Raw genomic sequence first — 54,588 nt, 5'->3', positions numbered from 1 at the left:
AGCAAGAAAGATGCTGAAGTCACCCTTTTGTTCAATATAAATAAAATTATGGTGTACTTAGAGTCCCTTTCACCCATGGATCTCAGAGAGCAACAAAGGCTTGGGTCAGAGCCCTTGCCAGTCCACCTGCAGTAAGTGTGCCTCTGCCTCGGAGCCATCTATGCCAACAGCCTAGGGGTCTTAAAATTATTTATTTCCTAAGTGTCTTAATTTGGGTCCTGTGAGGTGTTGATGTCTCAGGACAAGACATTCACAGATCCCAGAGCGGTAGGTATGCAAAGCCTTAAGAGATGGGGGCAAAAAGGTGGCCTGAAATGAAAGAATAAAATTTTTAAAAAAATTAATAAACAGCTCTAAAGAATATTACTGTCATAAATTTATCTTGAGTAATGTATTTAGTTGTGAAAGACTGAGATGATGAACCTGAAAAAGGCACTTTGCATCATTTCTCACCAAAATCTTCTAAGAAATGGTCTGGTTTCATCTGCAAACATATTTCCTAAACTGCCTCTCAAAGGATTTGGTTTTGCTTCATATTTTCCATCCCTTCACAGTAGTTCTTAAAAGTTCCAGGTTATTGCTCTTCAGAATTATTATTTCCTTAAGAAAAGGATCTGTCCAAAAGAATCAGGGAAGGGGAACAGAAGAGGACAGAAAAATCTCAAACTGAACTCTGTAAAACCAAATATTTTTATTATCTCCAGTCACTTTCTGGAGGTGTAAAACCCACACTGGGTGACCAATCTGGAATGCAATTAGCCCATCACTGCCTGCCCCCACCACCCACGAGCAATGGGTGACAAGAAAGAAGCCAAAAGCTTAAGAAATCCATACGGCCAGCAAAAAAAAAAAAGTGCGATCATTTTGCCATGTGAAAGATAGCCAGTAATAATTTATAGCAGCCATTGGGTTTCCTGGATGACATTTAGGATTCTGCATGCTTGACAAGGGCTAAGCGCACTGCATAAGCACCAGAGCATCTCACCTCTGGCTGGTGAGATGATGATCAGCTGGTGGCCATCAAGGTGCCCCAGCTGTCTGCAGAGGGAGATAAGGAGGAACTGGGTTGCGCCCATGTGAAAACACTGCTCTCAGGGAACCAGCATCCTCAGGGAACCAGCATCCTCACTGTTTCTCCCCTAGCCAAAAGCTTAGTGATGTTGTCATGCTGCACTCAGCCATGGGACCGAGCTCGGGACACCGACCTCTAAGCCACACTCCATCACATGGAGGAAAATTCCTGCCTGGAATAAGGGTTTAAAATCCACACAGAAGATGTCGATAGTAGCTTGGCAGAACACAGGCTATCTTCAATCAACTATTAAAACAAGATTTCATCATTATTTCCCTGTGTGTTAGGTTCCTGGGAAGCTGGCAAACAAGTGCCACAGAAATTTTCTGAGGTGAGCTCCCCAGGTCATCATGCCAAATGCCACCTGCCAGGCTGCATGGAACAAGTCCCTCCCACCACTCGATAGTCCTACACATAGTATGACTTGGTGGCTTTTCAGCCTTATTTGTGCTACTTTATCCTGCTCCCCGCTCTTCCAGGCTACCCCTCCAGAGCAACTGGCCTTCTGCTGCGTGGAGCAAGGGCTGGGCTGTTTAGGACAAGCCACATCCGTTAAGTCTCACCTTTCCACAGCCCTGGTGGCAGCACGTCCTCGAGAAACACACCTGAGCCAAACTAGAGTTGAGCCTCTTCAGAAATGTTTCTATTCTTTGAGGGTGAGTATGGGCCATAACCAGTGGAAGGTAACAGTAACATGAATTGCTCTGGCTCTACTGAAGTCACACTTTAAGGGTCCTGTCCCATAGGGAACTGTATTACCATTAACCTGCAGCTCCTGCTCCAACACTTCACAGGTCTGAGCTGGTAAGTGCTCCATTTGGTCCTTCTTTGTCCTTGTATGTCAGTAAGAGCCCTCCCACCGCAGCCACAGGCTGCTCCTTGCACTTGGTCTAATTAAAAGCAGACATGAAACTGCAGCTAGAGGAAATCCTTCTCAATGATCCATTCCCGTAAGCATGGACAAGCCCAAGAACAGCGAGTTCAAGACCAGCATCATGCACTACCCCCAGAGTTCTGGAAATAATCTCAGCTATTTCTCTTCTTCCAGGACAGTGGGGGCAAAGAGCACCACAGAACATAATGTAATTGCTTTGGGAGCAGAAACAAGCTGATAGAGTGGTGGAAGTTTCAAGCTGCTTCCACAAAACAACTCATTAAAAGGAGCCCCACGAACCCACCGGGGGAAGTAACTCTGCTCCAGCCCTGCCTTCCTATGCATGTAAGAGATGCAGCCTCAACTCCTGTGCACAGAGAGTCCACATTCATTACAGGGCAAAACTTTAAGTGATACCAGGCAAACATTCCTTCTGACTCACTAAGCGGCATTGACAGTGAAAATACCAGCGGGTTTTCTTGAAATGCGAAGGTTAGAGACTGTGAGAGGATATTCATGTGAAGGAAGAGAAACAAACAGCCCATGGGACAGGGGAGGACAGGGGTGAAAAATGGAACAGGCCTGCAGAGCACCGATGGTAAAGCTATTAAAAGGAAAGAAAATTCATTATGGAAAGATGCCAGCACTCCAGAGCAGTTCTTGAGGTAGTATAAATCAGCATTACACTACTGTGCCCAATTTATGAAACTACAGGCTGGACCACAGGCTCTCAGTGCTGTGTGCTCTGGGAGAGGAGGAATTCAGGTACAGCAGTAAGGCACCAGCACAGACATTCTTACACTGGGCAGCTGTTGGAAGAAAACAGCAACATCCCTGTCACAACTTCAGTGTTCATCTATTTCAGAATTTGTAAAGGAAAAATACTTTCGTTTTCCTTCCACTCCATAAAGCACTCATAGCACTGATGAGGAAGACAGAACCTGAATGCACATTTTTGAAAAGCACATTTGATTATCTTCTGGAAAAAGTGAGTCTCTCTCTGAAAACAAGAGACTGTTTCATGCCAGAGTTAAGAGCATGGAAACCCACATATATGATACTTCATAGCTCCGTAGCCAATTCTGTTGATTAGAGTCATTAGAATATGAGAAGAAAATAGTTAATGTGCTGTAACCAATCTGCAAATATTAGAAAATACGCAATCATACGGAACTAATTTTAAGTGAAATGGGATGGTCTACAAATTACAGGCAAAGGATTACTACAAAAGACATGGAGAAAAGCAGGCAGGAAGGTACAATGAGACTGATATCCTGTCCAGGATGAACACTGGTTAGGAGAACACAGGCAGTCACACCCCCATAGAAAATTACTTCTGAGAAATGATGTAAACCAAATGCTGACTAAATTCCAGCTGTCTGAAGACTCACTCAATACTGACTTCACAGGGTGCCAACATTACCACCCTCACAACAGCCAGCAGGACAGCCACTGGCCACAGGGCTACCTTTAGCTTGAATGGATGTGGGGATGCAAGACTGCTGCAAAACGCTTCCGTGAGAGGGAGCTCATCAGCCAGCAAGGTCCTGGGGAGTCACAGGTCCCAGAGGCGTCCCTGAACAGCTTGCTATCACTGTCATCTGTTGTGGAGTTTTTCCTCACCTCAGCTCTGACGTACTAGCATGGAGTATGCAGCCACATGGAGACTTTGAGGCACAGCTTGGATACTCACTTCAGCAAGAAGCCCATTTTGTCCTAAGAAAACAGCAGCAGGAATATTCATGTGCCCCTTTAAAATATCAAGGCAAAAACTACTAGTTGGCAAGGTTACAATGGCAAAGCAAACACAGACTTTGGGACTGATATTCTGATTCTTCCCCTTCTTTAAATCATAAACATATTTGAAAACAAAGCAAGACATAATGAAAATGAATATACAGAAGTAGCACTTGCCTGAAGGTCCAATGTTGTACTGTGGTGTTTTGCTCATTTTTCAACCCTCCTGTTTCTTGTCTGATTTGCACAGCAATGTTTTTCTCCCCCTCCCTCTAGAACCCATATTTATAATTCTGCCTTGAGATGCTCATCTATCAGCCCACCACTCAGAAAACAAGACATTTATCCTACTGTTCAAATGTCCATCCAGACCTTGGGAGGAAGGTGCGAAAGGAGGGAGAGAAGAAGAAAGCACTTTTCCTGTTGCTTCAACATTGGTGATGAACGATGGAGGATGCTAACATCTATCAGGGAAACATCTCACACTCCTGCCTCTTTTCTCTCTCCCTCCCAAAGACCTGTACTTGCAACTAGGAGCAGTCCAGGATCAGGCCCAAAGCAGTCAGTGTGCTACCCTAGCAATGAAGCCGGATTCTGATCTCAGGGAAAATGTGTTTAAGTCTAGAATAAACTACTCTCCTCACTGGAGCAAGAGACGAGAATGTCATCAGCCCAATCCCTGCCACGTGCTCTGTCCAGCCCAATGCCATGGCATTCACCTACCGGTTTCCTGCCTGACTCTGCTTCTTCCCACCAACATCCAGGAACAGCTGTGCCCAGAAAGCTTTGCCTTGCCATCATTTGCCTATTCCTTAGCAAAGCATGTACCTGTTGGTAGCTATTATCAACAGATTTTTCTAATCAAATAGGAAAAAAATGATTTTCTTGAGTGGATTTCTGTAAGTGCAATCGCTCCCACCATCATCTCTTCCAAACCATCCCTTTCCTTTCTCACACACATGTACATAGCTCACAAAATGAGTTACACCTTAAAACACATCAACACAGAAAGAAAACATCTTAAAACACAGCAGATTATTTTATCTAGGCCACCCCTTCTACTTCTATCTCCTACTCCAGCCTTTTGCAATAGGAGTGCAGTAAAATCTGATTTTAAACATGAAGTCGACACTGTAGTCTCATTCTCTTTAACCAGAATATGGAAAATAAAAAGCTACACATATACACATTTTACCACAACAACGGATAAATCTATCACAGTAACACTTTGACAAATAATAAAATGCAAATAAAAAATCGAGGAGGTTTACAGCAGTTTAATGAAGGCTCCAGTACCAAATCTTGAACTCAAAGTTACAGTCAGAGTTCTTGAAAAAAATAACTTACAACGAAAAAGCTGATGAGAATTGCCCACTTAGCCATGGAATTAACTGCAGTTCAATGCTGTGCTTAAATAGTCACCACACAATAGGAACAAATTTAAATCACGACCAAGGTACACACAATTCACTTCCATTCTGTTTTCAATTACACGTATTCAGCATGTAATTTAACCTCTGGAAGTTACTCTGAAGAACACAGAGGTTTCTCTTTTTTTTTTTTTTTAAAACACTTACTGGAAATAAATACCATCTAAAGAATACACATGGAGTGCAATAAAATAGACACTTAGGCACTGGTACAGTCTAGTCCTCTTCAGCCCTCTACAAACTACAAGACGAGAAGTTTTAAACCACAGATGGAGTGGAGAGCAGGTTAGAGCTGTACAGGTAGTGCAGCAGGTTATGTACTACACAAGAGCACATTTGCAAAAGGTCCCAGGAGATTTTTGTTGAAGATGCAGCGTATCCACACCAGGTATATCGTGAAGGGCTTAATGTTTTCTGAGAAGGTGTGATTCTGATGGGACAATATATAAGGCATGTAAGTGTTTTCCCCTTGTTCTTGTATCCACACTTCGTATTTCACTTCTCTGACCTTGAGATACCTCAGATTCCAGGGGATCTGCCAGGACACAGCAAGTTTAGCTTCACTTGTGCCCTGGACAGAGGCCTGACACTTGGCATCCCTCACTTTGCCAGGGTAGAGGCTACCAGACCATTTCTGCTTCTTGGGTCCAGGCTTAGACTTCACAGTCTGCCTAATTGTGTGGATTAGAGATGGGATGTTCACCTTTGTGTCCTGGTAGGCACGGAACAGCCACTCGGGATTGCGGCAGCAGAGGTGCCGTGGCACCTCTGTGCTCTTAATGATGCGCTCTTGCTCAGCCTTGTCCAGATGAGCAATGCCACCCTGATCCCAAGGTCTGTCCGGGTAGGTAACTGTGTCTTCCCTGTCAGTGTTCTGCCAGGCAATGTACTGCAGGTCCATGCCAGGAAGGGTTGCCAGGGTTTTGTAAGGGGTATAGTGTTCGGGGTTGATAGCATATGGAAAGAGCTCCACCACTGTGGCACCTCTTGGCAGGAAGAGTGACATGACTAACTGTGCCCCGTGCATGCTGAGCAGCATGGACGCGTTGCTGATCAGCCGGACGATGTCAGAGAACGAATGCTCCTCCAGAGAGACAGAAATGGTTTTCATCTGAAACTCCTGAGCAAGAGCCAGGATTAGTTCTGCCTCATTTAGGATAAGTCTGTTGATTGTTCGACTGAACACCACGATGTACTCCTCACCAGAGCCTTCCTCCAAGCTGATGTTCAGTTTCTGCATCATGAATTTGGTAAACTGCCTGATCTCATTACCAGAAACCAAGATGTTAGCCTTTGGCCCTTGTGGCTGGACAAATCCATACTGGTACCAGGTGGTGATTTTGGACAGTCCCACATACGATTTGGTAAAGCAGAGGAGCCTGCCCAGGGTTTTAAGCTCCTCCCTGAGGAGCGGCTGCTTGTTACTCAGTAACTTGTAGAGGTCAAAGTGAACACCTTCACTCCACCCTTCCATGAAGAAGAGCCGTGCCTCCAGATCTAAATCAGAGAACTGCTGCATGGTGTAATAAATTGGCAGGAGGTCATCATGAAAGACATGCATCAGGTTGTCTGGGTTGAACCTGTTGGCGATCAGCGCCACATCGGGCACAAAGACTGGCTTTGGCATAAATTTCAGTGCAGCAGCTGGCAGCTCCACAAAGTTGAAGTACTGGGTGTTGTGATCTTCCACAGAGGAGAGGTCGAGCAGAGCTGGCTGGAACCTCCGTGAGCCCAGGTTGGGCAGCATAACCGAGGAGTTGCTGTGAAAGTAGACAAACTCCTCGGCCTCAGTAGAGTAGCAGAGGGACTCAAAGCGGCAGATGCGGTCAGTGTGCATCCTGCCAGTGCACACCATCCTGGTACCGTTCTCCACCAGTGCCTGGAGAGCTGCGTGGTAGTCAATCTGAACCTCAGAAAGTTCCTGAGACTGGCGTGTGAGGACCAACTCCTCTTCCACCATGGAGGCATGCTCGCGCAGTTTGATGTATTTCCACAGCACAGCAGCGAGGACAGACACGAGCAGGGCATTAAACACAGCTGCTATGTTCATTCTGTAGTTAGATCCTAGCAAGATGACAGGTGGGGAAGGCAATGGAGAAGGAACACATCATTAACATTCCTTGACATGGTGAGGGCAAAGACCTGTGGAAAATAAAACAAGAAGGGAACCATTTAAACATCCGATTTACAGCTCCATCATAAATCACATTTTATGGACTATTCAAGAGAGTTTAGGCTTTTTTCAGTAATTTTCCCCTCTACCAGGGAATGAAGGGAAAAAAGGAAAAAGTGCCAAAGCTTAACCCAAAACTGTAAAAAAAAAGGCGCAAATAGAACTGGGAGCTGCTCTACAGGAAGGCTTCCTCTCTTATTTTCATTTCTATGCTTTTGGAAAAGAAAATGTAAAAGAGTTTAAGGATGAAGAATCTGTGAAGATCTGTCAGAAAAAACAGTATGTACTCTGGGACTTGGGCTCAGCTGGTTTTTGCAGACCACTCCCACAGTGACAGGAAAGAGAGCACTGCAATCACTGGGTCACTAGCAGAGGGGTTGGGAGACCAAGCTCCTCCTCTTGATCTGCCACAGGCTTTTTGTACAGCTGCAAATGCTCAAAGGTGCCTCTCACCTTTACTTTGCAGACAATAATAATACAAGGAGTATTGCCAAGTACAGATTTCACAATACTCTAACGTGGAATGTGAACTAATGAACATCACATTCAATTTAATTTTACTGGGGGGTTGGGGGAGGACTTGCAGGTCTATGGGCTGCCCTGTGGGAAACTCCCAAGTCATTTGGGCATTTCTTTGGCTGCAATCCAGGATCAAAGGCTAGGAACTGCCATCATCTTCCAAAAGAAATACTGGCATGGGAGAGAGGAGAGCTCTGGTCTTTATGTGAGGAACCGATATGTCATTAAAGTAATCAAACCTTCATTTAGCGAGAGTCTGACCTGCAGCAGCCAACTCTTATCCAAATGATAAGCTAATACATTTGAAGGGTTTCAGTGTTGGCATTTTTCCATCCCAACTTGAGAACCTTTTCTGTGCTGCTCCAAAGCCTCCCTATTTTTTTGTTAGAGAGATCCTGCCTCTGTTTTCTTTCTTTGAAGAAACACTACTGCCTTGTATCAGAGTACTGATTATATTTTCAACTGTGAACTTCAATTGAGGTATTGATTCACCTACAGTATTTATGGGCTCCAATTTTCATTATGCATCAAGATTCACTGCTAGTCAGGCTGTAAATAATTGCACCAATGGGTCACAGGGAAATTTCTGATTGGTATATACCCCATTAGACTGTTTCTAGCTGCTGTTTTTAAAGGTAGCAATTTTAAACTTCCTTTGATGTAAGTTTGCAGGGAGGGGGAAGAAGCAATGTCTTGAGCACACGTTCTGACATCCCAAGCATCCCTTAGCATTTTAACTGAGAGACGCTTCTTATATGGCAGAGTGGAAGAAGTCAGCCAGACATATTTGGGACCAAAGCAAACACCAAAACCTCTCCTGCTAAGGGAGTTCTTTAGAAAAGAGATGCTGCAGCCTAAAAGCTTGATCCTGCAAGTTGGAATTGAATGGAGAATCATTTATGGAATTCAATGAAGTCATAAGGGATTCCTACAGCTTCTAAGATCCCAACAGCCTGCCGGATACATGAAGAACTGAAGGTATGTGGGAGTCTGAATAATGCCAAAGAAACAAGTGCTAGCTGTAAGCCATGCAAATTCAAGAGGTGGTCTCTGGGGATCTGAGCAACAAATTCATTTCAATTTCAGAGCAGCTCTAGCTACTCAAATGAAACAGAAATGAAGTCTACCTCCTCTGGCAAGTAGTCTGAAAAACTGCCTCCCTAAAAGCAAGCAGCAAATTAAAAATGGTGTTGTTTTGATTTCAACCACAGAAAAGAAAATGGGAAGGGACCCACAGCGGACATCTAATTACCAAGGCAGGATCAGTTCTCCATAAACCTCTCCCCAAAGATGCTTCTCTATCTCATTCTTAGTACTCATTCATCTCTTCAGCCAGTCTCGATAGAGGCATGGAAGGACTGTCATAAACCCTTTCCTAACACTTAGCCTTTGTTTCAATTACAGCAATTTAAATCTGGTCTTGTCCCAGGGACCAAAGACATCCTGCAGAGACAAATGATGTCTTCTCTGTCCTTCTCTGTCAACTACTGCTCCTGATGGCTTTGCAGCTCAACCACAATTGTTCCATGGACAGCCTTGAATGGAAACTCACTTGGGACAGAGGTACATCACTCAGGCTCTGCTAATGCCATCAAACCAGTTTTCAGAAAAAAAAATAAAAATTGATGGAGACAGATCTTAAGTTATTTTGTTGGTATCAGACTTTCAATGCTTCATTTTACTTCTTCACTGTCTTTGAAAGATGTCTAACGATATCATCCATCTCTCTACATAACCTCTCCACTACAAACCTCTCATCTTGTGTGCACAGCTTTAAATGACTTCAGCAGCATCATCGAGGAAAGGACCGAGCCCCAGCAGCCACATGCAAAGCCTGCTAGTCAGTAAATGAAGGACACCTTTAACAAGCAAGTCCTCTGCTGCAAGCACACACTTCAAATGAAGGCCAGTCTGTGGGCATTGTTAAAGTTAATACTGAGGGTCAGAAGAACAAAGCACTACAAGTTCAATGGAGTCAATGCAAGTTGCAAGAACTTGGCAGAGGGGGGAAAACCACATGGCCTCTTTTATTATTCCATTATGGTGAGATGAGTGTGTATGTGTGGGTGTTTCAAAGGCATCAGAAGCCCGCAGTCCATAAAACCACCACTGATACCACCTATATTTCACAGGCATTTTGGTGGTGGGGAGCTCTGCCGACCATTACAAACCCGTTGAGCCAAACAGGCCTTCTTGAAAACATCATCTTCTAATGTTTCACCCCTGACTGATTTGTTCTCTCCTCTCCAGCCCCAAGGGAAGGGCATAAGAGGCACTTCAGAGATGCAGCCTGATGGATGTGGCCAATGTTCAGAGGTTAGCAATTTTCATTTCAGAATCTGCTACAGCCATACCCACTAAATGGCTAAGAATGAACAACTCAGCTTTTTAACAAAAATCATCTGCAAGGCCCTGTTCCACCTCTTTCCTCACTGCAGCTCTTTCACTTCCCTGCACTTAGCTGAAGTGAGTGCATGTGCTTTAGCCAACCAGGTGTCAGGGATAGTTGTTAAATGCTAGCAATGCTGAAGTAATCCATCTTCATTTCTGTTCCTCATTGCCAGTTCCTAAATCCTGGTTCATGCTGCTTGGCTGAAAGCTGCTTTTGATGAAAGTAAGCAAGGGGATGTGGACAGGAAGGGGTTGTCGCAGGCAGAAATGAGAGGAGAATTTCACAGGTACTCAGGGAACTGTCTTAATTCTTTGCCTGTTTTCCCACATTTTATCAACCACCTTTTTTTCAATCTGACACTTTCAGTAAAAACAGACCTTCGAGAACTAAAATTTTTGGTCCTTCAGGGAATGACAGAACATAAATAGTAACAAACAATCCCACTGTTTGCTTTTACATACCCAGGAGAAGCTGCACCAAGGGGGTAAAGGCAAGCAATCATTCTCCATGTCCCCAGGTTCCTCTGTCCCCCAAGCTGAGATCAGCTGTTAGGCACTGTGAGCAGCAGCAGTCCTGGGATGGGAAACTTTCCCAGGAGGCAGCAGGTAACTCCAGAATAGGTAAAAGTATTTAGTCTTCCACCTAAAGAGAGCTGCTTCATGATAAAAGAAACTTTCATTACTAAATCTCCCTGACAAAATGGGTCTAGACACCTGTCACTCCCCTCCCACGGTGTCATTGGAGAACATCTTAAGAACTGGAAAGCACTTGCAGAAGTGGCATGCTGGACACACTGCTACCCTCTGTAGCCACGATGATGCCGCTCCAGAGGCTAAGAGCCTGTGGGAGGGACTCTATTTTGGTCAGCTCATCTTTACTCTTTTCCAAAAGAGCTCACAGGCATGAGGAGTTTACCCCATTCTCTTCCTCCACCTCCACTCACTCAGCAAAAGTATCACAGTTTCATCCTCTCAGCCCAGCTACCGCCTCTCTAACTAGCACTGACTGCTGGTGAGCACATAAAGCCTTCAGGAACATGCATCTGGTGTGTTCAGCAGGCACTTCTGGCACAGACCTCCAGCATCTTGCCGGTCCGTGGTACTCTCATACAAGTCTGGACACAGTAGCACCTTCTGCCTGTTACCTACTGGTCATCTGATGTTTTAAACATCCTCAGGAAGTGGGAAAGTAACAGGAAACAGAGATGGAGACATGGCTCTTCATCTCTCGTTACCATGTCTAGGAGATCAGAGTGGGTGGGATGAGAGGGGAATTTCTACTAATAGGCAGTTGGCATAAAGGACTGTTTGGATTCATTTAAGAGATGAGGTCTGTTGTTCTTTTTTTAATTGTGAAGCTACAGTAGGATGAATCACTGAAGCTATTAATATGATGGACAACGTTCCAAATCTCTTCTCCATTTTAAAAATCACAATCTAGATAAGAAATAGGGAGAAAAGCCACAAAGCCTGCAAAATAAAAAACAGCCACAAAAAAAGACATAAACATACATTAATAAAAGCCCCAAAGGAAAAAGCCAAGGGTGACCAGGGTGAACAGTGTACCTAAAGAAGGATCACCTAGTCCTGCAGGTATTAACAGAATGAAAAGTGCTGGTTTTGTCTATTCATGTTTTGATAAGCTTTTGTTAACAATGCCCAAGCATTTTCAAGGCAATGTTCAGTTTTCCAGAGATACTGCAGGCTAAAAAGCTTCACAAAATGGAAAAGAAACCCCATGAAGGATACATACTTCCAGAGAGCGTCACCACTCTGTGCAGAGAAATGCCTCCTCTTGGGTTTGGCCCAGCTGACCAGCTCCCAGGCACAGCCTGCCAGTTGTGGCCATGGTGTCCAAACCATCTCCACAGTTCCCAGAGATGCAGCATAACTGGAAGAGTTATGCCTTTGCCACAGGACAGGGAAGGAGTTGAGCCAGAGCCACATGGGCAGGAAATGCACAGGGAGTCCTGACTTCTTCTTGTTATGGTAACACAGTGGGAGGGGTGGGAGGAGATATTCCCTCCTCAAGGATATTTTCCCCACCAGCGCTCCCTACCTCCATCTCTAGCTAGACTGGCTTTCCAGGACCAGTACAGGAAAAGAAAAGCGTGCAAACATGGCATTTCACACTTCCCCTGCAAAATGTCTTCTGTTCTTTCTCCCATCCCTGATGCAAGAGGCTTAGCTAAGGATGCAATGTATATAACACATGCAGTTTTAAATACCTACTTCATTCATACTCAAAACTGAAGTTGCTAGAAGGCAACTTTCCCAACTGGAAGGAGGGGGAGTTAGGATTCGGCAGCCAAGAATTCGCTTTTATTCTCATCTCTGTCACAGATTCCCACAGAACTACAAGCAAGTCAATCCCCACAGCCCCAAAAGCTGTTACCATCTTATTCACTGTATTTATTTAATGAGATACATATATCTTTCACAGTACATAGCACATTAAAGAAAGGATGGTACACTGAATGATTGATATACTGGAACATTTTCTTTGTAAAAAGCAGTCAAGTGTAGAAGTGCTGACTTTTTAAACAGGAAAGGAGCAGATTCCTGAAGGGAGCAAACCCAGCAGTTAAAGATAAAAATATCATTAATGAAGCCTGATACAAAGAGGAGATACAAAAAATATCTTAACTATGTAGTCTCAAACAGAATTTAAAAAATAGAGCCTTATTCAGAAAAAAAAAATCAAATATTACAATATATTAAAAAAAGTCTTACAAAAACCTTATCTATAGACAGTTGTGATAAAAATTAGGTCTATCTCCAGTTTTTATGGTTTAGCCTAAGTGAGGAATAGAAAGCAAAACCGTAAATCTTTCTAAACGAGACTACAACCAAGGCGATTGAGGCTCTGTGCAATGGTCCCTACTGCAAATGTACCTTCAATAGGAACAGGAGAATGCTGGTCGCTACAGGACACCTACAGGCTGCACTTATGGATAGAAAATCTAAGCTTTCTTCCATTAAATTCAGAGTCTGTGAAGCTGGGACAGAAGGAGGTCCAACCTGATTTTCTTTTTGACCAGCGACCATTGATTTAATATTTGTTGATACTGCTGGCTTGATCTACAAAATAACAGGTTAAAAAAAATTCCAGCACTAAGCAGTCAAAGCACAGAAGTAAGCCACAAAACTGAGCTAAAAGTATAAATCTAAAAAGAATATTTTTGGGGCTTTTGAGGTCCACATTTCCAAGTTCTCTCCTCCACCCATAATGAAAACCTCCCCTCACAAAAAACTAACCTAATCTCCAGAAAATTCCCCTAGATAAGACGTATTTCTGATAAACAAGCCTGAGGCAAGAGATGTAAGAAAAATGAGCTAAAAAACATTTAAAAAATTTTTAAAAATAAAAAAGGTACTTCTCTCAGCCCTCAAGTCTTCTCCACGTTCTGGCAGTCCCAAGCCTAAAGATGAAAACCTGAGTTACTCCAAATAACCACGGCTAGACAGAGGGGAAAGCTTAACAGACAGAGTTCATTCCAGCTGATCTTTGTTCACCCGAGAATCCCATTGAAACCGATCAGGTTATACTGGCATTAACAGCTCTGTCATAAGAGTAAAAAATCTCTCGTTTTGCCTGGTCTCTCGCTTTTAGTCTGTAAGCAAGATACCTTTGTCAGAAAAAGAGGTGTCAGAGAGCAGCAGCTTTATCTTACTTCAGTGGTCTGCCTGAAGTAAAGACGGAGTGAGGGTGGCAGAAGGGAAAATTTACCAATGCTGCAAAAGTGAGTTTAAAAGAATATGACGTGGAATCCCAAAGTACTGAACAAGATGAGCTTCAGCCACTCCAACTGTGCCTCTGTGCTCTAGCTGCCATTTGTTTTTCTCTGTATTTTATCTATCCTTTCTTTCTCTATTCTCCAGCGGGTAGAGTACCTGTGTTATTTTGATACTGGGACTGGTGCTTAGAAGCATTTACAGCCTGAGCTCTCCCTGCTTCCCATCAGCATGGTGCCCAAGACTGCTCCTGTGTGCTGCAAATTCTAAACAGGAGCCAAAATTGTTGGGAGCACAGCACAGCCAATAAGAACATTGAAAATCCCTCCTTGGTTACCACAAGCTCTACATTAACATGCTTTTAGGGGACGGTAAAAAAAAAAAAGTAATCCCATAGCAGCACCTGTCCAATAAAAAACACATTTCTGAAAACCTACAGAATTTGGTCCAGCTCACAGATGTTTTCCCCATGAGACTTCTGTTTAAAAACGATACAGCAAACCACTAGTCAAACAAAGAGGGACTACAAAGACCTGGGATTACAAATGAACTACTGCCTCCCTTCCCACATGTGCACAGGCACAGAGGAGAGACTCAGTGTGAAGTTGCGGGGAGGGGGGAGCAAGGAGATATCATCAAAACCATGCTAACCTCCCCCCCTCCCGAAGTACACTGCAGCCAGGACTGCCAGCAAAACTGAATTCAGAGCCGTATGTGATCAGCACAGCAAACAGAGCACAGTTACAATGATACCCAGCAAAGAAATGCAGTAATTCAGAGCATCTGCAACCTCTCTAATCTTGGAACTACTATCACTGGTAGATCAGTGTTTCGAGCACATGCACGCATACCTGGTGTTGCTAAATAACAGGAAAGGCTATCCAGTGCCTCTCTTTCACAGGAGAAAGAAAAAAGAAGACACCTTAAGGCTATGCTTTGCAGGGGAACGAACACTCTCCAGTCCTCTTCTCTCCTCACCACCACAAAGAAAAAGGAAAAATCCTTTCTATCGGCTCTCGGCACCGTAACCCGTGCACCATCTGCAGCCTGAGCTACCTTTCTCCCCCAGGTCTGAGCATGCTCTGTCCGCCGGCAGTGTCCTATCGCTCCAGCTGGCTCACCTCAATTTGTTAGCCTCCCAGAGGTCAGCCTTGCATGCAGGATGATTTGCTGCAGTATTCCTGCAAATCCCCAACGGGCAGCCACACTGAAACAAACACCGCCGTGCTGCTTCACGGAGCTGAGCATGTCTTGGGAGACAGGCGGCAAACTGGTTTGGGGAGGGGACACGCGCACACACACATGCATTTTAGAAATCCTGCTTTTGAGTATCATTAATGCTACTGTTACTCCAAACACATCACACGAAAGAAGAAAACAATAGGAGAGAAAGGGGAAAAAAACAGCCCCTTGCTAGAGGACGTGAAAGCCTTTTGTCATGCTTTCTAGCAATTCCCTTGGCACCAGGGAAGCAATTTCCCAGCTGTGACGGTCAGCAAACGGCTTGGTATTGAACCTGGCTGTGACTGCCCTCCTTCAGAGATCCAGGGAACAGTATTTTCAAAATAAAGTTATCTTTTTCGGTGGAAACAAGTAATTCTTAAATACGAAGGCACAGAAATGATCCTGAAGCTTATGAAAGTCTCTTACTGCACACAAGCTGAAGGTCATGAAGGTGAATGTGTCTTACACCAATCTTCTCAGCAGAGCTTGAACCTGTGGGGACTGAGCAGCTTCTTGAAGACAGCAAATCAGACAGTACTCACCGGGAACATTTCCAGTCGTAATCCCACAGCAGGATCTACATGTGGATGATAACCCGGCTTTGCCCACAGCATTCACCAAAGGCTTCATGGCAGGAAGTCACATCACTGAACATAGAAGGGAAATTCCAGCCTCAGGGATATACTTGCAAACAGATCACAAGCAAACATACAAGGCTTTCTGTAAATGTGTTGACTGTGTATTTGCAGGACACATCTTGTTGACTATCTGTGAGGATTTTTCCCTTAAAGTGAAACCTAACAGGTGAAATAAGAAGGATGAAAAAAAAGAGGAAAAGTTCTCTAACACCTCTTTCCACCCACTTAAGGTGGACTTTGAACTACAGCATGACCCTATGCCTGTCCTGAGAGGATCTCAAAGGGACACTGGTCAGTCACAGCTGTCTGGGGGAAATAAATAATAAAAAAAAGAGCAAATAGAAGAGAACCTGCCCAGTGTCTCCACCCTGTCCTGTTAGGATATCCAGAGATACACTTCTCTTTTTAGACCATCTCACTGGCCCCTGGCCCCTCTGAATACAAAGGTGCTGCCTCATGTGGAACAAGTCTGATGTTTTTCCTCTGAATTTTGAAAGTCAAGGAGTGGAGTTAGATTTGTAGCTGACTTCACTTGAGAAAACGCATCTTGACTTTGTGTTTTCTGCACTTCAGAAAGCTCCACTGCATGACCTACCACTGCTGCTAACAGAAGCCTTTCCACTGACTCTACAGACTTTCAGCTGTGTCCATGGGACTCTTGATAACCAGGACACACCATGTCTGGTGTGTATTTTAGTGGGGAAGAAAGGACAACATATAGAGCCTGGTCCTCTATCTATGAATACGCTTCTTCCCTACCAATGGAATGAGTTATATGCATAGATTTCACAGGTACAATTTATCACATCACATAGAGTTGGATAATTTAATCCCAGTCCTGAAGAGGGTCCTGTTGTCAATCTGCGACACCACAAAGTACAAAACTACATCATTAAAGTGGAACACAGCATAATCAAATAATTCCAACGACTCTGAAATAATAACTGTCCATTACTACTGCACCATAAGGCACTAAGTGTGGCAGTTCCAAGCTCTTCACAGTCAGCACCTACTGCAAGTCAGTGAGGTTTGAATAGGAGGTCTTAGGTCAGAACTAAGGGTTTGATAAATATTTATACCTCTCATAAAGGGCCTTCAGAAACAGCACCACAAAAGAAATAGAGTTCATGTTTTAGAACTCCTAAAAGGCAGTACAGCACAAACAAAACTCATCAAGCTAGCAAAGAAGTCTGAATAGATCCCTCTTGGTTTAGAGCTGACAAAGTGCAGGTAAATCATTATTTACTGAATCTTTGCCTTGCACATGTATGTTGCCTGCGTCACTCTGAGTCACAGCATTTATTATTTATAGTCCCAGAAGGACACTCTATAAGAAATTGTTCTTCCTGCAGTGCTTTTGAACCAAAAGTGCATCTCAGTTTGAGAGCACAAAAAAATTTCATGCTTGAACTAACAAAAAAGTCTTTGTACTGATAAGTACAAAAGGAGACAAAGGAACCAATTGGTATCTGGACACCAAGACTGAGACTCCACACACAGAGGATGACATTTTGATTCTGCAAAACCTAACATTAAAACTCATGTCAAAAGGCCCAGGACTTCAGTGAAATATTGAAAATTCCTAAGCAAGAATATACTTTGACAGGGAAAAAGGTATTTTTGGAAGAGTATCTCAATGGCCAAATGTCACTTTGCTCAACTGTGTTAAGCATAATATTCTTCCAGGCTTAAGAGATGTAGGGCACAAGTTTTACAAAAATCTTAGGTTTGCAAAGGCATAAGTATGATCAAACATGTTTTGCACACACACACACACACACAGGTTACATCTCAGCATCAACCTGAAATTTACAGATATTTATTCTCCTCCACAGATATGTGCATATTTTCTACATATAAACTATATGCTTGCTTGCTATGTGATTTTGTCATATACTAAACTATTCACTCCAATAACCCCTCCATCCCCGCTAGGAACTACCTAGCAGCACTGCAGGGACATACCAGGCTGCTCCTGCCACTGTATGCAATGTGTGTGCAGAGGAATGGCGTGGGAGAGTCACCTGCTTGTTCCCAAGGCAGGAGATGGCTTCAGTAGCTGTTCTGACTCAAGCCAGGTGTCACTCGAGCTCTTTCAAGTTCCCATTTTGTCATCAGTAATGACAGGTCAGCAGGGTGACAGAGATAAACCAATTCCCTCTCCTACAGCTTTGCCAACTGCAGACCTGCAAATGTAATTAGTGCCAATGTGTCTATAAAGGAGTCTGAGATAATTCATGCTCCTAAGAGCAGCTTGGTAAGTAAATGATGTTCACCTAGACTGACATGAGAAACCAAGGGTAAGACATTGCCTGTGAGATCCCTGGGTATGGCTCATGGCCTCACCCTGGTGCTTCCCACAGCCATTACTTGTTAACTGTTTTTGCCTAGACGGCAGAAGATCATCTGCCCTCTCTCGGACGACACTTTAATATGAAGCCTTTATCACCAAAACCTCATCTGAACAAACACATCTCCCATTTTACAGAGGAAAAGACTGAAATTGTCAAAGGTATCTGGATAGAATGTATCACACCAGAAGCCACAAAGACAGCAACAGCTTCCTGGTAAAAATCCACCAACAATCAAACCCTCTTGTGTACTCCAAGGCTGTATTCATCTCCATGGACTCCAGGGCTGAAGATAGGAGCCAGGCCTCCATGACTACAGGTGACAGTGTAAACATGATAAAAGATAGAGAGGAATAAGTTATCAGCTCTGTCACTGTTGCTCTGAAAAAAAGCTGCTGGAGTAGCAGCTATAAGCCTGACAAACTCTGCTCCCAACACACCTTCCTCCCATCTTCTATTCCCACCACAGTTGCCATGCAAAGGGCCACGGAGCCTCCTGCATATCTGGCAAAGTCCCCCATGGCCACAACTTAGCCTGAAGTTGGAGGCCCTGCCAGCATGGACTTGTCCTGAGAAGGCTGGGGGAAAAGGAAGAGAAACCCTTCTTCCTCTCTGTTGAGACAAACAGGGTAGTCAAAACCAGCAAGTCTCACAGATGTCTTAGGAAATTAAGATATTAATATCACAGCAAAATACACCTGTTGAAAGGAAAAACACCCTTGAATGTGAACGTCGTAGGGGTGCCAAGGTATGCAAAAGAAGAGACATAACAGAAACACAAAACTTGCATTTTAGGAACTGTCAGGCACTTAGATCTATGGTGTGAATATATAAAAACTGTGTGGAAGTATCCGAAGGATAGGGCCTAAGATGACCAAGAATTTCACTGCCTTCATGGGATTATGCAACTGGTTTGGAAGTGGGCTGCAGTTTTTCCACAACTGTTGAGAACTTCAGTGATCTTTGTGGGTCCCTTCCAACTCAGAATATTCCATGATTCTGTGATAAGATTGTTCCCTGATGCTGCCTTTGCCCTAACCTTCCACTTTTTGCTATATTCAGAGCCTTCGTGCTTTCCTAAAAACCTTGGAGAACCAAAAACTACAAACCAAAGTCCTAGTACTTCACGGAAAGAACTCCACAAGGAAGCAGCAGTAGCGTCTACAATTTTAATCAAAACAGCAATTTCGATCCAAGCCGGAGTGTGTGCTTCAATTAGCCAGTCTCTGACAAATGCCCGGAGGTAGCCAGAACAGCAGCATGACAGGAATATAGTTCAGAGCCAAGCTAAAGGAGAACCTAAATCAAATCAGGGGAAATAAAAAGGTTTACTGCCATTTTGAGTCTCGTAATTGCAAACAGATTGTTTTACCTCCAACACCCCCTTCAGACACACCTGTACTCCACATCCTCACATTTTAAAGGGATGCAGCCACCATAAAACCCAAGCCTATTCATATGACAGTAACAATATTAACACAAATATTAACAACTGATAGGAGCACAGTATCACAGGATACCCCTCCCCTAGTGTAACCACTTTGATGCTAAGGGAACTCAAAAAGTCCATGTTCTGGGTGGGGAGCATATCCTGGGGGTGCTAATATTCACATGAAAATTCAGAATAGAGCATAAAGTCTCACAAATCATATAAGATAACTTAGATGGGAGGTAAAAAAAAAAGGGGTGTTTCCTGACAGCATAGGCCATAGGACTGAAAAATATTTGCTGGCCAACTTAAATATGTAATTAAATTTTTTTTTTTTATTAAATACCCCAGTCTGATTTTCCCCATGGAAAAGAACAGTTCCTATCTTGTCCCTCATCTGATTACAGTACCATCAGAAGGCCCAGCAAAGTAGTAACACGTGGCTGTGGGCCAGGCATTTACTGTTTCAAATGTTGCTCTGAGGGCTACTGCTGCTACTGACAGGGGGGAGAGAAGAAAGCAATATGAATCATCTTTCTCAGCTTCAATGTGAACCACTTCATGCATTAGAGAAAGTGTGATGAATACACTGAATTACTTGTACAAACCCATTCCAACTCCTCCAGGTGCCATATGCAACACTTTACAGTTCAATAGCTGGGAAGAACTTCTTCATGCCCTTGTCAGTTTGAAAATTCATGGAAGGACTATTGAATCTAGGCATATTTATCAAGGGCACGGCAGTGAGAGGAAGAGGTTCAAGCCTGATTTGAGGTTGGTTTTTTTGTGTGGGTTTTTTTTTGTATTAACATGCTGTTATATTTGTTGGAGTTGTAATAAAAAATAAGGTGGTTAATTGATCCCACCAATAAATCAGTGCATCATTTCCCTACTACCCTCCTTGTGACCCCACTCGTGTAGAGATTATAACACCTCCAGAAATAGCTGATATGACATTTAATACATGCAAGAAGGTGAAAGTTTCAGAGAAAATGCAGAAAGTATCTGTTGGAAGAGGAACATCTGCAAAACTACTGACACAGCTGCTATTCAGTGGTGGACCTTTGTTGATGGGAGGTTTCTTACCCAAGCCTGCCACAGCAGCTCATTTCTGTTCCCCTCCTTCCTACTGACAAGATCTGCTGCCTCTGTTGCATCAAATGCTGAGTCAAGTATTTCACAATGAGAATCTCTTCAAATAACTGAAGTGTAACCTGTCACTGAGAGAAGAGCAACATCAGCCTGATAAACCAACTGCTGCTTAAAACAGCTCCAGTTAGAAACATCTGCCCTCATTCATTTTGTACAGCTTTGGATCCACGTGCTGCTATTTGCAAAGCCAAGAATAGAGTAGTCTTTCAGCTACTTTACACTGTATTTCAAGACATCAAGGGCTCTCCAGATAGCTTCCTACATTGGAATGTGCTTTTCTACCTCCAGGCTTCTGCTGGCACTGCTGCTGATGCAGCCTTTCCCTGCAGAAGCCACCTAGCCATTATGAGAGTCCTGCAGCACTACCCAAGCACAGGCAAGGCTGAGCAGGTCTGAACCCTCTCACTTGCAAAGCATTCCCAAGATGAGCCATAGTAAGGGCATATGTGCTGTCATACCCATCATCCTCAAAGAGGAAGGTTCTTGTGACCTTGAAGAAAAGACAAGACTAAAATATACATATATATTGGCCATAGGCAGTGAGACACATTCCAGGTCTGGAGGGGTCAGAGATAGAGGACATTTATCATCACAGGCAGAATCTTCCCGCTTTGGCTCATCCAGCTTCACCCTTTCTATGGCAGAATGATGCGCTTATAATCTATCCTGGAGGCTGCCAGGAACAATCTGCTGAGGTAGCCAAACCATCTTTCCAGGCAAAGGGATTAAAGCTACAGCCACAGAAAGCTTCTCTTGCAACTAGAAAGACCCAAATCTGCACCTGTATTAATGCAGCAAGTATGGAAAAGGAGAAAGCACCCAAGTCAGGGGCTGAGGACTGACTAGAAAACAACCATCTTGCCAAGGGACTTATGGTTACATAAAATAACCACCATTTTTTTACCACTGAAGCGATGAAATGCACCAAACTGAAAACCAAAATATACATAAATAAAAACCCTCTTCTCTAATTTGTTTGAATATATTTAATGCTTAAAAATAAGTATGTACCTAAGAGTGTTCCAGTGTGACAAGACATGCACATAAATTAAGCAAGGACTACAGATCTTTGAGTATAATAGCTTGATTTATGACCTCTGTGCTAAGTATATATATACAAGTATGTAATATATATGACTATTGCAAAATTCATGTAAAAGTAAGACAGAGACTACATTTTTCTCCTAAGTTATACCCACATTAAAAGACGACTAATCAGTGGCTTTATAAATCCAAAGAAATTGATTTGAATAAGCTTCTCAGTTTTAGTTTTATACTCTGATACAACTATAACACAGTCAGAAGCCAAGAAGCTGCAAAGCCATATATAAATGTGCATGGAGCTGTCCCAGGCAACCTTACAGGAGAAGGGAAGGTGAGAGCAACTCCAATCTTCATTTTCTATTAACTCTCCAGTCTCTACATGAACATGAGTAACAACGTAAGTAGTAAAGAACAAACAGCCAGAAGGAAGGAGCAGAGGTAAGAACAAATCATTAAAAAGTGATAAGCACCAAGGGCCTTAACTTATCTAAGGGCAGTAAAAGTGGAGACACAGAGAAAACCACATCATTTCTTCTCAAAATGAATCTGGTCATATAGTTTTAGTGCTGAGTAAGTGACTGCCTCGATGCAACACCACAGTGTCTATTAGAAAGCAGAGTATTTCATATATGCTTAGAGGTCTGATAACCTATTTTTCCAGGTGTGTCTCTCCCCTCCTTCTAAAAGAGGAAATTACACAGCATATTAATCTTTGTGCACCTTTTTATTTTTCACCCCTCCTCCTCTTCCCTCCCTTCACTCCTCTCATCTGTTGTGAAAGGTAAGCAGGAAAATATTGAAATAGAAATTGAAATAAATGAGAACAGCAGGAACAGCCTGAGTCTGGTTTGGCTCACAAAGGTGAGTTTACCATATTGTTGAGTCAGTGCAAAAAAGAGGTCATGAAAGTGCTGTCACACACCTTTCTGGAGAGGGCTTTTTGTCCTCATAGGTACAGATGAAAGGCTCATCTGCTGGGGAAACTCATCTTTCAGTGCAAAGGGATTTCAATTCATAAACCACCAACATCGCACTCAATTTACATTACAGGTGGCCAGCCAGGAGAGGGGAAAACAACAGCAAGGTAAGACACAAAGGAATTCACAGCTCACTCATTTCCAGCTCATCAAAGGCTAACCAGTGAATGCCCCATGCAATGGACTGTGATCATTCTGTAACTACATTTGACTGTCTGCTTGCCACGAGCAGATGCAAAACCCCATCACATGCAGGGAATCATTGACAATACAAAGCACTTCCCTTCTGAAGCCCCTACACCCAAACTAAAGAGGGTTTTTTTCCCTGAGACAAAAGAAGGGACAGAGGCGGATGGTTTCAAATACCTTCAAGGCATTTCCAAAGACTGTGCTTAAATATTTCATTGGTCACCAGTGATTCAAAATTCACATACAGTTTAAAACTGCAAATGAGTCTGAGTTTAAAGAAATCAGGGTCTAAACTCTCAGTTGGGTTCCACTCCTAGAACAAAACACAGTCACACTAGTACACCACTGCAGGGAAGTGTTATTCACAGAACAGTGTGCAAAATTGGGCCCTAAAACATAATGGGTGAAATTTTAGCACCAAAAGAAATTAAAATCTCTCAGCATGGCTTTGAGAAGAATGTAGCAGAAACATCCCAAACAGGCTGGTTTAGAAGACAGGAAGCTGAGAAGGGAGAGCAAAGCTTATTTTTCAGTTGTTAGCTGTAAGACTTTGTAAGAGGAATCTTTAAAAAACTACCCGAGAGCATAACTAGATAAATAAGGAAGATCTGCGTGCAAGCCCACTTCATACAAGGGGTACATAGAGCACAACTGGGAAACTCATTAGAATTCCTTGCAGTCATTAAAGCATGGTCCTAACATCTACAAAGCTCCAAAGTGAAGAAAGAGATGGTTCTCTGAAACAGAAGTCACCTATGTCAAATTTACACAACAAGGACTTGCAGTCAAGGACTCAAACCCAGTAATTCAGCTCCTCTTTGCTTCTTGAGCAACAAAGAAGCCAGCAGATCAGACTTGAGAGACATCTTTCCCTGCTAATTACATGATAACAGTTTATAACAGAGATTGTATCGCACCCACCATCTCTAGAGAGCAAAAATACATGCATAATCAAATTGTTAAGGTAAAAGAGTAAAAAGATGGAAAGGCAATTAACACCATTACAAAGAAATCTTTGCAACAGAAAAATGAACCATTTTTACTGAAAATTACATTTTCTCAGTTGAACTTAGGCAAGTAAGCTGGATAGTGCAAAACCCACTTTTTCAAAAATACAAAAAAACCCCTTCTGTTATCAAATAAACTCTTATGCCTCTCACCTTTAATCCCAGGCTCCATATACGCCATCTCCACACAAGAACCAAGAAACCCTTGCTTAACATCAAAATGCCCCTTGGCCCCTTTTTACTCACATGTGGCCTTCAGAACATCTAGCAGCTGAAGAAGGGGCTTCTGGATGCAACTGGGCAGAGAAGTCCTGCTGTCAGTGATTACCTAGATCTCTGTTTCAGTTTTATAAGGCAGAGTCAAAGGCCAGAGGGGAGGAGGACACTTGCATGTGTGTTTTGAAAGGAAAAGCTGAAATATTTTACAATGGAAAAGGGAAACATCAGTTGGTTCGGATGTAAGAATTGTGCAGCACAGCCTCTCACAGGTATGACAAAGAAAGCTTTGGTGTCCAAGATTATCAAATGGCAACAAAAGCTGCACGCAGGATGGGAAAAGTTAGTGAAACTTTTCAGCTGTCACTGGAAAAAGCTTTAAGAAATGAAGGGGCAAATTACTGAGCCATTTGCTTACTTAGCATTTGTAAGGAAAACTTCCAAGTTAAGTCCAAATAGCCAACTATACTTAAACTCAGGTGTGTCTCTTCTCAAACCTAAACAAAAACAACCCAAAAGAATAAAGAGAACATAGGACTAAAATAAAGGGAAGGAAGAGAAGAAACAAGTAGGAAGGGAATAGAGAACAGAAAGATGACGCACTTGGACAAAAGATATACAGCAGAGGAATGTGTAACCTTCAAAGACTGCTGTAGAGAACAAAAAAGACCAGACAGGGAAATTAAAAACAGAGCCTTCCACTAAAGGACAACCAGGAAAAGACCAAGATAGAGAAAAGATCACAGAATCATAGAATGTGCTGAGTTGGAAGAGACTCATCAGTATCATTGAGTCCCACTCCTGGCCCTGCACAGGACACCCCAAGAATCACACCGTGTGCCCAATGGTGTTGTCCAAATGCTTCTTGAACTCAGGCAGGCTTGGTGCTGTGACCACTTCCATTGGGAGCCTGTTCCGGTGCCCAACCACCCTCTGTGTGAAAAATCTTTTCCTAATATCCAACCCAAACCTCCCTCAACTCAGCTTCACGCCATTTCCTCGAGTTCTGTCACTGGTCACGAGAGTGAAGAGATCAGTACCCACCCCTCTGCTTCCCCTCGTGAGGATGTTGAAGACCGCAGTGAGGTTTCCCCTCAGTCTCCTCCAGGCTGAACAAACCAAGTGACCTCAGCTGCCCCTCATATGGCTTTGCCTCCAGTCCCTGCAGCATCCTCGTGGCCCTCCTTTGGACACTCTCTGAGAGCTATATGTCTTTTTTATATTGCGGTGCCCAAAACTACACACAATATGCAAGCTGAGGCCGCACCAGTGCAGAGCAGAGCAGGACAACCACCTCCCTGGACCAGCTGGCGATGCTTTGCCTGATGTCCCCCAGGACATGGTTGGCCCTCCTGGCTGCCAGGGCACTGATGACTCATATTCAACTTGCCATTGACCAGGACCCCCAGGTACCTTTCCATAGCGTTGCTCTCCAGCCTTTCCTTCCCTAGTCTATACACACAACCAGAGTTGCTGGATTCTGCTCCTGGGATGGTGGAGAACAAGCCAGTGCACAGAGTTTCAGTCCAAAGGCTTTTTACATTGGGCAGGAGGGAAAGAAGTTGAATTGTACATGATTGAAAATTTCTACATATTTCCCTGTTCACAAGGGAGGAAAAGCTATGCACTCCCATGTAACATCCTCAGTCTCTTCTAACGCTTCCACCCTTCTAGGCCAAGGCGCTGTGCTACAGACAAGGTGTTATTAGCTACTACAGACAAGCTGTTCTTCTGCTCATGGTTAGCAGACATGGGCAGAGTGTGAAAAGCAAGGAGGAGAAGTGGATGGATGCATCTGTGAGGCAGCAAACACCAAACCATTAGGGTTTCCATCTACATCAGTTCACACCATAGAGTCAAGGACAGTAGCACAGAAGAGCAACTACTCTCAGACTACTCTTCCAGGGGATAGGAAAAGGCTCATTTCCTTATCCTACTTCAAGCCACTAAAACAAATCAAACTCCTTTCACAGAAAGAGTTTTGCTTACGCCACTCAGTGTGGTGCCAGGTATGCACCAATGGAAGCATCGCTTGTGCTTAGATTTAAGGATGTACCTAACTCCTAGCTGGATCAGCACTTTCAACCACACATCCTTGTAGGCCAAGGATTTGCATTCTTTAAACTTTCCAGGACATGTCATTTATCATTCTGACTGTGATAAAGGATGGCAATACCCTGCTCATTTATCTTGCTCTTAGTACTCTGCAGAAAACAAAAATATAGACTTTTTAACAACGAGGTAGAGGACACCACCATCCCTCTCCCTCTCTGATAATTTAACTATAACATATCGCCACCAAGCTTAAATCAGAAGAAGGGAGAAAAGAACACAAAGGAAGAGAGGAAAAAAGTGGGGGAATTGACACTTACTGCAGTAGAAATAAACAAAATATCTATTTACAGATCACATATGAAAAGAACATCTCTATTAAATGTGATTTCAGAAGAACTGACAAGGATAAATCTAAGTGAAGTTTCAGGTAATTCAGCCAAAACATGGAAAATACACATTACTCTGCGTTTATGAAGGGCTTAGTTTTATCGGTACTATTTATACACACTTTCTTGGTTCATTTTAGACATACTGAAAGATTTTAAACCAACAGACTTGAGTGCTCACTGATTTTAAAAGACAACAGCTCCCTATTTTTTAACATGTTTCTACATTATATATGGGCTGCGTACTCCTCCAGACAAACAAACCCTGATAAATTACGTTCTGCCTCTAGCCAGGCACTTCAAGTAATCTCCACCCTCCCACCTCCTCATCACATGAAATAAAGATGAAGACCAAACAACGTCAGTCATACTGCAGATCTGCTCAACCTCCACCTCTACCTGAAACGACACAATACATGTGTTGAGATCTTCATCAGTCTCCACCCACTAGAAGCTGAAATTTTTGCTGCAATGGGCAGCTGCTGCAGCAGGCAGCTCCTGAGAGGGTGCTGGCTAATACATGCCCTACCCAGCCAGCATTAAGGGAGACTGCATCCAGCTCCTCTCACCAGTTTCTCCTGATGGGATTGCTCTCCTCCCTGACTGACTTTCTCTTTCATGCCTGGATAAGTGATTTCGGCTGCACCTGAGGTCTGAGATACATTTAACCAACAGCACAGTGTGCTCCATGACCTGGCTGCTCCCCAGCCACGTGCCTGCAGGAATGCTGCCTGGAGCATTAAGCCCACTGCATGTGCTTGAGCGCACACGTCCCATTTCTGACCTGCTTCATTACCCTTTTCTCGGCAAGCTTGCCCAGAGTTAATTTAATGTGTTTAAGGACTGAAGACCAGCCTCGCCACCATGCAGTGCTATCAAATATGTTACAGGCTGAGAATTTGGCCATATTCCATCCATGGGGTTTCCTCCAAAGTCCCCTTCTTCTGAAAAGAAGGGGAGCTGAGCTGATGCTTGATTAGTATGAGAACAATGCTCCATCCAACACAGCCCACCACAACCAGAGAGCTCTTTGCACACCCAGTCTTCCCCTACAACAGCACAGGAGCTGGATCATTTCCAAATCTCCTGATCTGATACTCACAAAGCATGGAACGAGATTGGAGTACAAAACACTGTCCCTATATTCAGGCTCTACCGGCCTTGTCAGCTTAACACAAGGTCTGTCTACAGCTACAGAAGGGCATTCACATTCCCCAGGCCAGGAAGCAGCATTGAGGAGACACAAGAATAATTAGAGGCAAATAAATACTTTCCAGCTTCTTCCTTAGCAAACTGCAACAAGAGTCCCCTGAGTCTGAGGACTGTCATGTTCAGCTTCAAACCCCCATGGAAGAAAGTCTTTTCCTTTCCAAGGGTGACTTCCAACTTCATCAACAGTTAGCAGGATGTAACGATCCAGAGGCCCAGTACAACCACCACAACTTTGAGAGAGAAAAGGGGGACAGTCTGTGTCAGAAACACATCTGGATATGCCTTTGCACTGCAATCCCATCTCTGTCTACAAACAGGCTTCCTCCCAACCCCTTCAGAAGTCCCTGTACTATGCTTTCTACCAGTACTATATAAACTAAAAACCTTGAAAGTTCAAACACAAATCACTTCTTTTCTGATCTGGCCAATTAAAAAATGAAGAATGATAACAAGCTGTGAAATTTATCTTGTCACCAGCCTAATTGCTACTAGGAGTTTCAGATTATGGCAGAAAAAAATGAGGAAAAAACTGAAGTGCTTATAGCTTGTTCAGATTCTGGTTTACAAAGTACAGCATTATCTTTTTCATTGTGTGAGAAAATGCAATTGCACTGTGGACTTCTACATCAACCCCCCCCACTTTAATTAATTATTTGAGTATTAAATCAGCAAGAAAACAATTACTCTAGCTATTTCAGAGTTGCTTATTGCTTTTATACATGTGATCTGTCTGCAAAGGTTAATACCAATTTGTCAAAAATGTTAGTTCTTTTTACTGCAGAATTATTATGCTATTAGGATTAGGATATCGAGATACTATGATTATTAGGATACCTGGTGGTATCCTAATAAATACAGAAATGTTTTGAGATCTCCTTTCTGAAGAGGGACTGGGTAAGGATTGAGAAGTAAAGGAGGAAGAAAAGGCTCCAATGTAAGTAGGTGTGAGCTTGTCTACAGATGGAGAGGTAAGGATAGAGAAAGATTAAGTGAGGAACGTAGCGTCAAAGAGAAAAAAAAAATCAACAACAAAACTACGAGTGGACTACAAACATTGCAAGTAGAAGTACAGTACCCTAGCTGCACTTAGATGCATTTGGTTTAAAGTTACTCATTCACCTTTCTTCACTCGTTCACTTCTTCACTAAAAAAGTCACCCGTAAGTATCAGAAATAAAATCCCAACAATCAAAAACAATCAGAGTTACATTTTTAAAGTTAATTCTGCCCCTCTCTTCTTCCCCCCAAGCTTCCAACTTCCCATCTCAGGGCTGTCAGTAGCTGTCAGCAGATCATATGAGAAATTCATCTGAACATACAACATAACTTGACAGGCAATACATCAGAAAACCTAGATGTGACAACAGCAAATTCCACCAGATGGTCCTGGATCATATCTATCTATTGAAAAAAAAAATTGACAGAAAAAAAATCCCAGCCACAGAAAAGCAGAACTGAAGAAGAAAAAAAAATAAATCTGGTATATATTCACTGTTTCACCCTTTGTTGTATCCATGCTAGAAAAGCAGACACACAATACCTCCAGCTTGTCCTCAACAGCTTGTCCTGTCATAAATATCTATATGTATATTTAATCCTCCTACCCTAAGAAAAGGCTTCTAAATAAAGATGCCTCTCCATTAAAGGCAGTATGTGCTACTAATAATGCTGCTTTCCAACTGAGAAAACTCTGTCAATGACTCTGGAGCCTGGTCTGCTTCAGCACCAACGTGGTCTCCAGTACACCATATCCCTGGGAGTAGCTGCGAACTTGAAGCACTTTCAAGACTCACTGTTTGCTGCCCTTCCCATCTCCCTGATGCTCCTGTAGTCAGCACAGATTCTCTTTGGGTTCAGGCTGCCTTCAGACCTCATCAGCCTCTGCAGCGACCCTCTTGGGAGAGACCTTGGATTGCCTTGTGCACTGTCAGTCATGCAACCTGAGGAAGGCAGATGAGACCAGCAGGTCAAACTGTCAGGCTGTCACTGGTCAAGTGAGACCTTCGGGGACATCATTCCTTGCTCCTATTCTGCCCCTGCCTTCAATAGCTGTGTGCAGATACATGTTTCGCTCTGTGAGAAGTAGTTGTGTGTAAGTGCAAAAAACTACTGTGCATCCTTGTCCTCCCAATTACACACGCTCTGAAGTAAGAGGCATGTAGTCAAATATATTTTTTAATTGTTAAAGCGAAGAGTGCACACAAGGAAGGAAGACAGTGAAGGATGTGGTGTTATTTTATCAAACATTTAACAGGACAGGGTAGTTCTCCAAAGTTCTTTGGAAATCTGACAGCTTCTTTGAATACAAAGCTGTGGCTGTGATAGAAAGCAGATCCACTTGCTGCCAGTGCACAAGCTGCACTCCACAGCTTAGGACTCAGCAAATCTCTCCTCAGGCCACTGTGGCAAAATCAGTTTCCACCAAGAAACCAGACTGATCCTTTAACAAAGGAGTATTTCTGTATATCATATATACCTCTTTTCCTTCCCCTAAGGAAAGCTCCTTCCATTATAAACTCTCCTTCGTTGTTAAAGAAAGTACACCCATTTCCTGAGTGAGAAACACCTTTGAGGGGGGATTACTCCAGTGCACTGCTGGGGAACTGGGCTGCAGTCGACTGCGAGTGGACTGGCTCCAGAGATTGCTAATGAAAAGAGCTTTTTTTAGCAATGACAGGTGGCTACTCCCTGACTTCTGAAGAAGCAGTTTATTGTCTGCATCCAATCCATTTTACAATTATCACCTTTAGCACAGAGACAGAAAGCTACTTTTACATCATAGACCTGAGAACAAAAGACTTACAAAAAAGTCAATTCTCCCCTCCTCCTCGAACTTCAACAAGGAATATTAGATTTTTTTACTCTGCCTTTGTCATTTTAACATAAAAGGAAAAGTCAGTGACATTTCCAAGTTTTGTTGTTGTGCACCAGTGGGGTTTCAAATACTGCAGAGGAACATAATTACATTTACAGACACTTTTGACTGGAACTTTAATATTGAGACAGCAATAACAGTCTCTTAAAGATAAGAAAAACAGGCATTTAGCTCAAAATGTATGTTCTGGTTAAACTGAAAATGGACACCACCTTTATAGCGGAGTGGCTTTTTGCATCTTAAAGTTTTTCTATAAATACTAGACTATGATTTTCCAAACCATCAACTCCCTACAGAGAGAAAAATACAGATCTTACTATTTAACCGTTCTCAGTAGAAATACTGTAAAACAGGAGGCCTAAGAATAATATGTATTTAATAAAATTGAGGAAACCTCCTCTCATTCTGATATTTAATTATATCTCATTAGAAAAGCAAAAATAGTGCAAATCAAAGTCCATGAATCAGCTGTTTATTTATTTATAGGCATTTATATAGCACTCATCACCATAGCAACCAGGAACCTTTTTTCCTTCTTGTTCAAAGGAAAAGTTGTAATTTTGAAATGTGATCCTTTGATGTCACAGTGCAAATAGGTACTGAGGTCCTGTGCTGCAAACACGAGGCAGGTGCTTAAAATACATGAACAGACCTAAGTCAATCACAGACAAAAGGAGACAGAAACAGATGAAGGAAAACTGAAAGGAAAGGAACCATGAAGCAAGCAAGAACAAGGGAAAGAGCGAAGAAGTAACGGCATGTGAAAATTCACAGTGCACTGTCTCCAACAAGCCATGATCTCCCTGGTACTTTTTAGCTGTGGTAACAAGTGACTGGTTCATGAAGCACAGTTCAGTTAATGAAGACTAATCAACAAGTTTCAAATTTACGCTGAGGACACCGGTGAATATTCTTGAGCAAGAATTTCCAAAAGGATAGTAGCTTAAAAATGAGGCTGCAGAGAGGGCTGTCTCTCTTTTGAGAGCAGAGAAGTCACAAGCCTCACTTTGACTGCTACTCTCTTCTGATCCCCCAGCAATTAGCCATTATCAAATTCCCACAGAATTTACAGACCTTTTCAAAAATGCCATCTGCTCACAAAACATCAAAGAAATGAGTAAATTAGAACATTGCTCCTGTATACACCATTATAGAATGAATTACTAGGTATGTCCTGCAACTGCAGTTTCCCCATGATACTGCTGGGAACTACTTTTCAGATCCTCAAAAGAGACTGAAACTGGTTTTATACTATTTCGTCTGGTTGCTTCCCACCACTATACAGATTATACCCATACAGGCACTATGTAGTACTCCAGATTCTTTTTAAAGCTAATGAACTTCTAATTGGGACAGAAAAAAAAAAAAAGAAAAAAAATGAGATCTTTGGCCTGTTGTCACTTTGTTATATAAGAGATGTTATCATGAATATTTCCTCAAGACACGGGTATGTGACGTTATATCTCAACTCTGCACTTAGTTTGATGCTACTGTCTTAATAAACCAACACTGTCCAAAGCAGTTAAATAAGGAACGTTCAGTTGTTCCTAAACCAAACATAAATCTTTACACAAGACTGGTGGTTATTTTGTAGTCTTTTTTTAAGCTGTATTCTAAATAGGGCAGAAGCTGCATGTATGACAGCAGGAGAAGTGACAAGTTCCTTATCTGGAAAAGCACCAGCAGGCACTGTTATCAGAGCAAACCAGCTCTTTTAAAGTGGATTGATGAAGCTATTTTTAAGAACACCTAATAACATCACAGAGGAGACTCTGATCTCTGCAAAGGTGAGCTGCACAGCTCGATACTCCTGGGAGGCAGCTAATGAAACTGAAGCTTGTCATACATAGACTGCGTCCAGTAATTGGCTTTGAAAACTTGCAGTTGAGGCTCCACCCTGCTGAGCTCAATGCCCCGCTCACAGCTTGCTCCAAACGCCGGCAGAGCTGGGCGCTGTAGGACCAAGTGCCTCCCCAATCTGCATACTTGGAAGGCAAAAAAGAAACCTACTTTCTTTCAGCACATTGCACCTACTGGTTCGCTTCCAGGACAGGGAGAGACAGTTGTGGGGGGAAGGTGGCAAAATGGTATTGGAGCAGGTGGTGTGCTGATGGAGGAGGAGGGAACACGTGCTACCACAGAAGGTGAAGGAAAGGGGCGAAGACCTAAAAAGAGAAGGAGGGTCCCATGTCATGCATTCATACAGCACAGCAGAACCACCAAGTGCTAACTGTCAGTGCTCTGTGCCCACTGTGAAAAGTCAATGGCACTGGCTCTCCCAGGAAAGCAGCGAGCAAAACAGGGGAAGTATCGCCCATTTTCGCCAAAAGTCCCCTGACCCTTTCTATCTCACTCTTCTCCAGGCTTTGTGGACCCACAGACCCATTCTTCCCCTCGATGTGAACCACAAAACTGAATTTGCATCCATCTTGAAACACAGCCAAAGAAATTACCATTCCACAGTGTGAGAAGACTACGAAATTTCTTGAAGAAATTTTGTCTGCACAGCTGAGGACCTCTGATCTGGTTCTCTGATCTGGTTTAACGCTCTCTTTTGCACCACCTTCTTTTTTCATTTCCTGCCTCCCACCACTTCCTAGAAAAATCTGCTCCTTCACAGCCTAGATATATCCCAGTTGGAAAAGCCATTTTAAACAGAAAACAGGTTCTTCTGCTGAGAAAAATCATCTATGGCTCTGATTATTTGAATAAAGTGATAGTTTTACTCGTGGAGGATCTCTAAGCCTCCGTGTCTTAAAACACCTCCTAAAAACCTTGCTGTGTTAGAGCACAGGCCAGATATGTTAAAAACTCTGAGGAGCAGTAACTGAATGTGGGCTGCTGTTACAGGGAACCATTTAAACCCACAGCACTTATGGAAGAATTTAAAGCAACAAATTTTAAGAGAAAGGGACTGAGAATAAGGAGGATGAGAATATTCAACTGATTGAAGCAAATCTCAGTAAGTTCACAGTGGGACGTGATTCAGGAGATTGGAAATTTAACTGCAAAAGAATTTCCACACAGTCCATCCATTTTGCATATTGCTTAATACAGAAAGTGGTCCAGGCAGTTAGTCCCAAAACATCAGCCAGGTACCTAGAGTGCATGTTCATGGCACACTTCATGAATGTTGGAAGCCGAACTCAAGCTCTGATGACAGCTAATTAAAACACGAAGTCCAAGTAAAGCTCCCACCTTGCAATCATAAACTGCTCAAAATGCACCCCAGCTCAAAATGCACCCCAGCAGAAAAGCAGTCTGCAAGGCAGGTTTCCTATATCTAGTACACGCATTTGGTATCTACCACGGCTTTGAAAATGACACTGCAAAATACACATCTTGTCTTACAGCTGATGTGTTTAGCATACATCAGATTTGTGTCGGGGAGAACGTCCTCGCAGAGAATAAAAGCTCTTCTCCTTCTCAGCTAAGTCAAGGCTTGAGCTAACAACCCAATCAATCAGTTCGAGTGTTTTGAGATCCCTCTCAAAAGGAGCCGCTTCTATTTTATTATCAGAGTCAGCAGTCACCGTTTAAAAGTCAGCATATGTCAATAGTTAACCAACTATGGTGCTGGTGTGAAAACACCGATATGTTCCCTTGGCTTTAACAGTTGCTCAGATACAGTCATTATTCTCAACACCAGAGGAGAGTGTGCCTCTTCAATTTATTTTTTTTTTCCCAAAACAGCAGCGTTTATCTTAATAGCCCATTTAAACACCCGTTTAATTGTGAGGGGCTGGAAGGAAAGAAGGGGACACCAGCAGCCACTGGTGAGCCCGACCTCAGAACATGCATGTGCAACGCATCCAGAGCTGACACAAGCGAGAGAAACTTTTCCACTATGCTTAGTCAGCACACAACAATTAAACGGGGCAGGATGCGGAATCCGGATCCACTGGGGCCAAACTCACAAATTCACTGCTAAGCTTTCAAAGCGGAAGACAGGTGTCTGGGACGGGGAGGGGTTCCCAATGCACCCAGCCATCAATGAAAATTGTCAGGAGAACATAATTACATCTTTACCTGCCCCGGTAGGCTTTCAACCTGCAGCGTCTTTGACCTCTGGGGAGGCTATCAGAGTTTTAATTGAACAGCTGCCTGTGAGAGCAGGCACTGCAAGAGCAGGCACTGCTCGCCCTCACCGCTCGTCGCCGGGCCGGGCCGGAACGGTGCTCACGGCCGCGGGGCCAGCCCCGCTCGGGGGGGGTCCCCGGGTTATCCGCCTCCCGCCGCGGGGTCGCCGCCGATCACGAGGGGCACGGCCCCACTTCCCGCACCTCCCCGCCACCCACTTTCCCCTCGGAAAGGAGGCGCAGCCCCGCTCCCTGCGGGTGCCCGGGCCGCCCCCACGCCGCGCCGCCTCACCTGCCGCCCGCGGCAGCGACCGCCCCTCGACCCGGCCCGGCCCGGCCCCGCCGCCCCGGCCGCCTCCTCACCCGCGGTGTCCCCGCCCAAGGCGGGCGGTGACGGGGCGGTGACGGGACGGGCGGCCCCTCGGAGGCGGCTGCGGCGCATGCCCGGGCCGGGCGAACGGCATTGTGGAGGTGGCAGTTCCCGGGGCCCGGAGTTCCTTCAGGGCGGGGGTTCTGCTGGGGTATTTGGTGCACACCCTCCACCCGATCCTGCCCAGGGGTATTCAGTGCACACCCTCCACCCGATCCTGCCCAGGGGTATTCAGTGCACACCCTCCACCCCGTCCTGCCCAGGGGTATTCAGTGCACACCCTCCACCCGGTCCCAGCCACCTCCGCTCCCACCGCAGTCCGGCAGGTTCCCCTCACGGTTTTGTCCCCAGTTTCCTGGAGCTTTCTGCTTCTCATTGCCCACTCACAGCTCCTCATCTGTCCCCCAGATCTCCACCAGCCTCCACTTCGTAGAATCATGGAATCATGAGGGTTTGCAGAGACTCTCAAGATCATCCAGTCCAACCGCCAGCCCACTGCTACCACTGTAACCCCATAACCACTAAACCATATCATCCAGTGCCACAATCAGGTGCCTTTTGAGCACCTTCAGGGATGGTGACTCTGCCATCTCCCTGGGCCATCTATTCCAATGCCTGACTACCCTAAGAGTGATTTTTATTTTTTTTTCTTCAGGAAAGCTTTTCATACTGCCTCTCACAGAATCCTTCTGGACAAAATGTCCAGCATGCAGCTGGAGAACCATGCTACATGATGGGTGAGCAATTGGCTCACATCTTGGGTGCAAAGACTTACAGTGAATGGGCCTGGCATCCAGTCACTAATGGGGTTCCACAGGGCTGCATTTCTCTTCAGCATCTTCATTAACGACTTGGATGCAGCACTCAAAGGAATACTAAGTTTGCTGATGACACTAAATTGGGAGGAGCTGTTGACTCCCTCGAGGACAGAGAGGCCCTGCAGAGAGACGTTGATAAATTAGGGAGCTGGTTCTCTCCCACTCATAATATACATGCTAAAGCAGAAGGCAGCCATCCGTATGAGTACATGGCTCCAAATCCACCAGGAAAACCTGACAGAGCGAAGGCACCAGCATCCTTACTGGGGGAAGGTTCCTTCCCACTGGGGAAACTGTGACAGCAGTGGCAGGTCACATTCACATGTTGGGGTTTGATAAGGTCAGGCTTCACCAGAGCAAACCAGAGACCATTAGAGCTTGAATAAACCACCGAGAGCATGATGAGCCTGGTAGAAGAGGTTGAATCTCCTAAGTAGGTGAACACCTGTGCGTACAGCACCTTTGCTTGACCCAGCCTCTCCCAAAGTCAACGGGTCTTTTGTCATTCACCTCACTGAGGTTTTGTGTTTCTCATGGGAACCTTCTATTCCGATGCCCACACAGTGCTCCCAGTCAATGGGAAGGACCGATAGCGGTTTGGCAGCATCTTTTGCGTTAGCTGGTGTTTGTATGCGTAACTAAATGCTCCTAGAGAGACAGGATTGCTAAAAATGCGTGCAGGAATTTAATATAAAAGTTAAACTGTTGAAAAGTTTGCTCCTGAAAAGCTGATAGTCATCTGGGAGAATTCAGATTTAATAGCTTACTCCTCCTTCCTCCAGCCTCTTTTTTCTGCCTTGCAGATTTTGTAGCTAATGATCTGAAGAATTTACTTGTGTTACAAGAGATACACATGAGAACTAAGGCTTTTCAGAAATGCCCATTGCTACTCAAAATTAACTTTGTTACGGTGTCTATGAATTTTAGCGTTGAGCTCCCATGGACTGACAAGGCAAATGTTAGGCTTCTGAGATTTGTTTTCCAGAGTTTGTTCAAGAACTATTACACTAATGAAATCCATTGCAAGAGATCTCATCTACTTTGTTTCTCATTACATTTGTGAGTTATACTCCAGTCCTAGAGAGACTACAGAATGCTGGACCCGCATCCCCATAACTAGAGCAACAGTAGAAAATAATCATTATCATCACCATTTTCGTTAACATTTCTTGGAATAAAAAGTCACTATTTCAACAATGTTTAGAGATCTCTATTAATCTTCCCGAAGCATTTGTGAGTAGAAATCTTGACTAAGAATATGCTTGCATATTCACATAAATGTCATCTGCAGTGCTACTTTTCCTCCTTGTTATGAAATATTTAATGAACCAGTCAAAAGCCAGACATTACAGTAATTTGAATTAAGTGGCCAGTCACGTATCACAGACGATGAATGGCCAAAGACACAGACATAATCGTTCAAGAAAAAAAAGAACACCCATAAGCTGAAATGTGTTTCTATGAAATATTCATAGGACTGCGGAGATTTATTGTCATGTCTGCTTCAGAATAATCTGTAGCGGGAAAGGAGCATAATCTGATAAACTTTTCATGCAAAACAGTTCATTTGTTATTCCTGGAGTAAAAAGTTTGTAGACCCACATCTGTTTAAGTCTATTGCCTGTAAGGGGTAGGGATGTGTTTTCCTTAATGCAAGATTTTACAGGGGATACCTAGTGGAAGCAGTGTGAATGTGCTGATGACAGACACACTCCCTTCAGGTGCCCAGATGTAGGTGCCTAGTGCGATTTTAGACAGTTTAGGTTGCCCAAGACATCTGCACAAGGCTAGTAGATACAGCATGGGACCTATAAGACACTGCCTGGCCCAAACTTGAGCTTCAACATTGTACCACACAGTTATATTGCCCAAATCACTTCTGATGTGACTGTTGAGGGAATAAGTCAGCTTTTAGAGAAATAGGCAGAGGATGGGCTCACAATTAGGAGCTAGAACAGTTGAGCCACCTTTTACAGTTCAATACACAGAGCTGTATCACCAACCTGAAGCAAACATTGAAATATTTCCAACTCATACATCCTGTCCTCACATCACCTTCTGCATTTGGGTTATTACTCTCTTTGTGTGTGCAGCCTCTTTGGATGAGAAAATATCAGAGGGATCAGTCCTGGAAGCTCACTTCATCCAGCAGAGCCGCTGATGTGCCTGCTTATGAACACCAACACACTAGACTGCAGCATCCAAGCCTTGCCCAGCTGAAGTCAACTAAATCCACCAGTTTCTTTGTCGTGTCTTTCTGTGTGATGTTGCCTCATCTTTTTTGGCTGTTTACCTAATGCCTCTGCTCTCCCTTGGTTTTCAGTCCCTCTGTGTGTGCTGCACATATTGTGGGAACCTGTGCTCTTAACCTTTCTACACTAGGACAGACAGAAGGATCTACACAAGTGGTTAGTAGGATCTTGCTGGGATTTAGCCATCCAGATATGATCTGCCTATGGTGTAGTCACAGCTCAGCAGAGCTTGTGGGCCAACTAGCCGTTACGTAAAGCTGGATGAGCACCAGTGATTCAAGTCTTGTAAGAAGTAATAAGGGACATCCATGGAGTGTGCTGCTGCCTGATCATCCTGCCAAGGAACATTGTTTCAGACAGAAACATCACTGAAGCCATTTGGGACTGAAGGCACTATGTAACTCTCTGCACATCTGCTCAGCGTAATGCTAAACGCAGGCAGCAGAGAGAGCTGAACGAGGGACTTTGAGAGTGCTACATGCCTCAAAACTCTCTTACAAATTCATTTAATTCACTAAAGAAATTATACATATTCATATCATTCTACCTCAGGACTATGAATTTGTGTGGAGGGGATAAACATTTTCTTGCCTCTGAAGAGCAGGATTTCATTAAACTGTCTCTCTTTTGGAAAAAGCAAGCAGTGACCCCAATTTCTGCAGTACCTGGCAGCCAGTAATAGCTGTTTCATGATCAGTACCTGCCCCTTGGTAGCAATTTTTCACACACTGATGTCGAACACATGCAGGAGTAAAAAAAGAAATAAATCTACTGCTGAGCAACACTGCCACTGAAATGACTGTGCCTACAAGGTGGTGAGGGCACTTGGTGTGCTGAAAGGGCTGCTCTAATCCTAGTGTTTTACTCCTCGAGCCCAAAGGCGGGTAATTGCCGGTGTTGCCAAGGAAGGTTAAGGCTTTCTTTCTCTTGTTGCAGGTAAAATGAGGTGAAATGAGTACATGTGCTGTTGAACAGGTAAGCAAACATAAGTATTCTGTACAAAGTAATATAAAAAACCTTTTAAGGACGCCAATTAAAGCTATCCGCTAGTTTCATGGTGGTATTAAGAGAATAAAGACTTCCCAGTCCCACAACCAGGGCACCGATCCCTGCTTCTGCCACTAGCAATCAGATCCCACTGACTGCAGAAGTGAGCAGCATATGGCAATCTGCACTAGCACAACAGCAAAGTAACAGAGAGGGGGCTCTTTCCTAGCTCCTTGTGGTGTGGCAACAGCTTCTGCTTGGTTTTGGAGTGGTCTGCTTAGTTTGGAATGCAGGACAGTTAGCTAAGCAAACACTCTACTTACTTCATTTATTTAACAACATGGTACAGGCAAACTATTAAGGAATAAAGAATTTTTCCTTGTAGCAGGAATGTAGAGAGATTCATATATGGACTTGAAGTAGATGTTCCTCTTAAATACAGAAAAAGACTTGTGCTAATCTAATAGCATGAGTAAATTCAAACCTCCACAATACAAAGAAGGAATAGGTAGTAACTAGTGACAATGAATAAAAAAGGCAGGAAAATGGAAAAATCCAGTGACAGTTAGCATCAATAGATGTGCCAAAAGCTCCCTTGTATGACAAAGTGACTGTCTCATGAAATATTAGCAACTATCCAAAACTGGGAAAGTGTGAAAATCTTGTTGCTGTATAAATTATCTGAGACACTCCTGCCAATTATAGACTTGCTGTGAGGAAGAGAGACATTGGTAATCATGACAGCGACTGTGTTCAAGTGTCATGTGAATATTCTTGGGCAATTATTCAAATCAATCATTTCTTGTCCTGGTAGGAAAGATTCATCACTCTTAGTACCTCATGTCATTCAGTGATTGAATTGATGGGGCTCTGCTATTTCTAGTGTTCTGTAATCTGCCTGTTTAAGATGACAACACTGTCATGCATTTGACTGCTGAGGTGGAGAGCTGTCCAGCAAAACCATGAGAAAGATTACACAGGTCATAAGCGACCAGTTCCCTTCAGCACTGAGCAATGTCCAACCCAGAGGCATTTTTGGAAGTGGCAGGAGTGATGCTGGCCATTGCCACTGGCAGGGCGTGAGAGGACATTAAACACAGGGGGAATGAGATCTGTTTAATCACTCTTCTTCCACACAGGATGGTTATAAGACCTGCTAACCATGTCTTGTCATTACAAACCCTCCAACTTCAGTGTCTGATGTCCCTGTCATTGAGAATGACTCCCATATTCAATGACATTTCTGCCTTTTGGTGGTCTGACTCAGCTTTCCCAGCTCTGTTTGTGCTACCTACCTTTTAGGTTTGTGACCTACCCTTTTACACCTGCTGTTTTCCATAAAGAGGGGCTCCTATCACCACAACTTCTTTCATTCTTGAATCCTTGCTGGCAGGAATCCCTCTAACATTGGACTGTGTCCTGCTTCCATGGGAATTACTATGGGTAAGAGACATGACTAAAAATGTGCAAGGTATCTGTGTATTCACCAAACTGTTACAACCCAAACCATGGTTACATAAATCTGGATCTTTGTTTTGGCCTGATACAGCTGGTCTTACATTCATATTTATATCATCATGGCTAGGCTTCGCGAACGAAGATTTGGGAAGGCTCTGTCCACATTTGTTACAATATTTATATATAATGAAGTATAATTTATCAGTTCACTTTTTTTTTTCACATTATGCCCCATTTATTTTTTCTGCCTCTTCCTGTAAACTTTGCATGTCTAAAGGCTGATTCCAGCCTGTAGTCATGAGGGAATGCATTAACGCTGCAGCTCTGCCTTTGCCAAACCTGAAGCACCTGATTTTGCAAACTAAATAAAATACCACCTACGTGTTACTGCCTAAAAGTACTAGGGAGATGTACCAGCTGGGTTTCAGTACCACAGGGCTTCCCTGCTACTGTTTGAGAAACAAAACTAACATCAGCAAGTGGTAACTTGAATTAGCGTTTGTTCTTTAATAAAATAACAAAACAAAGTCTCCACAGAACAGTAGTTTCCTTTTTTCTACATGTAAGTGTTTGTAACAAAATAAAAGAGCATTTAACTCTTCAGGCTGGTGATAACAAACGAAAATGTAGTTCACCTCAGCTTTCACATGCTCTGTCTCTCTTTTCAAAGAGCTTCTTTCCTTTATTCATGAGCTCTTTGGGGACAGGATTTTTAACAGTTCTTTCTGCCAACTTGTGGTTAGCAGAATATTTGCTTTCCATTTTTTCTGAAGCCTGTGTTGTGGCTCCCAAGTATCCATCTGTAACTCTCAGAAAAATATAGAGTAGCTTGCAGCTAGAATATATTTTAGGATGCCTAATTTGTCACTGGTTAGCTCAGATGCTGAAGTTTAACCTGACATCTGAAATTCACTGAGATGAGCAGTCCTCTGGAGACCCTCTCTTCAGCCTCCTCTTTCAGGTCACCCCTCTGAAATCCTGAGAGATATGGACGTTGGTACTGATCCATCACACTGGAGAGAATTTTGATTTTTTTTTTGCTTTAAGAGTATTTATTCCACAGATCAGCCTCACTCCCTGAATCCCTTCTGCACCTCTACTGAGCTATGATGCCCTTCACTCACATAGGTTTTGGGGGTGTGTATCCTATTTTTAGGAAGTGATTTTGGAGGAAAGGAAAGAGTTTTATGTCTTACATCTCCATAGCAAAGGTATGAGGTCTGGGCGTAGAAGATAACTATTCCTGCTTCACTTGATGCTTGAGCTGTGACAGCAGTCCAGATTCCTGCTCCTTGTACCTGCTTTTCATAAGATGCAAGCTTTGCCTCAGTGTAGCATAGCGTAACTTTTGTTACCTGCATTTGGTGACACACATATGACACACACTCCTTCCAAGACTGCAGCTTTTCACTGGCTGCAGCTGAGAGCTGTTTTTCCATCCTGAAAAACAATGGGAAACATCAAATCTAATGCTAAGAAATCCATGCTTTTCATCCCAGTCTTCCTTCTGACAAATTACTTTCATTTTCAGCGATTTATTTCTTGTTCTCATGCAAGCACAAACACCGTGGTTCCAAAGTGTGAGTAGGTGTGAGTTAGAGATAATTCTGCTACTCCACAATCCCTGCTGCCCACTGCCTGGGGAAGTGATGATGGTCCCACCCTTCTCTCCACATTCCTCCATCAGGTCCCATCCACAGAGGGGGCTGCACATGCTGGCTCCAATCTGAAAGGCTTCAGATCTTTCTTCTCAGGTGCCCAAAGGTACCGTGAAAAAATGCTCTCTCTATCTCCTTTTCTGAGGGCATGACTCAGAAAGGAAACTGGCTGTCCCAGTTTTCTAGATGATCCTGATCCAGGCCAACCAGAAGACAAGCATGCCCACTGCCAGGTATGTTCCTATGAGCTCAATTTTTAACTAACACAGCAAAATAAATGAAAACAAGACAAAGAATAATGCTTCACTTCTCTGGGAACACAGGGCCTCAAGGATGTATCATGAGTTCAGCACTTGTCTGTTTGCTGGAGAATTTATGTGTAGGATGGAAGGGAAGTCTCCAGGGTGACAGCAGACAGGTACTCGTTTTTCTGGCTCTTTTTTCTTTATTTTTTTCTTTTTTCTTTTTTTTTCTTCTTTTTTTTTTGGCTGTATCTGAAAACATATAACATTTTTCTGTGTATTTTGGGCAGGGAATTTGGCTTCTTGCATTCATGTCACAGAAAGGCAGTGGATCTCTCAGACAGCATCATTTCTCTACTTCCTCAAAGCACCACTGTCTGTGAGCGTGCTCCAGCTCTCCCCTCACGCACTTTGTGCTGACAGAAAAATCATCTCCACCTGAAGCTGCTCCATCTCCCTGCAGCTACAGCCCCCTGTGAACTGCAGCTGCCTTCCCCCTGCTCCCTCACTTACAGATGACACATCCCATCTCATTTATATTATTAAAATTATTTCCGTGGGGTCACCTTCTGCTTCACACTTGAGACGATATAGAAAATTAAGCTCTTCCTTTTGTACCGCTTGGATTTAAATTGTAGATTTTAAACTTGTCCTCACTTCTCAATCCTTTAATTTTCCACAGACATCACCACTGCAGTGGCAACTCCTAGTGACTGCATTAGATGTTCAAAAAAAAAAAAAAAGAAATCAGAGGCGCATCGACTCATATGATGATATGATGAGTGAGGTGGATAATAACAAACATGCAGTACTTCAGTCACCCACTGGGTCTCTTTCCATTTTCTTCACAGAAAACCTAAACAACCTGCTGTGTGGAGTATGAAAAAGGTTGCATCAAAAGAACATCTGCACATTAGCGTAGTGATTAGCTTATGGAGTAGCACCCAGTGGTGAAAGAGCTTTTATCTTCTTTTCCACACACAGAAATGATGTATCATGTGAAGGAATGCTTACACCGAAGTCAGACCTGACGTCTGTTGTGAATTCTCAAATATCTCATCAAAAATAGTTCCTTTCAGATAAGTTTGGCAAAAGGCATTTGGGCTGTTTCAGGTAAAGTGCTGGACTTTTTTAGGAAGTTTAATTGCAATTACTCTGTTTCACAGGCAAGAATGCTGCCAGGAATTCTTGATGTGGGATGCAGACTATACAGTAAGTATGCAAACCAATACTTTGGAAATTGCTTTTCACTTAAGCTTTATTTAAATGTGTGAATTGTTTGCAACTTTCTGGTATTTCCCAGTCTTTACCATTGTCTTTCTTTATCATCAACCTGAAAGAAGCTGCTGCCATATGGAGAGCTGGAGCAGCCAAGAGTTATGTTCACCAGCAATGCATCATTCAAAGCATTTAGAAGCTGCCAGCCCTCATGGTCCCAGACCAAAGCTAACCTTTGTAGCAGCACTGTTAGGTTTTCTTGCTTCTTTTTCCAAGTCTGTTGGTGTTGGTTTTCTCCTGTGAAGAGCAGCGGACAAGATGACCTGAGGGGTTACTCCTGATGGCAATTCCTGTGCTAACCCAGATGAGGTTGGCATCCTCAGTTACATTCAGTTTAAGGGATAGAATAATCCTCTGCACATCTTCACTGTGCTTGGTGCAGATGTGATAGGTCTTACCTGAGTACTGGAGCAGGGACGGAGAAGAGGAGGAGTTTTTGCTCTTTCTTGGAGTGAATGACTGAACTATTCCACAGAGAAGGCTATGCAATAAAAATTAATTCAACTCTTTCATAGTGGCTAGTGACTAAATACACAACTGTTTAAAGAAGCACCAGGCCATCTATTCAGCCTTCCTTGCAGCATATCCTTCTACCCAGAGCAGACTCCAGAATGTGGCTGGGAGTGAGATGGGACAGAGATGCTAGAAAGATGAAAGCTATTGGATTAGTATTTTTGTCCCAGGGCTGTAATAGAAATCTTTAGTAAGTAAAGCCCAGGCATGAAAATCACATTGTAGCTTGGAGACAAAGTCCAATTTTGAGCGGAAATTCATCACCATTAGTGGTCTCAAGGCCAAAGTATGCAAAGAGATTCTGTAAGTCCTATTTTTGGGGTGTTAGCGGCACACAGATCCCTCTGCTACTTCCTGTGGGTGAAATGAATCGAGAGCACAAGCACAGGCTCATGTCACAGAGCACTGCTGTAGGTTATGTTTGAAGATGACTTTACCACTTCTGAAGTCAAAGATTAGTGAAAGAAAATCTGACTGGAGAAGAGACACTGAGTGCTGACACATTGTGAAAGTTTGGGAGTGAAAGGGCTCGGGGTTCTTGTAATAATCTAAGTGTTATAAAATTAAAATTGCAAAATACCACTCTTCTATGTGGAAACCTTGAGACGTGTTCCTATCTTTGAATCTAACTTGCAATAGACTATATTCCCATTCTTCTGTTTCTTCTTACAAGACATAGTGATATTCAGCCTAGCAAAGAAGGTGCGCGCAAAACTCGTCTGAGCTATAAACATCTGATTCTGCTGATGGGACTGTTACAGGCAAATTTATTCTACAGGACATCGCTTCAAATAGATAACAGGTTTAATGAGTGACTGTGATAGTTATAGTCCCAGTCTTTCAGCTGTGGCTTTGGTTCTATGATCATTAACTCCTAGTAGGATTACCCACCAAAGTGGTCTTAGTTCTCTAGTCACCACAAAATCTGCTCATGGACACAGTCTTCCTGTGGAATAAGGAATGGAATAAAGAATCTGAGACGGTGCTCTGAGACCAAGCAATCTCAGTCAATAATGCCCCCTACTGATATTTGAACATTTCCAAGAGAAAGAGATGTCTCAAAGAGCCAGCAAAGGCAACAAGGCTGATAGAAGCAGCAAGAACCCATGAGAGGAGCACAGGAAGATAGCTTCCTGTGGTCTAGTCAATTAAATGACTGTGTATATGGAGGAAAGCAACTGCTTGAAAAAATCAGATTTTGAAAAATGAGATTTTGAGAAAAAATCAGATTTTGAAGAGCTTGTATTTTAGGGGGAAGGAGCTTCAGTAGCTGAAAGTTAAACTTTCATCATTTCAACTGCCACAGAAGCCCATGGATTGTCCCATTCAGGCCAAGGGAACTGTGGGCATGGACTGCTGCAGGGCATCATGAGCACAGCTCACACCGGAACGCTCACAGACACATATCATGGGAGATATTACAGACCATGGTCACCTTGCTTGCAGGGAAATCAAGCCAAGTGACATGAATAAGGTGTAATCATGTATGGGTAGGCAAATTACTCTCTTTCTAATTAGGGGTTATCTAATGCCCGAGTCCTACTACCAGCCTGGCAATTATAGCCCTTTACAGCCAAATGCTGACAGTAATTTCATTGCCTATATACCACTACTTGTAACAGCTTTACTGAAATTTGGTGTCTGGAACTCGGGTTACTCCATGTTATATTCCATTATTATCTATAGAACAGGTATTTCAAGTGCTTCCAAGGAAAAATGTTTTATGTTTTATACTGAGTATCTGTAGCTTAGGAATTACAAACCTGCCTTTTTAAAATTAAAGTAAAGCTCAGATATTTGAGCAAAAAAAGATTGCTGTTTAGTTCCTTCTCTTCCCAGAAGCAAGGCCAGCCACCCTGTTACATCCACTGAGGGCCAGCCTCAGCTCAGAAGAGCTCCTGTAAACTGCCTGTGAAATGCAATCGACTCTGTGGCTTAGTGGAAGTTGCCATACTTCCATTCATGTACCCTGAGAAAGCCTTAAATGATCCTAGGAGCCACATCTGTGCAAAAAGCACAAGGATGAGTATGCTCATGGAGGGGGGAACAGCCTCCTCACTTCTGCAGGAAAGCTGCTTGTTCTCTGGTGACCAGGACACGGAAAGTGGGTTGATACAGTCTTGTGGACTGAGAGGCTCAGGGCAAGAGATGAGACCTGGCTCTGGTCCTACCCTTAGGTGAGTTACTTCCTACTGTAGACATAGCCTGTGTTTCCAAACAGCTTCTTCCTGCCCACAGATTTGCTTGTACAGTCAGGATACTGCCTGTTACGTTTGCTGTGGCAGCCTGTCAGCATCAGACGAAGACAGTGTTTGCAAAAATAACAAGACACCTTAAGAAATCTGAAAAGTGAAGTTGGATTTTACTGTTACCACTACCCTAAAAACACTGTATATCAGTGTGCCCTTGGGAATGCATTCAGACAGTGAAATCCAGTTTTAACTGTGAAGTTAAAACCCTCGGTGCCTTCTTATGCTTTTATCACCAGGATTTATGTCAGCAAAATATCATGGAAAGTGTATTCAAGTGGTTATTATGCACCCATCATTCCACTCTGATCAGGCTACGTGAAGTTGTATCTGGCACTTCATATGCAAAGGAAATCTGCTTTTGATGGAAACTAATGTATGGTTAGTTTGCTACATTAGCATGTGATAATTAGTACATAGGGCTTATGATGTATTACAACTATATCTTAGTATGCATGCATGCAAATACACATATAATACATCAGTCAGTTAAATGCAAGGATCTCTAGGACAGAAGGTGATCTAAACAAATCTAAGCAGAAGTTTTGGATGTAGAATGAGGACTGCATAATGAGTGCCCAGATTTACAGTCCAATAACACATTATCTATTCCTCTCCACACCCTGAACAGTGTGCATATATTAAAATCTCTAATCTGTCTGCTTTTATATTCCTGAATGTATTAGGACTTTCTGGGGTTCTTTCTTTTTAAATTGCACAATCCAGGGTCAATTAAATGGTTGCAGCTTGAAGATGTGCACTGTGGCCGTGGCAGAGCAGGACGCCTCATCGCTCTCAGTTTTGTGCATCCGTAACCATGGCGACTTTGTGGCTGCAGCTTTCCCCAGACTTGGTGTAACCTGGGGTGGGTAAAGGCATGCTTCTCTGTCTGGTGCGGATGTCACGTACAGGATCTCTTAGGATACATTTTTAATTACTATGTTCTCTTAATTACTCCTTTTGATTTCCCTGGTGAATTGCCTTTCTTGAGTTTCAGTGACTCATTGTGAAACCAAGTGATATCTGCACCATCTTCAGTCAGGAAAATTCATCCCAGACCTCTGCACCTTCTCAAGGGCAACACTTACCTGAAAAACAACACAACCTGGTGCTTTGTACTTGTGGCTACAGACCAGACACAGTGTTTTACAAGTGCAGATTCCCTTCCCTTAGCTGCTGGCCTTGCCAAACCGAGCTGGAGAGTGTGGCCATGCTGTCCAAAGTGGCCTTCGGGGGCAGCCCTGCTTTGGCTGCCTGCAGGTTGCCCACAATGTGGGCTGCCCATAGCATCTCATCACAGGGAGGTGAAAGGATAGCGTGATGGTGACCCCAGCGAGAGTGCAAAGGCAAGATGTGTTGGGTTGCAAGGAGAAGAGAGGGTATCATCACCCTCTTGACTATTTGATCCCCTCCATGGCTGTCAGGTGTTTGCAGAGATAGACTCATGTGCCTGTGGGACATGGTACCATAGAACAGGTGTCTTGGCTGGGCTCAAGGGGAAGCTGTGGAGTGCCCAGCACATGCATCCCACTTTCTGGGAGCTACAGGCAGCATCAATCTATAAGTCTACAGTGTGTAAATCTTGCCAGCCCCTGCGTTGAGGTGACTTAGCCAGACAGTGTCCCCTGTCATGATACTCCTTTTTGGTTGCTCTGCTACAGCACAAACAACTCTGGATTTAGCCATTTCTTTGATAGGTGCATTGCTAAGATCTGTAATTTATCCCTTTAGAAGCAATCACTTCTCCTGATGAGTTAAAGCCACTCCTGGACAGAGGTCCAGACAGCACAAGCCCTGAGCCCCACGCAGGTGGTACGGACCATACACACATTTTAGAGTCACACAGCATAGGACTGAGCTACAAGAGCTGGAGAGAGGCTGTGGCAGACTCTGTGTGTTTTTCTCCCAGTATACCTGGGGAGCTTGCTCTCAACTTGGCCTTCATAAACTGGGAAGTTACCTTACACCCTGGGTTAATCAGCATTTTACAGAGCATCAATGTATTCTTCCACTTAAACGGCACTAAACACAAGCAATTACTGCACTATTTCTTTTTTTTCACCTGGGCAATAATGTATCTGCTTTTCATGAAGTCATCCTTAGCTTAGCCATCACTGTAAATAGCCGAGCAGTTGAGGTGCGTTATTTATCACTGTCAGATGTTTAGCACATGAAATAGAGCAGCGAACAGCAATCGGATCACTCCTCACCTTTATGAGCAGGCTTGGATGGAATGAGGGGGATTTATGGTTAAAAGCTGTGCCGCGGAAAGAACACATAGTACTTGTTAGTTAAGGACAAGCAATACCGCTGTATTTCTGCAAGAGGGCAGCATTGAGTTTTATATCATATAAAATAAAAAAAAACAACAAAACAATTCTTGGCTTTCTAGTGATTGCGCAGTTCAGAAAACAGAAAGGAAGATGGTTTTTGATTATAACAGAAGCAACAATTATATCGCTATTTGCAACTAGTGATGCTCAAAATATTCTAGATATACATGACCATGAAGCAGGGCTGCCACCATGGTCAGAGAAGGGCAAATATTTACAATACAAAGTACGAGTCAGCCGACATTGCTTAATTGTGCTTTCTGCAAAAACTTGGCAACCTCTCACTGACTATCAGCCTTGTGGAGTTAATGTGAGGACTTGTTTGCAAGAGACTAACCATCTCCTGCCCAACTCCTGTGCTGCCCCAGCCCACCGATCCACTCCTGCAGCCTCCTCTGCCTCTGCTTGGAGCCACAAGAGTAAGCTGCCGTTACACTCACAGACGGCCTCACACTTGGAGCAGATGTGGCAGCAGCAAGCACTTGGATGAGAGAAGTGGCATGACCGGCTGGCAGGAGCATCTGTGCATGCTGTCATCCTTCTCCAGGCTTTCTTGCTGGTCTTCTCCTTTCCCCAGCAGCTCTTTTACCCCTCTTTTAACAGCATCCTTCCCCCTTGCACCAGCCCCTGTAAGCATTTGTGTTGTGTTTCGTGGCTCCTGGCAGTTCTCCCCCTAACTGGTAGTCCAGCTCATCACTATTTGCTAACCAACCACCCATGACCGCCCAGCCCTCTCTTCCCGTTGCATCCACAAAATCTTCACAGGTATGATACCCATGTCTCAGGCTGCTGCATAAATAGCATTGCTAGCATGGGATGTGCTGTACCACCACTGCTATCCCCTGCTGTCCTGACTTTCAGGAGATAGTTGTGCAGAGCTTTGGGCTGATGAGCCCTTGTGAGGCCCTCCAAGCAGCCACTCTGCCACTGTGCCTGGCAAGCAGAGAGCAAATTGCAAAGAACCAGAACCAGGAGCCAGTTCTGTTTATGCTTCCCCATCACAAAGGCCTGTTTTCATGATCAGAAATTTCCATGGGAAAGTTTTTCTCCTTGAAAGAAATGTTCATAATGTTTGCAAAATGTTTGCTCTGCTGTGACTCATTTCTATGCCTATCACTTACATTTTTTAACAAACTAATACTTCTAACTAAACTTTCCTTTTAAAGCTGACTATTTTTTGAGAATATTTTGGTGGAGGGAGTGCAAGGTTGGGGTTTTTTACTCACAGCTTCATGGAAAATTCTGCTTCCTGGACTGCCTCTTGTCAGGGCTGTGCTGCTCCTCCTTTACCCAAGGCCATGAAAGTTTCCAGAATGAGATACCACCTGGATGGCCTTGTAAGGGAAATGTGTCCTGTGACTCCCTGCTGGTTTTCCCCTGTTCGGGGGACTATGAAAAGGCAGGATCTGGGGAATACTGAGAAATTATCTGGGGAGCCACCAGCTCCTGCTGCAGACAGTGGTCTCGTGAACTAGCTTTGGACTCGAGTCCCTTTCTCAATAAAAGACTCCATTCCCTCCTGGTTTTTAATAGGAGCAGAGAGCTAGGAGGGCATCCTCACACCTGCAGCAGGAGGGGGTGCTGCTGAATGGCACCCTTGGCAAATGGCTGGGCTCAAACAGTTTTGAAGGGAGGACTTAGCTGGTGCAATGTTTATGATGGGATAGACATTGTCTCTCCCTCTCTGTCCTCTGTTAGAAACACGTTTTCTTTTCCCTGCCAGCAAGGAATCAATTCCTTTAATTCCTGAGCAATGTAACTTATGATTAGGAACAGTCCTTGACTTGGGAGTTTACAGTAAAGGCTGTGTTTAACTTTCTAGTGTTCCCAGCCTGTTGCATCCCTGGGCTCTGGCTGCACTTCTGTTTGTAACAGAAAGGAGGCAATTCCTATGTGAAATTGCTAGAAGAGTGAGTGCACCATGAACCTGAATGGTCATTTAGAAACTTGTCCACATAGGAGGCATTTTCCAGTAAATGTGGTTGTTTCCCAAAAATTCAGGTGTGCATGTGGGGTGTGCTTGTGTTATCTGCTGCAATGCCATCTCCCTGTAGGCATTTTCATTATAACTTTGGGAAAGAACTGCTGCATATTCCATCTTTGCCCTGTCTCATTGATATTCATTCATTCCCTAGTGGGCTTAATGTTGCTGTCTGCACAGGGAAAAAAATTAAAATAACAAGACAAGGAAATAATAGAAGAAGGAGGTGATTCTTTTTAAACCTTTCTTGCGAGTGAAGACAAGGATTCATTTGTCCCGAGCCTTTGTTCCGGGAGCCCTCGGCGCAGCAGTCATCGGAGCAGGTAACAGGAACAAGGTAGCTGGTTGGAAATACCTCAGAGCACATCTATAAATCATGTCACCACTTTTCTCTGCAGGAGCTGAAGAGTAGGAGGGAATAGGGATGAGAACAGTGAGCAGATCAAACAAGCAACCTTCAGAGGAGACACCAGCCCCACAGTGATCGTTGGCGTGATGTGAGCGTCTTTGAGGGTCCCTGTAGGTAGTTTTGTTTGTCTAAAATAGGACTGACCCTAATTAAATATTTATGTGCCTCTTGAGTGGCTTTAAAAATATTTAAGGGTCTTTGCTTATGTAGACTGAAAGTTTTCAATGGAGCACAAGTCCTGTTGACTTGCAAGATGATATAAGCACCCATGTCACTCAGCTGTTTTTGGAAATACTCCCCACAGGCAGGCTGATGGATACTGTCCAGCTGTCCCAGCAGCCAGAAATTGTGCAACCCCTCCAGGGCAAAGGATATTTGGACAATGAAAGGGAAATGAGGATATTCCTGCCTCACCCAGCCCTGATTGCCTTAGGAAGGATGTGTCCGTATAGCTTTACCTGTAGGCCAAATAGGACCTGATCAGGCCAGGGTCTGTGGAGGGAAGCTCAGATAAGTTGTCAAGTCTCATATGCTGGGGGTGGGGGTCCTGGGGCCACTCATGGCTCCTCTGCCATAGGCTGGGTCCAGGCAGTGTGGTTGCTCCCCATCCCTGGTACCTGTCATGCCATGTAGCCAGATGCCTAACGTGGGCACTGCTGACTGTGGAGCTGTTGGCAAATCACTGTGGGGGGAGAGGTTGCTGCGCCCCATTTCTGACTCCTTGTGCCCATTGTCTCCCTTTCATCCCCTGCACGTTGCCAGTTACTGCCTTTCTGCTCTAATTTCGGCCAGATCTCACTCCACATCTGGTCACCCCTTGTGGCCCAAGGTGTGTCACTGGCTGCCATTGCTGTTCCTTTGGTCGCTGCCCATCCCAAGGGGACCTTGAGCAACTGTGTGCTCAGAGCAACATGACATTTTGGCTGTAGCTGCCAATAGTTTGCCTACTTTGAAAGCAAAGGGATCTTTGGAGGTGGAAATCTTTGCAGCTCCACTGCTTTCACCTATGGACCGCAGTAGTTGTTCAGAGAGGTGCATGACAGATTTTATTGGTCTGGTTTTACGGGCTTTTAACTACTCTGCTTCATTTGTGCCTTCACTTCCCCTGTCTGCCTCTCTATAAATGCATGTCTGCCACATGGATTCAAAAGCTGTTGAAGTTAATCTTAGCCACACCATCTCCTTATGTGCCTTAACTACTCTAGCTCAAGACCAACTTAGGACAGCTTAAATTTGAACCTGCTTGCATTTGTCCCCAGAAAAAGAGCAGATAGCCCCAAGTTATCCTTTGGGCTGTGAAGGAATGGAAAGATCAAAGTCACCAAGAGTTCAACCAAGCATATAATTGTGTCCGTGGCACTACCATGCTGCTGCCTGTCAGATGCATGAGGACTGAGATTTGCAGAGATCAAACCCAGCAACTCTGTTTATAATCTCTGAAAATCCAGAAGTCTATGTTGTTTCAAGATTAATTTTAACCTACCAAATTTTTTGTTTTGGATGGAAAGAAACCTTTTAAAGGTGGCAAATGTTTGCAGTTTTGTTGTCAGCATTCTTTATTGACCTGCAGCATTCCAGATATCATTTTTACTACATCAAATGCTAGCAAGCACCAATGATCCCATTTTACAGAATAAAACACAAATTTTAAAGAGCAGCAAACATGCTGCCTTTTGAGCTGCTGTGCTAGATTAAGCCTCTTGTAAGTCTCAAACAAACAAATAATAAAAAAAAAGATACTTTCCTATTTCGTATCTTATATCTCACCTCAGGATAACTGAGGCATTTTCCATGTGCTGATAAGGTACTGTGTGGTTGTAGTAGCAAGCAAAACAAACTGGACCACAGAAGAGCTATAGCATCAGAGGAGAGCAAAACAGTGCCATCGAGCAGACGATTCTATGCCTGGAAGAACAACTCTCCAAATTCAACACTTGGAGAATGCAGAGGCTGTGCACAGTCCAGACCAGTCCAAGGCTAAGGGCACTGCACAAACCTTTAGCAGACAACGAATCATCATTTTGTGTATGAGCTACCTCCATACCAAGGTGGGAAAAGCATTGAAGGTTCCTCCCCTGGCCAGCCTGGGCACGGGGCTGTGTGTTTCATCCTGCCTGGTATTTAAGTGATGGATGCCAGCAGAAAAATGCATAAGGGCATTAAGCCAACTTACTGAGAACATGCTGCTGCTTCACCCTCCCACTAATGACAGTGATCACCTTCAGTGCAACAAACCCAGCTTTGCTTCTGCTCCAGGGTGCAGGACTTTGTCTCTGCAATCTGCTGGAACAGGCATGCCAGCATAACTGGGAGATACTCAGACACTGTATGGCTTAAGGCAGTGGAAATGACGAGAAAGAAGAAGGTAAAAGCTTCTGAGGGGAAACATCTGTTCTCTTTACCATTAACTACAAGTGGTACCTTTTTAATTATTGAAATGCTGGAGATGGCAGAGGTTGTGAATTGACTTGGTAATTATTTACAAGAGTCCCAGTTGCTGGCTAGGATTCCCATGTAGTCATTTTCTAACTGGATATAGGGAGAAATAAACTCTTCAAGTGTTTATTATTATTACAATCTGTCAATTACGAAGATTTATTCATTCCTGCTGAGCTACCTTGAGACTCGGCTTTATCACTTCACTACTGCTGCCACGACACTATTGTATATGTGAAAACGTGAAGGTAAGGCATGCTTTTTGAAGTTAGACACAATTCATCTTCCTGAGTTTTGACAGCTCCCCCCTGTACAAGATAACACCATGTAACACGCCCACCACGGCATTACGACCTGCTTTTCTCAGGTTCGATTCAGCACAGCTTCTTAGCACAAACACTGTAACATCTTTAAGCAAGTGGAAAGTGCAGTGAGACCCAGTCTTAGTGTTTTCCACAGCTTTATAGGCTGCTGTATAAAACAGCCTGGTCCATTAGGCTCACATGCTGCTGAAGTCATAGTTAAGCCCACTGAAAATGGGATTTCAGTTGGTGTAAATTCCCCATCTTGTAGTCAGGTCCTGAATTTAGGGCAAGTTGACCAAGATCTTTAGGAAATGTGGGGACGTTTAAGTCTTGTTCAGTTCAGCCCATTTAACCCTGTTCATGGATGCAAAAGAGGCTCAGAACAAAGCTATTGTTTTCTTGTGCAAGAGGAAGTGGTTTATGATGCCATTTCCCTCAAGATTTGTGGCTACTCTAGAGGGAGACTCTGGAATCTGTTGTTGACAAAGACTGAATTTCCCCTCCCTTCCCCTCCCCTCCCCTCCCCTCCCCTCCC

General features: G+C 43.7%; 1 protein-coding gene across 14 annotated transcripts; it reads right to left on the bottom strand.

Moving 5' to 3' along the window:
* Positions 1–4,944: 4,944 nt before the first annotated feature.
* Positions 4,945–35,670, bottom strand: POMGNT2 (protein O-linked mannose N-acetylglucosaminyltransferase 2 (beta 1,4-)). Of its 14 annotated transcripts, XM_017818031.1 has the most exons (6): positions 34,707–34,858; positions 32,720–32,850; positions 15,698–15,802; positions 14,783–14,823; positions 10,659–10,806; positions 4,945–7,255 (listed from the first exon to the last, which is right to left on the bottom strand). In XM_017818031.1, the coding sequence occupies exon 6, from the start codon at positions 7,161–7,163 to the stop codon at positions 5,427–5,429; it is 1,737 nt and encodes a 578-aa protein (XP_017673520.1). In that variant the 5' UTR covers positions 7,164–7,255; positions 10,659–10,806; positions 14,783–14,823; positions 15,698–15,802; positions 32,720–32,850; positions 34,707–34,858; the 3' UTR covers positions 4,945–5,426. The 14 variants fall into 14 exon arrangements, with proteins under 14 accessions (XP_017673520.1, XP_017673521.1, XP_017673525.1 ...); XM_017818032.1 differs by lacking the exons at positions 14,783–14,823; positions 15,698–15,802; positions 34,707–34,858 and adding an exon at positions 35,057–35,094; XM_017818036.1 differs by lacking the exons at positions 10,659–10,806; positions 14,783–14,823; positions 15,698–15,802; positions 34,707–34,858 and adding an exon at positions 35,057–35,094.
* Positions 35,671–54,588: the final 18,918 nt, after the last annotated feature.

This window comes from Lepidothrix coronata, unplaced genomic scaffold, assembly GCF_001604755.1.
Source record: "Lepidothrix coronata isolate B3197 unplaced genomic scaffold, Lepidothrix_coronata-1.0 Scaffold64, whole genome shotgun sequence".
Classification (NCBI taxonomy): Eukaryota; Metazoa; Chordata; class Aves; order Passeriformes; family Pipridae; genus Lepidothrix; species Lepidothrix coronata.
This window is presented reverse-complemented; position numbering and strand designations above follow the sequence as displayed.

Coding starts and splice junctions, on each gene's coding strand:
- POMGNT2 (XM_017818039.1), bottom strand. CDS start 7,163: ATGAACATAGCAGCTGTGTTTAATGCCCTGCTCGTGTCTGTCCTCGCT.